The following is a 71,404-nucleotide window of genomic DNA, read 5'->3' as shown; positions in this document are numbered from 1 at the left end:
CGAATTATTTGGCTTGTGGGATTCAGCCTCATGGTTTTAATTCCCAACAAAGGAAGCGGTTTTTCAAAGAAGTTTGAGGTTCTACTGGGATGACCCGCTCCTTTTAAGAAGTGTGTGATGGGTGTTTAGGAGGTTTGTGCCTAATCATGAGATGACCTCGGTTTCGCATCATTGTCATACTTTGGCACGTGGAGGGCACGGTAGAGCAAGCAAAACTGTTGCTAAGGTGGTCCAGTGTGGTATGTTCTGGCCGACATTGCAAAAGGATGCTCGGAAATTTGTGTTGGCTTGTGATAGATGTCAAAGGAGTGGTGGCATCACAAAGAGACATGAGATGCCTCAACAAAACATTCTTGAGGTTGAGTCGTTTGATGTCTGGGGAGTCGACTTCATGGGTCCCTTCGTTCCTTCATGTGGCAATGTGTACATTCTTGTTGCGGTCGACTACGTGACAAAATGGGTTGAAGCCATTGCCTCTCCTACCAATGACCACAAGGTAGTGACCAAGCTCCTGAAGAAAATCATATTCCCTCGATTTGGAGTGCCCCATGTGTTGATCAGTGATGGCGGTTCACACTTCGCCAAAAAGCAACTAGAAGCTCGCTTCAAGAAATACGGGGTGAATCACAAAGTCGATCTTCCTTATCACCCCCAAACCCAAGGCCAAGTTGAAGTCTCGAATCGAGAAGTTAAGAATGTCCTTGAGAGAGTGGTCAATAAGACACGAAAGGATTTGTCTTTGAAGCTTGATGATGCTCTTTGGGATCTTCGCACGGCTTTCAAGACACCTATAGGCACCACTCCCTATCGCCTTGTGTATGGCAAAGCATGTCATTTGCCGGTTGAACTAGAGCACAAGGCTTGGTGGGCAGTTAAAGAGCTCAACATGGATCTTCACTTGGCGGGAGAAGCTCGAAAAGAAAAGTTAGTAGAGCTTAAAGAACTTTGTTTTGACGCTTATGAGAGTTCGAGACTTTACAAAGAGCAAACGAAGAAATGGCATGATCACCGGATTCAACAACGAGAATTCCAGGTTGGGGACAAAGTTTTATTGTTCAACTCAAGACTAAAACTCTTCCCGGAAAGTTAAAGTCCAAGTGGTCGGGTCCCTTCTCCGTGTTGAAGACTACTCCATATGGGGCTTATGAGGTTATGGGTGAGAACGGTCCATTTTGGGTGAACGGTCAAAGATTGAAGCTCTATCATGATTCTCATGCAGTTAGTTCCATTGGTTGTTTGATTCTTCGCTCACCTGAGCGACTATTATGATGGACGTATCCTTTTTAGTCTAGCTAATGACTTAAAACAAGCGCTACACAGGAGGCAACCCGTTTCTTTTCTTCTCTTTCTTTTATTTTAGTTTATTTTTCTTTTGTTTGTTAGTTAGACTTTTGATTTATCAGTTAGCCATGAGAGCTACATTGGGACATCTGAGTTTTTATGAAAAGTTGAGTGAAATGAGTGATTTGGAAAAGAAAGATGTAAAAAAAAAAAAAAAAAACAGACGGGTTAGGTGCTCCCGCACCTTATAGAAGTGCGTCCGCACCAGTCTAAATTTTTTTTTTCGACTGGTGCGCCCGCACATCTTGTAGGTGTGTGCCCGCACCTTTCTCTAAAACATTTTTTGCGAAAAAAGCAGACGATGTAGGTGCGCCCGCACAACTTCGTGGTGCGCCCGCACCTTTATAAAATTTTTTCGAAAAAAAACTCTGGTGCGCCCGTACCAGATCCTTCAAAATTTTTGAGAAAAAAACAGAAGGGTCTGGTGCTCCCGCACCAAACGATTTCTGAAATTTTTTTTTCAAGTGGTGCGCCCGCACCAAACCCGGCTGGGCACTTTTTTTCGTGTTCTTTATTTTTTTTTTCGGGCCTCAGTTCTCCTCCTTCCCTCATATTTTCGAACATACTCTCATACTCAGTCACTTTCTCTGTCTTCCTCCTCTCTAGATCTGGCCACCACTACTCTTTTCCGGCGACTTTCGACGGTCATTCTCACCGGAATCTTCATCACCTTCCTCTCTACAACATTCAAGAGCACAAAATTTGGGGTTTTACAAAGTTTTAATTTCTAGGCCTTCAAATTTGGGGATTTTCATCATCATGTTGGTAACTCTTCTTCTCACCCTTGTTTTTCATCTATAATCTAGTTATTTGGACTTCTAGTGTGTGTTCTTTTAGATTGCATGCTTGTTTTTCATAAATTTTTGATTATTCATGAACTTTGCTCATCTTTGTATTTGATGTTGTGGTGAGCAAGTACGATTTCATGTTCTTTGTGATAATTTCATGATATTCTGAATTTTTGTGAAATATTGCGTGAATCGATAAGTGTTGTTGATTATCTTGCGCTACTTGTGGTTGGTTTGATGAATTTGTGTTGAAAAGCACTTTGTAAGTGGTGAAATTCTTGAAGTAACTATACTTCTTGCTTGTTAGCAACTTGGTTGCTATTGATTGTGGATTGATTAGCTGCTAGATTTCTAGGATTAGTTTTTCTTTCCTTTTGATTTTCTTTTTTGTGTGTTTCTTTGTGTGGTTGATTTTCTTTTTTGTGTGTTTCTTTGTGTGGAGAGTCAGTTTTATGGTGTGTCGTTGCAACAGACTGTCAGTTCTTCCTTCCCCTTTTGAAAAAAACAAAATTTTTTTTTACCACCATGGGAAGAACTAGTGGTGAAGGCTTCTCCTCTCGGTCTAAAAGGCATTTGGGATGGATTCTAATGCCCCTTGTGATGCTCCTTTGGGCACCATTTGGAAGGGGTACAATGAGCAGGAATGGTGGGCTAAGATCACCAATGGCACGAGTCCTTTTCGGACGAACTCGTCCAAAGCGTCGGAGATTTTCCATCTTGCTCTCCGTTACTTCCACATGATGTTGGTTTACACCATCTTTCCTAAACAGGAAGTCGGGCAGTTGAGGAAAGACGAGCTGCTGGTTCTTTGGTTGGCCACTGACGGGGCCCACCATAGAGCCCGAATTAACTTTGCTGCTCTCTTCCTTAACCGACTGCAGGAGATTCGGGGGGAACTACGGTATCTGGGGAGATCGTTTGTGGTGGAATGATCACCCGGATAGCGTCCTACCTCGAGTTGGACGATGACCTGGTTCGCTTGGAAGCTAGCGTGCCTACTGTTGGTCAGTCCAACAAATTGGATGGTGCGAGTTTGCAGCAGATAAAATTTCTGCGCCATTACATGAAGCCAAACTGCATTTGGCTTATAGGGGGGCGACCTCATTGTAATATGGACCCCGAGTTCATCTGGGACCTCCCCGCTAACTGTGAAAACAGTTGGCGGGTTCCCCCCTCCCATATCGCCCCTCAGGATGTCCCTGATAGGACTTTCACTTAGTCCATCCCTGCTGAGGACATTCCATGCGCTCCGAGAGGTCCGAGGCCCGACCACCGCATTCTTGAGAATGAGGTGGCCGAAGCTTCCTCCTCTCAATCCTTCGATACGGGCTCCGTCATGGCGGCTATAGCCCAGATGCAGGCCTCTCAGGAGGCCAATCCCCGTGCGGTTACTGCTACTCTTGCCGGTATCCGCACCGACCTTGACCATGTGTCTAGGGTAGCTTGGCGCACTCACCTCGCCAATGTCCACTCCGGACATGAGGCTCCCTTCCCTAAATATCCCCACTATCCTCCTTCTTTCGACCCTCGCGAAGGGCCGTTTGAGGAGCCTTCTTTCCGTCCCTATCCCTACTATCCGTCTTATTATCCTGAGAGGTACTCTGGTGGGTATTTTCCTCCTTACCCCCCTCCCGATGGGGGCGATGGTGGGAACTATGAGGAGCTTTTCCTGACCCCCCTCCCTCCTTTTGCAACTCCGAGCGCGGAGTTTCGCTTAAGCTTGGGGGACTTGTATGTATTTCTATATCTTTGGGAGTTTTCGGGTCATCGATGGTTAGAATTTAGGGGTCTCATTGGTTTTCGGTATCATTCGGTGATTGTCCCTGTCTGTTGGTTTTGACTTTCCCCCATCCCTGCTGACTTCTCTTTCACATGTAGAACTTTGTTTAGGTAGCTTTGTTTTGGTAGATTTGTTTTGCTTTGCATATATAAAAGAAAAAAAAAACAAACAAAAACATTTTCCTCTTTTATTCTTTTTCTTCTTATTTTTTTTCTACATTTAGGATAGCTTGGTTGCATGCATGATTTGTGGCTAGAACTATTCATGACTTGATTGGAATACCTTCCCTACATTAGACTTGATGATTTTGGAAGCCCTGTTGTGATTTTAAGCGTCTCTTGAAAACGATAACTTTTGATAGAGTCTCTTTGAAATTAGGCGAGTTGGATGAATGAATTGCCTTGCCCCTTGTGCGACGAATCCCTTAGGAGGGCCAAGAACCTCGTAAGACTCACTCACAACCCTCACCATTGATCGCCTAACTTGTGACTTGCATTTTAGCTCCCCAAGATTACATAAGATCGGGCCTCTAGAAGAATGATTTAGGGCGTTTCTTTTGCTAGTAATAGGATCTACAAAACCAAAAGCTTGAATACCTGCATAATATTCGCTTCTCAACCCATCTGTTCTATCCTATTTTTGCTTAAACCACATAATGAGTCATGCCAAACTTTCCCCAAAGTGGAGTGCATGTCTAGTTTGTGTTGAGTTTAGTTGTTTTGATACTAAGTCTTGGTTGAAAGTGAGTTAATGTGCTTGTATGATTGCAAGAGTTAAAAAAAAAATTGTGAAGAAGAAAGACAAAAGAAATTAAAAGAAAGAAAGCTCTTATTGTTTGATTCGGATTTATATTGAAAAAGAAAAGAAAGAAAGATCAAAATGATGAGTAAAATGAAAAAGTTCAAAAAGTGAAAAGGAGACAAGTGAAAATCAAGGTTATGTGTGAGATTTCTTCATTTGAGATTGGTGTTAGGACTAGCTTGGGGGAGTATTTACCCCTAGTTTGTACTCCACTTACCCTTTTTACACCACATTCCTAAAATATAATCCACACCCCTAACCTAGCCCCGTTACAACCTTAACAAAGTCCCTTTTGACTTTTAGATTGGACTTGGTCGATTTAGTAGTGGCGGGCGAGATTTTGTGCAAGTCATGATGAGGGTCATCAAAATGTGGTAGAGGCGAGCAATTATGGTTGAGCATCCCTAGGGAGGAGTCAAACTTGGGTCTTGGAAGTTGAGAAGAGTGAGAAATCACTCTTGGAAAGCCTTCTTTCAAAAAGACTCGGTTGATCGGTGGATTGAGCCCTTAGAGTCACTCTTGTGCTTCCTAATCATCTTCCCTCTTGTGTTTGTTGGTCTCCTAAATCTTGCTATGAACTTATTTAGCTTGCATGTCATGTTTGTAACCTTGCACTTAGAGCATATAGGTTAGTTTGTTGCATGTTTCCCTTTTCTTTTTAATCTCTTTTTCTTCTTCCTTCATTCATTCGCACTCTTGGTTTACTTGAGGACAAGCAAAACGCAAAGCTCGAGGGAGTTTGATAAGTGCGTTTCTAACGCACTTTATGACTTCCTTTTGGCTTGTTTTGATTCCCTTTTTTCCCTTTCTTCCCTCTTTTTCCTCAATTTTCCCTTCTACTTCAGTCACTAGATCATACTTGATTATAGTGACATTTTGCTAGATTTTCGATCTATTTTGATCGAATTATTAGCACATATGCTTTCACTATGTTTTCTCGTGATTTTTATTGCAGGTATGACCCTTTTCGAAACCGAGTAATGCGAAAGATGGCTTAAGGAGACAAGCTAGAGGATGCGAGAGAGCATGAGGTGCGCATAGAGTCCCCCGCACGTGATGGTGCCCCCGCACATCCCTGAGGTGCGCCCGCACCTCCAGCCAAATTGGGAGAAAAATACAGACCGCAAAGGTGCTCCCGCACCCAGCACAAGGTGCGCCCGCACCTGTGTATGGTGCGTCCGCACCAACTATCGGTGCGCCCGCACCTTATGACGGAGGATTTCCACCTTGAGGCAGAAGAGTCAGGTGCGCCCGCACCTGACGTATGGTGCTCCCGCACCTGACGTATGGTGCGCCCGCACCTGACGTATGGTGCGCCCGCACCATGCGTTCCGGAAAGAAAATTTCGATCATTAAACCCTTTTCTCTTTTAGTTTTCGAAGTTACATTTACATTCTAGTTTGTACAGAATATTTTAGGGTTTTGTATTAGAGAGAAAACACTTTAGATTGATAGAGATTTGAGATCATCGATCCTAGTTTGTGATTCCATTAACATCAAAGGTACTTTTCGTTGAATTTTAATTCAAAGTTTCAGTTTTTAATTCATTCTCTTCGTGTTTGTTCTTGCTTTTGGTTATTCTAGATCTTCATTCTCTTAGTTTCATAATTGTGATTTCCATTAGTTTAATCATTTCTTAATCATATTTAGCCTTAGATTAGTCATAGATTTTATGTTTAATTGCTTAAACTCCATGATTAGTGAGTAGTTTCACATCTAGGGTTAGGGTCAAAGTATGAATTAGGGTTTCAAATGTGTTGTTGATGTGATTGTGATGTTTAAAGAAGTTTATGCATTGATCTTAGTGTTTTGAGACCTTAGGATAGATATTGATCACATTTATACTTTGGTATTTTGATTTCAAATGTTCTTAAATCGAATTTTGAACTCTTTTATCATCCCCAAGAATCAACTTAATTTCTAGGCCAAGATATTGGGTAGAAATTAAGGGGATCCTTCATTAGGGGTTTTCCGAACGTATTGAATCTCTTAATCAATTAACTAAAGACCATTCGAGAGAGGAGTTAGTTGATTGATTAAGTGATTACTCTTTAGGACCATTCGAGAGAGGACTCGAGTACTTTAGAGGAAAACTAAACCTTGCATAATCGTCTTCGTTGCTTCACAATCGCATTAACAATCATTATCCGTTCTTATTCATACTAGTAACCTTAACTCTAGTGTCTTCCTATTTGATATTTAAACTCTCTATATTTGCTAGTTCTAGTCTTTAGCTAGTCATAATCGTTGCAAAAACTTTTCAAACCCCCAAATACCATTCAATTAGGTAGTCTGGACTTGATAGACTTTAATTGATCCCAATTTCCCTGTGGATCGATCCTCGACTTGCCCTTACTATTTTCTTAGTAATTGCTCGATAGGTTTCATAAATATTGTTTGAAAAGAGATTTTTGGTGCCTTAACGACACACTAAAAACCTCTTATCACCAAGTCTTATAGAATATAAGTTCCTATAATGACTAGTGTTCCCACAAAACATACAAACTTTATCACTTGGCAAATTAACTCTCTTTTTAGGTTTCCCATGTTTCATTTTGTGATTAAAACAAGACCTTCAATACGTTTTGTTTGTGGATTTTTAATCCAATTGGGAATGGGAAGAAATTTTTTCTTGTTCCTACTTAATTAAGTTCAGCTCCCCTTCAAGTTCTTTGTTTTCAATTTCCAAAAACGAGACTTGACTTTTTAATTCTCTTATTTCAGATCTAAAACTTTGTAAGGGAACTGACTTAATGTCAAAGGAACTCACCTCAGGAACAAATTCTTTAATTGAGATAACTCAAGGCTTAACAAATAGTTCTCATTTTTTACGGTTTCGAAATTCTCATTCAACTTTAGATTTTTATCAAACAACTCAAAAAATCTTTTCTCAATATCAGTTCGAATACTTCCAAGAAATATGTTCCTTCGCAACTACTAAAGCATGTTCACTTTGCTTTTATTTAGTAGACTCATCTTTGCAATCATTCACAGCATCAACAATAAAATCAAACAATTGTTCTTTACTTAAAGAATTAAAACAAGATTTAGTAGTGTCTAAACTTGCCTCAAGAGATTCAATCTCTTCGTCAGATTTGGAAATAGCCATGAGACAAACTTTGTTGTTTCTTCATAAGATTAAGGATCATCTTCTTCCTCGGAGTCAGTATCTCCCCATGCAACAACCATAGCTTTATTCATATCAGATTTGGTATAGGAAATCTTGTAGTCCTTGTTCTTATCTTTACTTCGTTCCCTTCCTTTGCATTTGTCTTGTTCCCATTTGGGACACTCCTTGGTAAAATGATAGGAACTACCACACTTATGACGTATAGGTTTGTTAGTGTATTTCTTATTTTTACCTTTATATCTCCATTCTTCATGTTCCTAAAAATTCTCTTGAATTTTCGGACCATAAGAGCGGATTCTTCTTCATCAGTTTCCGAGTCATCATTTTCATCAGCTTTCAAGGCAATTGACTTTTTTTTTGACATATCACCATTCTCAATGTCCAAGTGTAGCTCGTGAGTCATAAGGAAACCAACAAGTTGTTCTAGATTGAACTTCGTAAAGTCCTTAGTTTCTTGTAAGGTCGTAACCTTAGCCATCCAGCGATCCTTAAAAGGACTCCTTAGGACCTTTCGTACCTGTTCCTCAGATGTAATTTCTTTTCCAAGAGAGGTTAACTTATTAATAATATTTGTAATGCGTGTGAACATCTATTAAATGGATTCCTTAGATTTCATTTGAAAAAGTTCATATTAATTCATTAAAAGATCGATTTTTGATCTCTTAACTTCACTCGTACCTTCATGAGTGACTTCAAGAAGATCCCAAATTTGTTTTGCGATTTTGCATACCATGACACGATTGTGTTCATGAGGTCCAAGACCACAATGAAGCAGTTTAATAGCAAGAGCATTAATTTTCATTTTTCCGGAATCTTCTTTCTCGATATCAGTTATGGATTAAAGGATTACCTCGGTAGTGACTTCAAAATCGTCTACCTCTATGACTCTCCATGCCTGATAGTTGTCGGCTTTGATAAAGATCTCCATTCGGTTCTTCCAGTAGTTGTAGAACTTGCCATTGAATATTGATGGCCTCTGAGTGGAGTACCCTTCTTCCAGTTTCTCTCTAGTATTCATATTTTCCAAGATCTTGAACTCAACAGGGTTTCCTGTATTTTTAGAGTTCCCGCTCTGATACCAATTGTTGTATAATAATATGAGCACTATAAGAAGGGGGGGAATTATAGTGAGAGAATAAGCGTAATTTTTTGCGAAATTAAAAGCTAGCTACAGAACACAAGAGATTTTAGTGAAGAAAAAACTTCCTAGGCCCAATAGGAAGAAACAACCTCGATCATAAGGGATTTTAACTCAACCTTTCCACTATAATAGGCCAACAAATCTTTTACAAACCTATTAATTCTCTCGGGCCATAACCTGAGTTCCTCAACTCAAGTTCCCAACAACAGTTTCCACTTATTGTTGTTCCTCTCAAACTTCACTCAGAGTTCCTTTCTTTTTCCCTTTCTCTTGCTTCACCCAAAGCTTTCTCACACTTACACGAGTTCATTCAAATCCCTTAACCAAATAAATACAATTTCTGATAACAATGGAAGAGTAAAAACAAAAGATAGTAAGTATGAATTCTCTTGGGAACAAAGCACTGACACTTTAGACAACTTAGGATTTTGAGCTATGTCATACACAATTAATCTTGGGATTAGGCACCTATTTATAGATTAAGTAATCATGTGTTGAACCCTAGTTTTGATAATGACAAAGAAACAAAGGAACAAACTAAGTAGTGAACTAATGAGTTATTTAAGTGTATGGTGTTTAAGGTATCAATAAAAGGAACTGGGAGAATACGAAGTCAAGGAAGAAGTCAAGAGAGGATTTCAAAGGCTAAGTAAAGAAGTTTCTATGTTGATACTGGAGCAAGCATTGGATCAAGAAGAATAGAAGCTAGGCGTTTTATTTCTAGTTCCAATGTAAAGGAACAAAGAAAGAATGGTAAGGAACAGTGGCAGTCTATTTGAGAATGAGAGTTTGTTCCTTTGTAAGGAACAAACTAAGTGGCACTAAACGAATATGTTAAACAGTTAAAGGAACTTAGTTAAAAAAAGGAACTAGACTTAGGCGTGCAACATTATAACGGTTAAAAATATATTTGAGTAAGTCATGCCTAAATTATAGGAAATTAGTTATATCCAATTTCAAATGATAAAATCAGTTTTAAAAAGAAAATCTGTTTAAGAAAAAGATTTTATTTTTCGAAAAATTAAGAAAACAAATATCCGGTTGTTAAAAAATTTTTGTTTAAAAGATATTATTTTCTTAAAGATTAAAAATTCAGTTTTAAAGATAAAAAGTGTTTTATAAAAACTGATTTTCGGATAAAGCTCAAGGAACTCCTATTACTTAGGAGTAATGGCTGAAAAATATCCACGTTCATTTATAGTTCATGGGATCATGGGACATGATGTGAAAACGTGTTCCTTAGGGGAAGGAACATCATGGGATAATGGACTAAACATGTACTCTAGTTTTAATCCCACGTTCTTCATGATTAACACTATAAATATAGAAGTCTAGATAAGTTCCAAAGTGTGTCTGACTAAGTAATTAAGTGAGTTTAACTAATTAAGTGTTAGTGCCTTCATTCTCTCATAATAGCCATTTGTTCTTTGCCTTCTTACTCTAATTCCACTAAGCTTATTTCGATCAATTGTATTTTGGTTTTTGGGGTAAGGGAACTTTGAGTGAAATTCTGTAAGAGAGAGGCTTTGAGTGAAGCTTGTATGTGTGAGAAAACTTCGAGTGAAGTTGAGAGGAACTGCTGTTAAGGGAACAGTGGATCAGGAACTTGAGTTTAGGAACTCAAGGTGTGGCTCGAGTTAGAATTAGGTTGTAACAAAGTTGTTTGGCCTAATTAGTGAAAGTGTTGAGTTTAAAATCCCTAGTGGTCGAGGTTGTTTCTTCTTGTTGGGCCCAAGAAGTTTTTCCTCATAAAAATCCCTTGTGTTCCTCTAGCTTGTTTATTCGTTTAAGTTTTAATTTCCGCAAAAAGTTACGTTTATTACAATTCACCCCCCCCTCTTGTAGTGTTCCTAGGGAAATAACATCATGAATTTTTTTTACCATTAATTAACCCACTAACCCCATGATCTCCACTAATTAAAGTGCTTGGGAACATAGAGACTAACCCACTAACTCACTAAACGTGTAGCAGTAAGTATTACGTGATAAGTGGTTACTTGGGAATAAATGAACCATTTAAAATAATTTAATTTAAGAAAAATATTTTTCAATTTATTTTTAATACACCCGAAAATCGGATTTCATTAAAAAAAAACTGTTTGATTTATTTAAAATAAAGACAAGATTTAAAAAAATCGGATAATATCTTTTTCAATTAAAAGAAACTATTTAAAATCTTTTCCTAACTAATTCCCTAAAATAGTGGATCTAGGCCAAACTTAACTAGGAATTATATTTTACTGTTATTCGCCTACAATAAATTAAGCGCTTAACAATAGAAATAGGTTTAGGTGTTCCTAAGTACGTTTCTAAGTCAGTTCCCAACCATAGTTCCTAAACTGTGCCAATGTATGTTCCTGTCACAGGAATAGAACTAAGTTCCTTTTGAGAATTCAACACCATTCATCTTTTACCGTTAGTCGACATTAACATGAAGAATATAATACATCCTAATGCATTCTAATCTTCAGCCCAAGCTTGATTCTTCATCTCATGAACATCTTAACTTCAATCTTGATTAATTTTCCTTTCTATAATCTTCGATCAAGTATTCTCTTTGTTCTTCAATGAATAACCTAGCAACATCATACATGAAATAATACAAGTTTGTCTTTTGTGGTTAAGTCATCTTTAAAACTTAGGGTCAACACTTACTTTTACATAATTTAATGTTGCAGCATAAAAATTAAAAGTCAATATCTAATTCATGATAATTTCTATACTAAAAAGCTAAACCTTTGAGTTTGTTTTAAGAAATTACTTCAGGTTATTAGCTAAATGTAAAACCACTTGTAATGCATCGGTTGTCTACGTTCCGCTGCTAATAACCCTTTAGTTTACCTACTTATCATGACTAGAAGTCGAGGTGTTACAGCTACAAAGCTATATAAAGTCAAATAGGAAGTATGGAAAATTTGATAACCTCTGAAAAGTGGTTAAACCTTAGGGTTTAAGTCGTTGTTTATGTTAATTTGTTAATCCACACGCAAAAGGTATGTGTGTTAGAGTGAGTGTGTGGCACTAATGGAATCGAAGGAAAAGGCTCTAACAAGCTCCTCTCGTTCAACTAATCATTCACATCAAATCTTAAGTGCTATATTGCACTCCCTAAATAAGTTCTTTTTTAATATTTCCCTCGTAATACTAAGAAATACTTACGCATAGTGTAAGGTCTCCCTTTCTCGTGTAAGGTAGATCAGAATTCCAACACATCGCGTCTTACTTGGAAGCACTGGACCATGGGAACGATTCTAAAAGGCTATCACCTTATTTACCTAGATCTTCCAACATTTCCACAATTATAGTTCCTTAAGGCCTAATACCTAAGATATAGGCATGCATGGCTTACTAGCTAACTATATTTTTTCAGTCCTAGTTTGATGGTTTCTCCATCATCCAGACTATAACTAATCAAATGAATCTTAGCGAAAACAAAGTGACGCTTAAGTGAAGTTTTTTTCATGTGTAATTTTATTCAAACCTCCAATTTTCTCTTGGTCGTCTCTTCTAATTTAGACTCGCCTTCTTTTCCTTAATTTAGCTACTTAGATTTGCCAAGAATAAACAACTAATGTTTCTCTTAATATATTGTCCTAAATTTAAATATGTATTGAAAGGTAATGTACATTGACCTACTTAAATTTTCTGTCATTTTAGTATTTAGAACATCAAAGTTTGTATTATGCAAAAATGAAAAAGATGGAGAAACTCATAATTCATATTATAACTTTTATAAGCTATCTTTTTTTTTATTGGGAAATTAAGTCGGTCCAAGGGCTAACCCCTACCAAGGCTACTAGCCTTGTAGGAACAGGAACCCCTGACCTCAGAAATCAGAGGGGAGTACTCTACTACATGAGCTAGCTCCTCATCCTTATAACTTTTATAAGCTATAATACATACAAACACTTATATTTCTTACACTCTTTTCAAAATCCACTCTATTTCCACCCAAAATTCATTTTTATAATTTATAACAATTAGGAATATACTATTGCAAAATACAATCACTAAGATACGACACATATATATTTTAAAATGAATGACAAATAGCAAAAAAAAAAAAACAAAAAAAAATAGACAAAAACTCCTCTTCGTTTGAGAAGGAGAAAAGGCGGCAAAGGCCAAAGAGTGAAAGAAGAAGCTGATATTTGAGGCAAGGTGATAAGAAACTAGTGGGTGGGTGGGTCATACAACATGAGGTCTAAAACTCACTCAACACAATCTAAGAGATAAGAGAAGAATCTAGAAACACCATTTCTATTGGTTCGTTTTCCCCCTTACAAACATCATTTCTATATCCCCCCAAATTTCCTCTTCACAAACCTCATTTCCTGATCATTCCTCCTCTTTTTCCATCTTTCATTCTCTCTCTTTTAAATAATAAAAAAAAACAACACTTCTTCTTCATCGTCAAATGGCAACTACTACAATGGCAACAATGGCAGTACTCAACACAAAATGTTTAACCCTCAACACCAACAAAACAACAAGTCCATCATCAATAAAGCCCACCATTCCTAAGCCCATCTCACTCTTATCAATCCAAAACCTTCCAAAGGGCCTAACATCTTCCAGCCCAAGCCCAATAATCGCCGCACCAGCACTTGCCGGAGCCATCTTCGCCACCTTGGGCTCAGTGGATCCAGCCTTAGCGGCCCAACAACTAGCTGACATAGCTGAAGGTAGTGACAACCGTGGGCTGGCCCTTTTACTGCCCATTATCCCAGCCATTGGATGGGTCCTATTTAACATCTTACAACCAGCATTAAACCAGATTAATAAGATGAGGAATGAAAAGGCCGTTATTGTTGGAGCTGGGCTTAGTGGGCTTACTTCTGCTGGGCTTTTGTTTTATACTCCTGAGGCCCAAGCTGCTAGTGAAGAGATTGCTAAGATTGCTGAAAATGCAGGAGGAAGTGATAACAGAGGGACACTTTTGTTGTTTGTTGTGTTGCCTGCGATTGGTTGGGTGCTTTTCAACATTTTGCAGCCTGCTTTGAACCAACTTAACAGGATGAGGTCTCAATAAAATTCAAGTTGGTAATTACTATATATTTATAAGCCCAAACTGTTATTATTATATTTTTCGGTAATTGTGCTGGGAAATCATTGTAATATTCTGTTTATTTTCTGGCACTATTATGTTAATTAACCCTTTTTGCCTTTATTTTGTGATTTTCTTTCCTTTTTGCTTTCTCCAAATTTTGGTGGTTCTTGCTCTTTCTTATAATCAAAAATAAAATAAATTATAATTATGCATTGCTCGTAAAGAAAAATAAGGCATAGAATTGTATTTTTTTTCAATAAGATCATTTCAAGTCTGCTATAATTATTAGAATCCTCCTTAAATGAAACTCGATTATTTATAGAATTAGAGGTGATGTCAATACCACCAGGCAATCATAGAATTATACTCTTATTTGATTCATTTAGATATATATTTTTGAAATATCAACGTTTTATAATTTTCACAAATATATAATAAAATATAATAGATGTTACACTTTCAAAATAGAAGTATATTTTGTAACAAAATAGATGTTACGCTTTCTTTTTAAGCAACAATCTCTCTCTATCTCTCTTCTATTGCATGAGTTATCTTTTTTCTTTCTCTATATCTCTCTATTTCTCTCTCTCTCTTCTCTTTAAAAAAATTGCCTAGAAAAATGTGTTTTTAAAGTGTAACATTTATATTGTTATGGAGTAAGTATTACTGATTAAAGTTTTAGCTGGACAAATGTTATATAATTAGAATGTATTTATTATAAAATCGGAACAAAGTGAATAACATTCTTTTATGTGCATTGTTGTTTGTTGCCTTCATGTTCATGATTAAAAAAATGTTCATGATATTGATAGCCTTCCCCCGTCCATCTTTAGATTGAGAAATTATACAGAGTCTGATTAGGGATGTTAATCGAGTTGAGCAGCTCGTGATTGACTCGGTCAACGCTCGACTTGAATTTGCTCGACTCGAGTTCGTGATCGACTCGAGTCCTTGACGAGTCGAGTTGAGCAAGCTCCAACTCGACTCGATAAGCTCGTGAGCAGCTCGTTAAAATTTTTTATATAAATTGTTGAAATGAGAATGAAAAAAAATATACTTTTAAAAGACCGTAAGGTAAATAAGTTGAGGGGGGGGGGGGGACAATGCATAAAACTTATCCCACATTTGTAGAAAGACAAAAAATCAAAACCTATTTAACTTTATAAAAAGATGGTGGTTTAAACAAAAGTCACACATTGGTTGAAAACTAAAAACCAAAACTTCTTTTCTTTATCAAAAGGAAAGGACACTACAAAAAAAACTACATATAAAGGCAATCTAAAATTGCATCTAAATATATATTTGTAGCCTCTAATGGTGGTTAGAACCAATTTTCTCGCTGCCTCTAATTAGTCCGTCGCTAATTATAGGTTGCCCCTAATGCCACTTTTTAGAGGCAGACAAGTTATGGTCGCTAAAGACACTTTTGTTTAGAGGCAACCATATGTCTGTCGCTAATTGTTGGTTTCCCCTAATGCCACCTTTTTTAGGCACAGAACTTATAGTGCTGCTAAAGCCACTTACATTTAGAGGCGACCATAAGCCAGTCGGTAATTATAGGTTGCCCCTAATGCCACCTTTTTGGGGCACACATGTTACATTGGTAATAAGGCCATTAATATTTAGAGGCAATCATAAGTTCGTCTCTAATTTTAAGTTGCATCTAATGCAACCATAAGTCTGTCGCTAAAGGATGTTTTTAGATGCAATTGAATTTCCACATTTTCGACAATTTTGTTGGGACTTTTTGACGCTTATAAGCATCGAAATAAAAAATTATCGACTCCCTAAAGGAGCAGCGAACATTTAGCCACTAATAATTAACGACACTCATAGGCTTCGAAAATGTTGAGGCTTCTTAGCATCATTGCAATTGAAGATGTCGCAATTTGAAGCTACTATATAGACACTTGTAAGCGTCAACATTGTCTTATTAGTACAGTAACAGTTACAAGCACGTTCTTACATCAACAAAAAAAATAACATTATAAATTAATGAAGGAAACTAGAAGTATAATCTTATTACTAACAATTTTGACGAATTGAAACAAACATTCAGAAGAGGAAATAAAATAAATAAATTAAAAATATGTAGAAATTCCATCTTCAATCGACATTCAACCTTCAGTGAATCTTCAACATAAAACTTCAACTTGAACGCAATTCAATCTGCAAATTCAACCCCAAAAAAAGATCAATAATTGCAAAATAAAAAAGAACATAAATCTGGAAATTGCAAAACTATACCAAAAATATTTGAGGCCCTTTTCTGCTCTCAATATCCTGCATTTTTTCGGAAACACACACATCAGAAACAAGATCTTAAAAAAAAGTCATATATATACAAAGAATAGATGTTAATGAGCAGCGTTTCACAGATTCAGCACCTGTGAACTGGTATCCTTCAAGTTATTTAAGAGATCCTTAAGAATGCTGATGAAGGGAGTTGCTCCAATGCCGATTCCAATGAGCAATAGAATGCCATACTTGTAATTCTGTGTTGGTGCTCCGTATGGGCCTTTGATTATTATGTGGAAAACTGCACAAGAACAAGATTACGAGGGTCAGATTATTTCTCCTTATATCCTTAATTTAGCCTTAATTCATTTCTAACTGGACTCGAATCTCTTGTACTGAACATCAGCAAAGTTGAACTGATATGCAGGAACATATTATAGTATGATTGTGAAGAGTATTATCTCACCTTGTTGGTTGAGTATCATAATCAGCCACTTGTCTGGTTTCCATTCTCATGAGCCTCCCTTTTGCTGGACGATTAGCTGGAGGTTCATGCCTGCAATTTATTACAATGGTATTGAGGATGATTGCAGGACCATTCGGAACCGAACCCACAACTATCCCTTGAGTCATGGGTAAAATCTTGTAGATAGACGAAGCCCGTGTTTCTCAAGCAATCAACTGAGCAACTCAGGAAATTGCAGAAAAAGCCAAGGGTATATCGAATACTCCAATAACACTTTTAGTGAAGAAACATGGTGTTCCTGACTTAACCATGGTTGATCTCCCTGGGATCACCCGGGTTCCAGTTCGTGGACAACTAGAAAACATTTATGAATAGATTAGGGATATTATCATGGAGTATATTACCCTAGATGAGAGTATTATATTGAATGTTCTATCAGCAACAGTAGATTTTTCAACTTGTGAATCAATAATGATGTCACAGAGTGTTGATAAAACTGGGCAAAGGTATAAAGCTTGTGTAATAAAATCTAAGGCAACTACCCAATAGTTGTTATGAAACTTGTAGTGAAAGATCCATCAGAAAAACGCAGCAGAAGGCAACTCTTACCCACACCTAGCAAACAATCAACATCAAACAGAAATACATTAGATGAATCGAAACGCATAATCCAGCCACTCAAGAATCTAAACAAAAAGATAACAACAAGCAGTAATTTATAAAGAGATCTGAATGTTTGATCCAGCACCCCAAGTATGTAAAATAACACTAGTGTATACAACAATAGAAACAAAGAGTAGAGTGCTACAATAGTCAATGCTAAGAGAACTTGAGACACTTCTCATTGGCTATCAGCCATCTGACTGGTATTGATGGAAGGACTACAAACCTAGACCAGAACCTATTTGTACCAAGTGCAAACTCCTTCCATGATCATTCATTCAAATATAAATTTGTATTTGCAATTTCATGTGCAAAGGAACAAGAACAAAAAATGCCAAAAGAACATATTCATAATCAACAAAGAAAACAAGATAGAAGTAATGTAATGGTAATGATTATCTTATCTTCCCCCTACTTCACACTCTTAAAATACACATTGGTTCAATCAAGAGTTAACAAATATTTAACTGAGCCTCAACAATATATTTGGTGATCCTTAACAATATTTAGGTAACCCTTATCAAATATCTAAAGCTTGTGTCAATATATTAGCCACTTCTCTAAAAGGCAGCGACTTCTCTAAAAGGCAGCGACTTCTCTAAAAGGCAGCGACTTAACCTTCCCAACTCATCCACACATATATTTATTTTAAAAGTTTGGTAAATCCTACATTTCACTCTAGAAGCAAAACAAGAAATGGAAGACAAATTCGCTGCAGAATACCATTAATAAGAGCAGAAACGCCTACTACTATCCATTGTAAAACTGCTTTGCAACATTGTCCTCATAACTAACAATCTTCTTAGAACTCTCCTGAGGTCAATATACTCATTCCAAATAAGGGATTGAACATAAGTAAGGACTCATATAACGTATTCAATATGCACATTAAGATAGTCACATAAAAAATTGTAAATCGAAGCTCGAAAGCAACATAATGCAACATAAATGTACGAAATCCTAAATAAACCATTAGCCATTAGGTTAAATGTGTTCACATCATATCAATTCAGCACCCAATTAAAAAAACATCAATAATATACAACAAGGTAGCAAATGAAACATGCAAATCTGCAATGAATATAGTCTGATCTAGAAAAAAAAAAACAGAAAATCAAATTTTCACAAAAATGAAACAGAAAGAAAAACGATAATCTATAAAATTAAGAAAGTTTACCGCTATCACCGATCAAGAGAAGTTTAATGAGATAATCGTAATCTGCCCTAGCCCTAGCAGGTGGAGCAGCCATGGAAATGATGTTCTTCGACCTCTAAAAAGATGAAATTGACTCTTGCTGTTATCACAAAACCTGATAAGGCTCCAGAAGGCCTGTTAGAGAAGGTTACAAATGATGATACCAGTATCAGTCTAGGGTATGTCTGCGTAAGGAACAAGATTGGGGAAGAAACGTACGAGGAAGAAGAAATGAGAAGGAAGTGAGGGGGGAGAGAGAAAACCTAGGAGAGAGAAAGAGATGAAGAAATGAAAGTTAATTAAATGAAAACCAGAATGAAAAATCAGAATGATATGAGGGCGGGGCTTTAAACTTTTGACGAAAATTTTTAAAACATTGAAGGGCGAGGGCTTTAAACATTTTTGATGAAAATTTTATAACTTCAAAACATCAAATCAGATCTCATTAAATCCTTTAAAAATAATAAGTTTTAAAAATTATTATACTTTGACCAAAGAAGTCAACTTAAATATGTAATAGGGCACAAAGGAAGTACTACTATAATTTTGTGACTCAAAAATTGTTTTAATTTAATTTTTAGCTTTGATGTCTTTTTTCCTTGTTGATAGTACAAGAGTTTCCAATGAACTAGGGGCTGGACGACCACATTTAGCTCGATTAGCGGTATGCGTATAGACAATCATGGTGGGAATTATAATTAATTATTTTATTCAAAACTCAAATTATCTATATTTTTATTATGAAATTACTCGATAATTTAGATATTATTAGATTATGGGAAACAAAACAACAAAAATTTATCTTTTTTTTTAACGCCCAACAATACAACCATCATCAGGGAGTCAGGGGCAAGAGATTCTGCCAAAATATATAACTCTTCTGTATATAAATCACTACAACAGATTGACTTTCATGTTTGCCAATACACAATTTTAACCATTAATATATCTAATTAGGTAATTTGTAAAAGTTATACAAAATTGATATTATGAATGTATTTATTAAAACAAACCGAGCAACTTTATATCATATTTTTATTTTTATATATTAAGAAAAAAAAATAGAGTCAAAGTATATATGTGAATAGTAGCTAGCAAAATCAAAGTATTACACTTAAAAAGAAACAAATGTGGTAGTTATCACTTGCAAAAATGGTAGTTATCACTGTTGGTCACTACAAGAAAAGGCCCAGTCAACGACCGCTTAAAGCCGTCGTTGATTCTCCCAAAGCCGTCGCTAATAGAAATACCGACGGCCAACGGTCGCTAACCAACTGACGTTGCAGTTTTGGTCGTTGAATTAGCAAATAGCGACCGTTTGGCCGTCGGTGGTGGATCAACGACGGTTTTCTACGTCTGATTGGCTAGCCGTCGTTAAGTATTTAGCACCTACGGTTTGGAGCCGTCGGTGTATCGACGGTGTGGGACCGCCGGTAAGTAGACGACGCTTTGAAGCTGTCGTTGTTTCACCGACGGCTCTTAACCGTCGCGGATCTCCTTAAGCCGTCGTTGCTCTGTACTTCCTTGGCAGTCATTGCTCTCTTGTTCAACGACTGGTTAGCCGTCGTTGGTTCAAGTTTAGCCGTCGTTATTTTTATTAATTACTACCTCCGTTTCTTAATAAGTGCAACATTTTCCTTATTCGGAATAGTCACAATAAGTGCAACCAAGCTCAAAATGGTAAAAAAAGTTCAATATTATTACAAATATGCCACCAAAAGCAAGAGGGGACCACAACTTTTTTGTTTCATCACTTGAATTACTCTACTTTATTGTGGTCCCAACTTTCTCTCTCTACATTCCTTGGTATTCCCCCACTTTATCTATGTTGCACTTATTAAGAAACGGAGGAAGTATATTAAATAATTTAATAATGTTTTCCAAAATTATACTTAAACCTGTATTGCACGCCAACATCGACATATACTACATTAAACATGTTCCTGCGTCGCCTCCATCGCATTCTATATTTTAAACTAAGAAATATGCAACTTAAAAATGAAATAGATTAGATTTTTGTACACAAAATACATCCCAATATCGGGAAATTTAGACACTAAATGTCTATAATTAAACAAACTACCTTAATACGCAAAATAAATCTCGGTGTCAGGAAATCGAGTGAAAGTGGAGTTCCAAAAAAATATACCGAGACATCTAAAAACAAAACTAGATATATGCCGATAAATATAGACACTAAGTGCATATATAAAATTAGACTAAGTATGAACAAACTATAAGTTAGTAATCTAGCTAGTTGTCAAAACCAAACAAACTACACTGTGGTTGGTGTCTGTGTAGCATTGTTGCCGCCACCACCAAACCCCGGGACATCCTCTGGTCTGCGTTGTGGAGAGGGTCCTGTGTTGCAACCTGAGAACAAGTGACCAAAATTAGTCATGTTCCGCATCATTTCCTGCACGAGGGCCCGGTTTGACTCTTCCAGACGTGCTGCAACCTTTGCCTCCACTTCTACCATCCGTGCAGCGACCTTGGCCTCCACCTGCGCCTCTAGCTGAGAAAAAATCGATGGCTCATATGGTTGTGAAGAGCCATCTCCTCCTCGCCCAGATGAAGAGTTGTAGTACAAATGATCTCCCTGACCTAACCCCTGCACTTTTCCTCTGTTCCTCCCACCAACTGTCTCCCAATACAACAAATCAGGGTTTGGCTGTGACCCTTGAGTGCTACAATCATCCAGCTTCTTGTTGTACGTCTCCTGCATTTGGTTAAATAATATACTCTTATGCACGCATATTCAAACAATATGGTCTAAAATGAGCAAAAACAACTTATATTTGGTTTTAACTTGCCTATATTTTGTTATTTCAATAAAAACTACAATCAAACACATTTAACTAACTATATATAGGATGTTTGAGGTGTTTTTGATTCAAACTAAGTTAAAACTACTCAAGTTCATTCATTTTCAAGCAATAGGGCCTAAAATGAGCTAAATGACCTATATTTGGTTCTAACTTGCCTATATTTTGTTATTTCAATAAAAACTAAAAACTAACACATTTAACTAAGTATATATATAGGATGTTTGAGGTGTTTATGATTCAAACTAAGTTAAAACTACTCAAGTTCATTCATTTTCAAGCAATAGGGCCTAAAATGAGCTAAATGCCTATATTTGGTTCTAACTTGCCTATATTTTGTTATTTCAATAAAAACTACAACCTAACACATTTAACTAAGTATATATAGATGTTTGAGGTGTTTATGATTCAAACTAAGTTAAAACTACTCAAGTTCATTCATTTTCAAGCAATAGGGCTAAAATGAGCTAAATGACCTATATTTGGTTCTAACTTGCCTATATTTTGTTTTCAATAAAAACTAACAACCTAACACATTTAACTAAGTATATATAGGATGTTTGAGGTGTTTATGATTCAAACTAAGTTAAAACTACTCAAGTTCATTCATTTTCAAGCAATAGGGCCTAAAATGAGCTAAATGCCTATATTTGGTTCTACGTGCCTATATTTTGTTATTTCAAAAAAAAACTACAACCTAACACATTTAACTAAGTATATATAGGATGTTTGAGGTGTTTATGATTCAAACTAAGTTAAAACTACTCAAGTTCATTCATTTTCAAGCAATAGGGCCTAAAATGAGCTAAATGCCTATATTTGGTTCTAACTTGCCTATATTTTGTTTATTCAATAAAAACTACAACTAACACATTTCTAAGTATATATAGGATTTTGAGGTGTTTATGATTCAAACTAAGTTAAAACTTACTCAAGTTCATTCATTTTCAAGCAATAGGGCCTAAAATGAGCTAAATGGCCTATATATGGTTCTAACTTGCCTATATTTTGTTATTTCAATAAAAACTACAACCTAACACATTAACTAAGTATATATAGGATGTTTGAGGTGTTTATGATTCAAACTAAGTTAAAACTACTCAAGTTCATTCATTTTCAAGCAATAGGGCCTAAAATGAGCTAAATGACCTATATTTGGTTCTAACTTGCCTATATTTTGTTCTTTCAATAAAAACAACAACCTAACACATTTAACTAAGTATATATAGGATGTTTGAGGTGTTTATGATTCAAACTAAGTTAAAACTACTCAAGTTCATTCATTTTCAAGCAATAGGGCCTAAAATGAGCTAAATGGCCTATATTTGGTTCTAACTTGCCTATATTTTGTTATTTCAATAAAAACTACAACCTAACACATTTAACTAAGTATATATAGGATGTTTGAGGTGTTTATGATTCAAAATAAGTTAAAACTACTCAAGTTCATTCATTTTCAAGCAATAGGGCCTAAAATGAGCTAAATGGCCTATATTTGGTTCTAACTTGCCTATATTTTGTTATTTCAATAAAAACTACAATCTAACACATATAACTAAGTATATATATAATGTTTGAGGTGTTTATGATTCAAACTAAGTTAAAACTACTCAAGTTCTTTCATTTTCAAGCAATAGGGCCTAAAATGAGCTAAATGACCTATATTTGGTTCTAACTTGCCTATATTTTGTTACTTCAATAAAAACTACAACCTAACACATTTAACTAAGTATATATAGGATGTTTGAGGTGTTTATGATTCAAACTAAGTTAAAACTACTCAAGTTCATTCATTTTGCAAATAAAATAGCCTATAATGACTTAAATATATGTTTAATGGTATGTACCGAAATTTGTTTTGCTCTCTTGTTTGCTGCAATCTCTCCTTTTCCAGCAACAGTTTTGAAATGAGTCTTCAGGAACAACTCGGGGGCGGTAGGGAATACTCCTCCTCTACTCTTTGCCTGTACACATTGTTGAACATAGACTTTATTTTTCACATATACAGAAAAAATCATGAAATTCAAACTAAGTAATACATATGAAACATTCTTACCATCTTTTTAGCATGTTGTGCCGCCGAGATGGAACCCTGAAAGTGCGACGGCTCAACTGGATTAGAGAGGGAACCACCTCTTCGGTTCTTCTTTGCCTTCTCAGATTTCTCGCGGAATGCGGGCTCCTGACTTTTCTTTTTCATTGTTTCATAAATGGTTTTCCCCAACCATTTTGGCCTTTCTTTAGCTTTGTTGAGCACCCAATACCGCAAGTCTCTCAAACGATTTCCAGCTTTCATCTGGTATGCTTTTCTCACTTTGTCATCTAACTCAGGATCCCATTCGTAAAGACCCTTTAACAAACATTAAAACAAGTTGTTAATAAACTAATATAATAAATTTAATTCTTCATAATTTGATTCATACATACCGTGAATGAGTTCCACCAATGCGTCTTTGTTGCATCGTCCACCTCACCGTAGTTAAACCAAGGTTCTCGAAAATGACCCTGGAAAATGTCAGTGATGGACCCGCTAACTTTGTTATCATCAAACCTGAGAAAACAAACACTTAAATTGTCAATATCATTGAAAATATAAATATTACCCGGCAAATAGACATCCACGGGAATTAGTTTATCGACCCCTCGAACAGTACTATAAGAATCGGTACTGAACATCCCCCCTGTAATTGTACATGCTCCCATAGCAATAACATATTTTGGTTCAGGCATTTGCTCATATAATCGCACTAAAGAAGGGGCCATTTTCATTGTTACAGTACCGGCTGTTAAAATTAGGTCCGCTTGTCTAGGGCTCGATCTTGGTACCAGTCCATAACGATCAAAGTCGAATCGCGAACCTATTAATGAAGCAAATTCGATGAAGCAACAACTGGTACCGTAGAGAAGCGGCCATGAATCATATATTAATTTAGAAATTTACCACAATCCAGTAGGGCTCAAAACCCTTTTTGATGCACGGTTTGACCCTTCAGCTTCCTCCCTCTGGCTGCTCGGCGTCTCCGGTACGCGGTCACCAATGTCACGTGCCTCTGAATCATCTCGTTGCGTCTCAGAGCCAAGGTTCGGGCATTCTGGAGCTCCTGGTGACTCAAAAAGCTCCTTGCGAATCAATTGCCCACGACCTTGGCTTCCACCTAAGCCATCTCGACCTCCGCGCCCCTTAGGATTAGACATGATTACCTATATAAAACAACAAATTTATAAATCATGGTGGATAATTAATCGTTAGTCTACCATCATAACAAAATATCGTCTACCATTAAAGTGAAAAAAAATCTAGCATCATTACAAAATAACAAGTAATCTTCAACAAATCATTACAAAAGTCACGAATTTTAATATAAATGGTGTTCTTAATACAAGTTATGATATACTAAAACAAATCAAAGTGAATTCCCATCCTCGCTTAGTTCATCATCACTATCGTCATCCCAAAAACCATCATCTTCATCGTCATCATCCTCGCTATCTCTAGACTCGAAACTAGACTCTTCTTCATCATCACCTGAGGGGACTTCAAATAAAATATCTTCATCATCTGCTTGAACACACTCGACATCATTACCCTCTTCATAATCGGGAATATCACTTGGATCAGAAAGAGTTGGAGTCCCAACACTTGTTTCCTGAAGGAAGTCGAAGTCAACAGGAGCATCAATCACAGACCTTGCCTTTGTCCTAAACACAGCCCACCATTGAGCACGATCTCTTTTCAAGCTTGGGTACGGTGCGAAGTATACTTGGCTAACCTGGTATGATAGCACAAAGGGATCAAACTTGGGGTATTTCTTGGTATGGTTGACTTCAACTAGCTTGTATTGATCGATGTTCATTCCCCTGACATTGTCCATCCAATTGCACTTGAATAAAATAGTGTTATATTGCCTAAGTGCACCAGTAAACTTCAATTCTATAACATCATCTAGAATCGCAAAGAAATCACTCCCTCCGTCATTAGACACACACACTCCATAATTCATGGTGGACTTGTGTTTGCTTGATCCTTGTGTTTGGAAATTGTATCCATTAACATAGTATCCACTCCAAGTGCAAACTAATGTCGAAGGACCCATTGCTAAAGCAACAGTACATCATCATTTGGTTTGTCTTGAATAACCTATTAAAATAATTCATATGTTAGATACAACTTTGTATCAAGCGAGATTTAATAGTTACACAAACTCACTTTCGATCTAAACCAATCAAGGTATTCTGCTTCATGTTGCACCCACACATCTTCTGCACGTAGAGTAGGTCGAATTTGAAGAATGTGGTCCTCGAAACCCCTTACAATCATAACAATTGTCAATGTCTAATTAAAATAAAAGTTAAATTTGTAAATAGTATGATTAATAACAAGTGTTTTACTTTTCAAATTCTTGTAAGATGCCTGTATTTGCTAACACATATAGGTGTGCACGTTGAAGTTCTGCTTCAGTTAAATATCGTTTTCCACCTGCATTTGACGGCCGACCACAATCAACTCTAAATAGTTCTGGGACATTTTCATCGAGCATCCTATCAACTTCATCAGTGACATTACGACCTAAATCTCGTGTCTTAGTATCCACTCCTTGCTGAAAATAGTTGGAACAGAAGTTTGCAATCTCTTCGCACAAGTACGCATTACAAATAGAACCCTCCACACGAGCCTTGTTACCAATTTTGCGTTTTAAATGATTAAGGAACCTAATAAAGTGGTTATGAAAAGAGTTACATAATTGCGAAGAACAATAAAAAGGATATATGAAAATGAAAGATAAGGTACCTTTCAAAGGGATACATCCAACGGTATTGTACGGGACCACATAGCCTAGCTTCGCGTGGAAGGTGAACCGGTAAGTGTTCCATGGAATTGAAGAATGATGGTGGGAAAATCTTTTCAAGTTTACAAAGGATTCGGCTATGTTCTTTTCCAATCTTTCCATGTCTCTTACTGTGATGGTGGAGCAACACAAATCACGAAAAAAGAGGCTAATCTCAGTAACAGCTTTCCACACATGAACCGGGAGAAACTCCTTTAATGCTATCGTATAATCTTTCCATGAAGACATGACAGTCATGACTTTTCATACTGTGCAGCTTACCGGACTGCATGTCCACACATCTTGTTAAGTCGGAAGCATAACCATCTGGAAATTTTAAATCTCTCACCCAGTTGCATAATACTTTCCTTTGGGCTATGTCCAGTGCGAAAGGCGCTTTTGGTGGAGTTTCTTTTCTGTTCGCATCCTTGGTAACATGAAGTTGAGGCCTTTTACACAATTTAGCAATGTCTTTTCTGGATGCAACAGTGTCTGATGTCTGTTTTTTCACATCCATAATTGTGAAATTAGTTGGTCGAAAAAGTTTTTCTCAATGTGCATGACGTCAAGGTTGTTACGAAGATGGAGAGTTTCCAGTATGGGAGCTCCCAAAGACAGCTTTGTTTGAACCACCCTTTCTCAACTTTTTCAAAGTATTAAGTGCTTCTGGCCCATCTGTAGCCTTTGGCAAGTCTTTAACACAGGACCACAACTCTTCCCCAGACATGATGTGTGGCGGAGACCCTTTTTCAACCTTATTTTGCAAAAAGCTACTTTGTTGTTACGAAAAGGATGATCTAGGGGTAGGAATTGACGGTGACAATCAAACCAAGAAACTTTACCCCATGGTCGAGCCAAAAAGCTTTAGATTTGTCCAAACAGTAAGGACATGCCTTTTTCCCAGCTGTAGCCCAGCCAGATAGCATACCGTACGCAGGAAAATCACTTATTGTCCAAAGAATGGCAGCACGCATATTGAAATTTTGTTTCCGATAAATATCATAAGTTGTTGCTCCAACATCCCATAATTGCTTCAATTCCTCGATTAAGGGTTGCATGTACACATCCAAGTTCCCCTTCGGATTTTTAGGACCAGGAATGAGCAACGAAAGGAACATGAAGGGTTTTTTCATGCACATTGATGGAGGCAAGTTGTACGGGGTTAAGATGACCGGCCTACTGACCCCCAAATTTTCCATGTGGACCAAACCCATCGGTACACAAACCGAGCCGAACATTCCTAGGCTCAGATGCAAATTCGTCAAAGGATCTATCCAAATGCTTCCAAGCTTCACTGTCGCTAGGGTGAGCCATTTTGTCTTCGGCTCTGGATTTTTGGCATGCCATGTCATTTCTTCAGCAACATTTTTTGTTGCATACAACCTTTGCAATCTCGGTGTGATTGGGAAATAAATCAGAACTTTCATTGGAACTAAAGACCCCTTAGAAGTCCTTTTGTATCTGTCGCTATCGCACACTGTACATCTGTCCAAGTGTGCATCAGTTCTCCAAAATAACATACAACCTTTGGGGCACGCATGAATCCTCTCGTGGGAAGCTCTAATCCCTCCAAAATCTTCTTCGTATCGTAAAATGTGTTACTCATGTTGTTGTTGTTAGGTATTGCTTCTTTCATCATAATGAAGCAAACGCATCAACACACCTATGTGGAAATTTACTCACATTTCAGAGATACTATTCTAGATGCCATTTCCAACACAGACATGGAGCTCCCTTCGTACAATGGTTCCTCAGAAGCCTTTAATAGGTCAAAAACACTTTGCTTGAGGATTAGGCTCCTCGTCCATTCCACTAGGCTCTTCAACATTGGACGGTTCTGAGTTATTCCCAAGAGCATCGAAAATCATTTCACGGTATGGATTAGATGGCTCATGTGCGGATCGAGGTAACTCTTCACCATGAGAATACCAATCGTAGTAATCAGGTATAAATCCCTTTCTATACACATGCACTTTAACCGTGTCTGCGTCATGCATACGTCTGTTCTTGCATTTCGGACACGGGCATCTAACTTCATCCAAACCTGGGCTTTCAGGATTTGCTTTGCAAAATTCAATGAATTCATCAACCCCCCTCAAGAACTCGGGCCTCAAGTTACGCCCATTGTCATATCTATCATACATCCACCAACGCTCCTTCCGTTTCATGGTGCCTAATTCTACAATTCTAAATCATTTCAATCACAATAGTCATTAACAACCCACATACGTACAATTCTACAATTCTAAATACATGATGATGCAAACATATTTATTTAAATACTTAAATTAAATTTATAACATTATCCAAACTTTTTCCACGAAAACAAATATGTCAAAAAAATATAAATATTTCAGATAGTGTAACAAATAAAGGAATGTGCAATAAATTAATTATTGTGATAATAATATAGTTTTTAACTTTTATAACATTTAATAAAGAAACCATCATATAAATTATTATGATAATTAATACACTAACTTAAACTTCAAAGTATTATAAACTAATAAATTAAAGCATACCTAGAGGCGGCAGGGCAGTCCAACGGCAAGGACACAATAGAGAGACGACACTGTCTGACGGCAAGGAGACAGTTGAGTGTGGTCACCTACATTCACAAAGCAAATACTCACTTAAACGGAATTAGATAAATGATTCCATCTAAAAAAAATCAATGATTCTCTTTTCCTCTCATGAAATCCACCAACCAAACGAGTCGTAAACTCACAAAACCAATGTAAAATTATACCAATTGAATGACATGAATAGCTTGACAAAAATCAGTCTGAACGGTTTCAGATGGTTTCTTTTTCTTAGTAATCTAAATGTCACAAAATCAGTCTGAGTTACAAACTTACAATCACCTTGATAAAAAAAATGAACTAGAGCTGTGAAAAATCTCCTATGGTTTTTCGATCTATTCATTGGGGATCACATTCATTTTTATATATAGTATCTTGTTGTCATTAAACTCAATGTTTTACTACTAAATGTTACCATTTTAGAATGGTAAAACTAATATATAAAAGAGTAATTCCAATATGAGTACTTAAAAAAGAACTCATTGAGAACATAAAAATGTAACTTAAACATGGGTTTACAATTGATTTATCGTGTCCCTAGTTCATAAAAAAAAAGTTATTGTAAAAACAAAGGGGAAGTAATTAAAATGTGAAAACATTTGCTAAGAACTAGTCAACAGTTTGAATAAGTAAACAACCATACTTCACTCTTGGAATTGATAGTTGAAAAGTCATCTCAGCTTCTTTTTTTTTTTTTCTTTGACAACCTAATCTCAGCTTCTAGTGAAATCAATACTTCCTACATATGATCAACAAGTTGGTCTCCAAAAAGTTTAGAACAACGTCAGTTCGCCTTTGGGTTTCAACCATATCCCAAAACTACTGATCACTACCTGCTAGCCATATTACTACTACATAAATAAGAACTATTGATTATGTGAGTTAGTGCTACAAAGTACAAACTAAATCTACACTACAGATTTAAAGCATTGAAACAATTTAGACCAACATCAACTTCAGAACTTCTTCTCTTCTCTTCACTTCATTATCTCTTTCCTCCTTTAGAAGTGAGAAATTTCGTTTGATCAACTACAATTTCTTATTTCCTCCAACATTTCACCCATTTCCTCCCTAAACTTCTTCCATATGAGGAGTAATACTCTTCTATTCATTCAAATTTCAATTATTAACCATCCTAAAAGCAAAAGTTATATCATTTATGGACAGAACAACTAACAACATAAATTACAACAATAACATGAATTGAACAACCAACATCACAATTTGATCATTCTAATCACGGGTTCAATTTTGTGGGTTTTAGCTTGTTATCAAAAATTACAATAATAAATCAGAGCAGCCAACATCAAATTAAACTCAAACTAACAAACAACAACAAACTTGAGATTGAAGAGGGAAGTTACGGCGGCAGGCGGCAGAGTCAGCGGCGGAAGGGCGGAGTGAATCACGCGGCGGCAGGGTCCCTTCAATCCCAAAAACTCAATTTTTAGGGTAATAGAAATTAAAAAAAAAACATAGAGCTGTAGGAATTACCGCCGGCAAGATGTTTCTGTCGCCGGTGTCAAGTCGTCGTTCGCCGGAATGGACTTCAAGGCAGATCCGCCAGCGATTTTTTTGGAATGTGTGCGTGGGAAAGAGAGCGAAAGAAGTTTCTGAGTGGGAGAAAGAAGTAACCGTCGCCGGTATTTAGTCGCCGGTGTCGAGTCGTCGTTCGCCAGTGTTTAGTCGCAGTTTCGCCGGCTAATGCGTGGGAGTTTTCTTGATGCGTGGGAGGTTGTTTGAGAGAATAATGCTGGGAGGTTGTAACGACTATAATATGAGTGGGAGTTTGGATGGGAGTGGGTTTAAGTCATCCACATCAGCGACGGCTTCACTAAATTCACCGACGGTTTCCAGCCGTCGCCCAAGCCATTCAATTTCTGAAATAAAAAAATTCATATCACCGACGGTTTAACATGATCGTTGATTTTAGCGACCGTTTAAGCCAACGCTGGATTTTAAAAAAACCGTCGGTAGAGACGTCGGCTGTAAACCGTCGCTGATTACATGTTTAACGTCTGTTTTAGTGGCCGTCGCTGCATAGTTGTCGTTGACTGGGCATTTTCTTGTAGTGGGTGTAGAAAAGGATAGTGTTTTTATTCCTAGCTAGTAAACATGCACACCCTCGTATATAAGAGCCTAAGAGGAAATGCAATAGCCAACAAGTACTTGCTTTAATGGTTGAAAAGGCATATCTATCTCTGTACCAAGTACTCCGTTGATCAACTTGTAACGTAAAGATCTCTTTTATATTGATGTAGATATGGCCATATGGGTACAAGTCTAACTCTAAAAAGAAAAAGAAAAATTGAAAGAGGAAAACAATTGTTGCATTGCTTAAGCTTTTTTTAATCATAGACCACCTTTAAAATTAAATCTAAGTTAAGGTCATTAAGCTTTATGCATTTGAAAACTTAAAATATATAATCGACGTAAAATAAGTTAATAGTGGATAGGTTCAAGGTATATATCTATGTGAATCGATAAGTTAAATCAAGACAACAATACTCTATTTAAGTTAATCGTTAACAAGTTATATTCAATTTGAAACTCATGTATCTTAGTCAAATTGAAAGAAATTGATGTTACATTAGATGTATCAACATGTAAGGCGATAAACTATTTCAAGATAATAACAGCAGTTTTCTACTTAAGTTAATCATCTTTAAGTTGCATTCATTTCGGAACGAAAGCATCTAATTCAATTGCAACAAATGTGGAACAATGTAACTTAGCAGATCGATTCAATATAACAATACTCCGTTTAAGTTAGTCGTCTCTAAGTTGAATTTATATTGTAACTCAAAACAACTACTTTGACAGTACCCTAAGTTTAATTCAAGATAATAACAATACCATACTTAAGTTAATCACTTTAAGTTAAATTCATCATGGAACCAAAAACATTTAATTCAGTTGCAACAGATGTAGAACATTGTAACTCAATAGATTAGTTCAACATAACAATGCTCCATAAAAGTTAATCATAACATATAAGGAGGTTTGTTAAATTCTTGTATCATTTTGCACATTAACAATATCTTAATTGATTAAATTTATTGCTTATTAACAAGATCTTGATATGAAGCCTATAAGTATCGATAAGAAAACCTATGGCTTAAACTTCATTGATACAATGATACATAAATATAAGTATACTGTTATACTATATTTCACGTAAATGACTCGATTATTTGCTATATGAGTAAATCTGCCAATTTTTTGGGTTAACAAGTGTCAACAATAAGACATAAGTCAAATTGTAAATGTAATTATTAAGACAATAAGTCCTAAATCATAATATCGGGCCATCGACGATAACCAACTAACTGTTACTGTGTTACGTGTAGAGGTGATCATGGGTCGGGCCGAGACCAAAAAAAATTTGCCCATTGGTCGGGCCGGGCCTAAATTGCGGGCCGGATTTTTGTGTGCAAAGCCCGCTATTTCGGGCCAAAACGGGCCGGGCCAAAAAATAGACTAAAAAGTTATTTTTGGCTTGTCCAAAGCCCGCCAAAGCAAAAAAAAAATACGGGCGGGCCGAAAAATTCTGCCCAAAAACCCGGCCCAAAAACGGGCTGGGCCAAAATGATCACCTCTAGTTACGTGTTACATGTTAGCATTAAATTAATCCCTAATCACCGCGTGTAACATGTTCACATATTTTTGATTTTATAAATTTAGAATAATAATTTCTTAAAAATCAATAATACTAATTTAATTTCGAAAGTTTCTAATTTCTATTAATTTCTAGTAACACTACTAATTTCTAAAGTTACTAAACTAATTTTGTGATATACGATCGACACAGTAGACATTATCTATGGCAACGGACCTCTAGTATTTTTTTTAGGGGCAATTATGTATAGATCAAAATTGGCGCAATTATTCTTTCCCTCCTTATCTTTTCCACGAAAATTTTGAAACTTGAAAAAAAACCTAATTTCTCATAAAACAAGGAAAATAGAAAAGGTTTTGACTGACAGATAACTAATTGGAAAACCCTACGAATATTTGCCAAAAACAATTTCGATCTCCCAAATCTCTCAACTGTGGGAATTGTGATTATCTGCTAATAGGAAGAATTGGTTCAAGATTTCTTTCGATGTTATTTCAAAATTCTTCCAGAATTCACGAATATATGCGAAATTTATCCTCAATGCAGTTATAGTTAGGCGAAATTCCTTCTCAAGAAAACCTAGCAAATAGCGAAATTTTGAACTACCTGTCAAGCTTCAACAGGTAGTCAGGTACGTTCTTCAATTTCAATTGTTATGAGAGTTAAACTGATGACGAATTTTTCAATTTTATGGTTATGGTTTTGTTCCATGGTAATAGGATAATTTGGTGGGTTTTTTTTTCCTTGTTTGATTGAATAGTAGTATAGTGAAAACTTGAATGTTTCAAGTTTGTGAACTGGTTGTAATACTTAATTTTGTGTTTATTATTGGTTGGTGTTTTTTGCTGCTCAGCTGCATTTGGACTTGTATAGTTGTTACAGATACGTTTCCTCTCTTCTTCTTTTTTCATCTACTGTAGTTTTGAACTTGATCCTCTTTTCCCCTCCTATTTTTTTCTACCTTATGTCAACTGCAGTTCTTCATTTTATTTTTAAACAAAGACTTAAACTATAAAGTTAAGTAGTTAGAATTTTAAAAAATCAGAGACATTATAACTCTGAAAGATAAAATTTTAAACAATGCACAAGATTTCCTGGAAATTAGTTAGACAGAAGCATGCACACTTACTGTTTGATGAAATGCGTCAACAAATTTAGTCATTTTTACTGCAGAAATATCAAGCAAACTTCACCAATACAAATTTAGTTATTTTTATTGCAGGAATTTGAGAATTGTTTTTAATTTTGGCAGTATAATGATTTGGGTTCGACACCAGCATCGGTGGCGGAGATGGTGGAGGCAGTGGCGGAGAAAAGAGGGCAGTTGGAGTATTGGGGTGAGTATGGTGTTGCCATGGCTGATACTAGCCAACACACTGATATCTCTACAGATGTTGACACTGATGACAGAGATCAGGTTTGTTTTTATTTACAACTTTAAACTAACAACAAATATACAAACTACAAAATGTAATATCAGTTTTTGTTTCAAGAATAACATGACAAAGGCTATTATGTTTTTATAACTCATGTCTGCATATCAATTTCTATGATTGGTTTCTGGTTTGGAGATGAAGTTATATTGATAAGTTCAGTTTGGTTTAACTGCTGATATTATCTGCTTGATGTTTTGAGTTGTAAGTATATTCTTAGTGAATTTCTTCTTTCATTGGATAAAATTTAGGTTAAGATTGTCTGAGAATAAAGTTTAGCTCCATTTCTCCCGTTACTGAACATGGAAGATAATGGTTGCTAAATGGATTTTGTTTTGTAGTTGACAGTTTTATATATATTTTCGCTTCCCTTTTTACAACTTTAATTTTGGTTTTATGTATCAGACATTTCCATCTTCTCTCTATGATATACTGGAACACTGCCTACCTTTTTACAATTTCCTCAAGTGCTGTCTTAAGCGATCATCTGCTCTTCTAAGTTCACCCGTGCCCCCTCCTAGTCTTCCTGTTTCAGCAAACGAAAAGCTCCTTGCATGGGTTGGTGATGAGATTCTACCTCGTGATAGTGCAAAGGTGTATCTGTATTTTATTTTATTTAATTTGGAAACAGTTGGAGGTTTTGGGATGTTTCTCGATTTAATATAAATTCATCATCTGATGTTTGTGTGCTAACAATCTTGTTCTTATTTTTTTGTCACCTTGTTAAGGTTTCAGTTCTGGACTCAGTAGTACAAGGAGGTGATTCTGTTTGGGAAGGACTACATATCTATAAAGGAAAAATATTTAAGCTTGAGGAGCATCTTTATAGGTCAGTGTGTGATGGAAACTTTCACTTCTTTGATTGATTTTTGTTAGTTGTTTGTAACTATAGTTTACCACATGATGAATATGCTTGATTTTGAGAAGGATTTTCGAGGACTTCCATGGTGAGGTCGGGGGTTCGATTTTGTTGGTCAAGTCGACAGTTCGATTTTGTACGTTGGTGAGGTCGGCGGTCAAATTTTCAGAAGTTCAGACTGTTTTGTTCTTCAGATTTTAGGAGTTTCTTCAGATTTTTTGTTTTTTTTGTTTTGCTTGCACCTATTGCTGTATTGGTTTTCAGAATTTTCCATTGTTTTGTTTTTCAAAATTTTTTTAGGAGGTCGGGATTTTTGTTTTTTTAGGAGTTCTTTCAGAATTTTTTGTTTTGGTTTTCAGATTGTTTTGTTTTTGGTTTTCAGATTTGTTAGGAGTTGTTTCAGATTGTTATTTGTCATTTCTTTTAAGTTTGTTGTATTTTTTGGTAATTATTGTAAGACTATGATGTTTATTGAATATATGAATTTAATGGATAGTTTATTGGAGTTATTTTTGTGTTGTAATTTTTGTTGAGAATTACTGTAATATTTAAATTTCAAAAAAAAAAAAAACTTAAGTAGTTCATTAAATGTCTGAAAAATTATATTCGAACTCAAATTAAAGTATGTGTAAGCTACAAAATTGAAATTTATAAACTTATAGTAGTGAAATTAGTCATTACCTAACCTTGAATTTTTATGGAAGATTCAACTTTCTTCAATTTCTTTTCTCTGATTTTTATAGTAGTGAAATTGTGAAAATTGTCTTTTATGAAAATTCAGTTGATAAGTTCTCAATTTTCTGTTCTCATAAACAATTATTTTCAACGCAATTTAGTTCAGTTCAATTTAATTCAGTTCAGATATTTTAATCTGAAACCAATCTGATTCAACTTGATATAATTCGAATAGTACCTACACCCGACATCTGATATAATCCGAATCCGCCACAATTCGATATTGAAAGATCTGAAATCCGAGTTGCCAGAAAAAAGACTATCCGAAATCAAAATAATATCAACCCGTAACAATCGTCTATACAACAAGATCCGCCAATGTAAATGGGTGAATTTAACATATTTTTTTTAACCTTACATTATTAAATTTTTAATAAAAAAACAGTAGATTATTATTGGAATTTTAATATCTAGAATACACTATTGTTTATTTGTGGAACTTGTGAGTGTGTCGCTATGAAATATTATATGACACTAAATACATGGATTTAGAGACAACTAACTAAATTTGATGCTAAAAAAATTGGCTTTAGAGACAACTAAATTCATGTGACGTTAAATACATCACTTTAGAGACAACTAACTACAGTTTATGCTGAAAAAATAGCTTTAGAGACAACTAAATTCATGTGACACTAAATACATGGCTTTAAAGACAACTAACTACAGTTGATGCTGAAAAGAAATGGCTTTAGAGACAACTAAAGTCATGTAACGCTAAATACATGGCTTTAGAGATAACTAACTACAGTTGATGCTAAAAAAAAGGCTTTAGAGACAACTAAATTCATGTGATGCTAAAATTATGGATTTAGAGACAACCAATATTCATGTGATGCTAAAAACATGATTTTAGAGGCAACCAACATTCATCTGATGCTGAAATGTATCTTTAGAGGCACCAGAATATACTTGACACTAAAAACCATATAATTTAGAGGCAACCATGTTTATGTGATGGTAAAAGGGGTTTTAGAGGCAAGTCGGCCAAATGATGTGCCTCTATAGCCATTTTTTTTGTAGTGGGAGACACTTGAGAGTTTGGGTTGAGCTTGATGGGTTTGTGTTGGGTTGAACATAATGAACCCAAATCGAGTTGACCTGAGTCGATCTTAACAACGAGCTCGAGTCGACCTTAACAACGAGCTCGAGTCAAGTCGAGCTTAACAATGAGGTCGAGTTAAGTCGAGCTAGGAAATTTTGTGCTCGACGAGTTTCGAGTCGAGTCGAGCACGAGTCGATTGATTTTCGAGTCGAGTCAAGCAAACCCCATCTCCCGATCAACTCGCTCGATTAGCACCCCCAAGTCTGATATGCATTTATTCTCGCCCATTAGTTTTTTGTAAATATGCATATATTAAAGAAAGGTCGTAAATGAAAGAAAGTTTTCACAAAATAGAACATAATAGGGAGAAATATAATACTCTAAATACATTTGTAATTGACTAGTCACTGTACTATTCTTTTTTGATGTCTAGGCCAAGTTGCCACCTAATGGAATAAAGGACCATGCACTTTGGTCTTTGGGCCTTGGGGAATGGAAAACACTCATAAGTTTATATTATATAGTACTTGTTCATTCTCGCCCATTAGTTTTTGTAACGTGTAGTTTTTTTTATGACAAGATGATTTAGGTACAGTTGTTCCATAGCGGGATTACTATACTGGTAAATTTTATTATTGGTAAATGAATAACTTTTGGGCTGCATTTGTATACGTCTGATTTAAAAGTCTAAGCACTTAGAAGAAGGGGAAAAAGGTAAGAGAAATCCTCCTTTAAGTTCCCTTTACTTGGTGGAACTCGAACCTCTGATGCCATGACACCAAGTGAGCCAACCCAAACTTGATATATATAATGATATTGGGTGCCATAAACTATGGGTTTTCTCGCGAGTATTATGCTTTAAAGGGGGTGTTTGCCATTTGGTTAAGGAGGGAAAATGAATTAAGAAGATGATAAAAGATATAAAACCCCCCTATATTGCCTAGTATATTACGTTACGACTGAAAGAGGTGATTTAAGCTACATTCAATTGTTTTGTAAAAAAGAAAGCCGAATGTTGCCTTATGTGTCTCTTTAAAAGTTTAAAGTGCCTCCCATTAATGACCATGACTTGGATAACCAAAAATTTAATTAAGGGATGTTGGATAAACGATATTGTGGTTGTTGGTGTTGATCATAGGGTTGTTGATTGGTTGTGGCCTTGGTGGGGGTCATGAGTATTGGTGGCCGTGGATCGTTGCTAGCTCGTGGTGGTGGAGTTGGTTTGGAATGATGTTTATACTTTGTAGTCGTATCTAGTAGGTACGTTAATAATGAAACTTCAGTATAATAGCCCCTTAATTGATTCATATCTAATTGGATGTGGTTGGCCTATGCATCATGCTAATTGCCAAATAACTCATCAGACTTCATGTTTGTGGTGCATAACTCGTTCGATGCACTATATAAATACTTTTCTCTACATTAACATGATTTATTTATCAATATCATATAATTGATTAAAGTAGAGAGAAAACATCATTCCAGTATAGATCCATATCATATAATTGATTAAACTTTTCTCTACATTAACATCTCTCATCTCATACTGGCTAGAAGTTGGGTTCGACAACCCTTACCCTACTTTTTGTTTTCAATATAGATCCATACTCTTCTTATAGCCAATATGGTGTGATTCTACGGATGCTTCGAACGAAAAATAATGTGACTAATATAAAAGATCAAAACTTTGAATGGATAAACTCTATATGTTCCCTCAAGAACTAGAGGATCTCTACCTAACCTCAATTAGGAGATTCACATAAACCACGATTTATGTGTTCTTGGTACGACGACCAAAATCAATGCGAACATGCACTTGACAATCTTTAATCAAAAGCAAACAACTCGATCTATTTTATTAATGATGGCCGAAAATCTTGCTATATAGTACAAGTTCCTAGCTTATTATCTAGTAAAGCTTAAAAGATAAACAAAAATAACTAACAAACTTAGCTATCTTTATCTTAAAGGATAAAGATAAAACCTAACTAGTCTATCTATAACGACACGCCTACTATAAAGATAATTATAAAATAAGACTCCTAATAAGACTCAATGACAAAGGAATTAGACTCCTAAGTATAATAGGATTCCTTCATCACTCAAACACCTAAAATAAAAACTTATAAAGCAAATAAAATACAAGGTCTCCTAACAAAACTAGTACACCTCATAATAATCCTAACACAACTAGGATTGTGCATGTTTTGATACTCCCCATATGTATCACAATACTATATGGAAATATAATACTAATATGTTTGAATGATCTAAGATTAAAAGGTTTACAACCTATATTAACATATATGTATTTTGATTACCTATGTTATGATTTTTGTTTTTTTTTTGTTCAATTATTTTAAATGTATGTAATGCACAATAAAGCTAATGCATGACCTCTAGTGAAGTAAGGAACATATACTTCTTTTTTAAATTCCATCATTCTATTTTTCGCGTTTATTGAGATAATTATTTGAACGTCAATATCTCTAATTGCATATAAGTAAAACTTATGAAAATTATGTAAAGTCCTTGTATCGAGAAAAATCTAACCAAATTTACTTGCTATGTTTTTTTAATATAATAATCCAAGATAAATTTATAAAGTTGGATGATAAATTGTGCTAAAAATAAAATAGGACAATTGAAAAAAAAAAAAACAAAGTTGGTCGGATTGAATTGGACTTTCCCCCAAAAGAGATCGATTTTAGGCCGAAGGATAAGCCAGATCCAAATTTTGGGCGTGAATTTGCGGCCCAAGGCCCCAAATCCCTAATGTTTTAAGATGATAGGAGACTAGGCGTAATACTCAAGAGTCAATAATCTAATTCAAATAAATATTTCCGTATTAATGATGGATTTTCTGTCTCTAGCAAGTTGTAGAACGAAATACTCTCGGAGCTTCTATTAGAGAATCTAAATCATGATCTTGACATACTATAATGATCATATTTTATAACCAAATGCCATTAATAGGACTATTTGTTCAATAATAGTTTATTTATTATGTACACATTAAGGCACTTGCCTATTGCATCAAATAAAAATTAAGGCACTTGCTTGCTTGTATGGCTCTATATTCGTTTCCATAAAAGAAATCTTACGTTCCAATCGAGGAATTTAAGATCCGCAGAAGCTTAATTAGAAAGTTGACATTTAAAGTAATTAATTAATAATAATCAATACTTATTACAATAATTTACGTTAGAAATATCGTAAATATTACAGATAATAAAGAAAATGATAATTTTTTAGGATATATTCGTATATAAAGATATATAATTATCTTATTGAAAATATTTCTTAAATAATATTTTTCCTACTATGATAATATATCTTAACATATTGATATATCCTAAAAATATTATCATATATTTATGATCGCTAATATTCTTAATGAAAAAAACAATTGCGGTGGCTTTTTTTATTGATGCTACCATAAAAAGTCTTCTATTTCAATAATTTACAATTCAGCTTTTGAAACAGAAAAATTATCCTTAACTACTATATAAAACGTACAGTTATCTCACATTCATCTAGTTTTATTTTTCTAAGGTGTAAGTGTAACATAGTTTACCTCTATAATTTCGAATTTCAATTGTTAAAGTAATTTCATACTTACAAGTAATGTTTAATTTTCAAAAAAAAATCATTCAAAAAGAGAGTGAGAATTAAGTGCCACGTGAAGTCTTGCATGAGTATAGATCACCAAGTGTTATAAATCCTCCCTCTTTAATCTCATTAGTTGACTTCCCTCTCTCTCTTCACCCCCATCTTTCTCTCCCCACTTCACCATTCATAGAAAAAACAAAAAAACAAAATTTGAAACAAACACACCATGCAAAAATGAAACCCAACAACCAAACCACAACCTCAAAACTCATCCCTATAATTCTCCGTTACTTCACCATCTCTGTTTTCCTCTTCCTCCCTCTCCTCCTCCTCCTTTTCTCTCTCCAAACAACCCCTTCTTCCACCACCACCACCACCACCACACCAGGTATTCGCATTCGACCAGGTTACGCCTCCTACGAATCCTACATTCAAAAACAACTCAACAAAACACTCAACCCAAAACTACGTCATATTTGGACTACTCGAGATTGGGACCGTAAGATCCGAGTATTCTCTACCTTCTTTTCACACCTCAAAAACTCATCTTTTTTAACCAACTCTTCTAAAGCGCTTTGTATTGGTGCGCGTGTTGGGCAAGAAGTTGAAGCTCTTATTCGAGTTGGTGTTCGAGACTCAATTGGTATCGACCTCGTATCGTGTCCTCCTCTTGTTATCCATGGCGATTTTCACCACCAACCCTTCCCGGATAATACATTCGACTTTGAGTTTACTAATGTGTTTGATCACGCGCTTTATCCGGAGAAATTTGTCGGAGAGATTGAACGGACGTTGAAGCCTGGAGGTGTTTGTGTATTACATGTGGCTATTTCTACGCGCTCTGATAAGTATTCTGCTAATGATTTGATGGGTGTGGATCCGTTAGTGAAACTGTTTAGAGGGTCTCAGTTAATACGGGTCAAAAAGGTTGACGGGTTTGGGTTAGATACTGAGCTTATTTTTCGTAAAAGAAAATTGGGGTAAATACTAAAATTGATTAGAGCAAGTCTTACGTTAAATGTTCTAAGGAATTTTGTTCTGTTACTGATCCGCATTTTACAGTTTTTTTTTTTTTTTTTTTTTTTTTTTTTTTTCTTTACTTCCTTCGCCAAAATTTAGCTTAGGATGAAGCAAAAGGTCATTCATAAGATGAAATCTTGACCATTTATTACTTGTCCCAAATTAGTTGATTTTAAAGCCAAACATGTCATATAAGATCTTACTAGATTTGTATTTATCATTGTCTATTTATATATCCAAGTATTATATACTTCTTTTTTTATGTCTTAATAAAATACAAGTTTTGTGAAGAAGGATCTAATAATTTTTTTTTGTTAAAAAGGACCTAATAAAATATTTTTGATTGTAAATAGGAATAATTTTATGAATTTCCGGCCAAATTTACAATTTACCAGCAATTTTTTTATCCCTAGTTGACTCTTTAATGTTCTGTTTCTATTTTACAACACACAAATCCCTATTGTTTCGTTGCCATTATGTCATCTCATCATCCACTCATCTAAAGAATTTGCATCTCTTATGCCCTGTTTCGGGATGATAGAATTTAGGGCATGTTCTCTTCGGCATAAAACAGCTGACCTGAACTGAACTGAATAGTGATATGTGAGAGTAAAAGTATTTTTCTGAACTGAACTGAACTGAACTAAACTGAAAATAAGCTTGGGAGAACAGACCTTTACAAGCCAAAAACCACCTCCTAGGATTATCCTTTGTCCAGCAAAACATACCTTGGATTTGATGAAGGTTGCAGGATAAGATCGAATAAGTTAATGCTTCCCTTCAATGGAGATTGTGTTATTGGGAGGAAAGTGTGAGAATTCAATATGTTTGGGTCAGTTAAAATAGGAACAGAACATTAAAGAGTCAACTAGGGGTAACAAAAAAGGGTCAATGTCGATAAATGGTAAATTTGGCCGAAAATTCATAAAGTGGTTTCTATTTACAATCAAAAGTATTTTATCAGGTCTTTTTTGACAAAAAAAATTTATTAGGTCCTTCCCTACAAAACTTGTATTTTATTAGGTCCTTTCTGACAAAAATCCCTTTATTTTTTATCAGTTTGTTTAGACTAAATTATCTTTCATTTGTATGTAAGACTTTCCAAAAGACCAACCTTTCTTTTAGACTCGGGTTAATTGGCTAGAACAACACAACATTGGGCTCAAGTGCAAGGACCAACACAATCTTAAACGGGTACAAAGCATAGCACCAACTTAAACACGTGGTGCATAAAATAACATAAATGGCACCAGAACATGGAGATTCCACCGAAGTTAGGGAGGGAGTAATATTTATTGGCGTGTAATCAAATACTTCCTCGATTTCTTTTTATGTGCAACTCTAATTTTGTATTATTTACATATTTCACTTTATAATTATTTAATATCAATATATAAAAGAGAACGTATTGTGTCGGACTCGTCCGACCATAATCTTGGTCGGACGACTTTCAGGTGGTTCCAATTTTTTTTCAGTTAGTCTTCATTTTTTTTCAGGTGGTTCCAATTTTTTTCAGGTAGTCTTCATTTTGTTTTCAGTTAGTCTTCTTTGTTTTTCAGTGGGTTTTTGTGCTTCAGTTAGACTTACTTGGGTTTCAGTTGGTCTTTATTCTTTTTCAGGTAGTCTTCATTTTGTTTCAGTTAGTCCATTATTTCTTTTCAGTTGGCCCATTATTTCTTTCAGTTTGTCCAACTGAAAGAAAAGAAAGTCCAACTGAAGAAAAGAAAGTCTAACTATGAAAGAAAAGAAATTCTAACTGAAAGAAAAGAAAGTCCAACTGAAAGAAAAGAAAGTCCAACTGAAAGAAAAGAAAGTCTAACTGAAAGAAAAGAAAGTCCAACTGAAAGAAAAGAAAGTCCAACTGAAAGAAAACAAAGTCTAACTGAAAGAAAAGAAAGTCCAACTGAAAGAAAACAAAGTCCAACTGAAAAGAAAACAAAACACTAACCTCTACTTTCTCTCACTTTCTCCTTCTTCTTCATTATTAAACAACCCTCATTCCCTTTGGATCATAGTCACCTTATAAATTTTTATCATATAACGCCGGTCCAAGAACTTGCCTATGGAAGGAAGTAGCTTTCACACAATTGAAGATGGTAAGCGCAACTTTGATTCATAACTACAAGTTTCATGTGGTTGATGGACAACATGCTGAACCAGATTTGTCGATCGTACTCCATATGAAGGAACTCATTTCTCCATATGAAGGAAGTAGTTGCTGTTGTTGCTGTTGAACATTAGACTAAAAACGAAGTATGGAGGAACTCATTTCTCTCTCCTCTACAAAAGGCTGCTACCGACTGGATCTTTCTCTCTTAATTCAAGGATATGAAATCTCAAGGAATACGTCCATCGTCGACACAGCAAGGTGGCGGAGGAAGAAGATGAAGAACGAGCAGCGGCGCGGCGGCGGCGGAGGAAGAAGATGAAGAAGGAACAGCGACACCGTTCTCGCGGCTTCGTCCGACGAAATATATTGGGTCAGACGATCTGATCCAATAGTTTCACTATATAAAAATAAAAATAGAATTTGTTACAATAAATTATTTTCATAATATTATTTTTAAAACTTTTACAAATATATAGGGGAAAATCAAAGTGTTGTAAAGAAACACAAGTTATGGTTAAGTTTGTGTCTTAGAGTCTAGAGATCGTAAAAACAAAAGTAGATTTAGCAGTTAATTTAGGATGGAGAAACACTAGAAATAATTGAAAGTACAACGGTCATGGTTTTTGGTTGTTCCTTCGTATACGGTATGCCTTTAGTTAGTCGAGGAGGTTTTCTTTTTGTTTTGTCTAATTTTGTTCTTCGTGAGCCGTTTGTTGGTTAAGGAGAAGTTTTCGGTTTTACGTGATTTTTTTTTTCTTTTTTAGATTCTACTCTTTATTTTAATTGATTGTTCTTTACGTAGGCCAATGGTATGGCAGATTCATAATTACATGTCTTAATGATAAGTGAAAAAAAAGTTAATAGCCATAATGATTTCATTGTTCGTTGCTTTTTTGTTACTCTTATGATTATTACCCAAGTATATAGTTAATATTTTAATCATACTTTATTTGCCTTTAATGACAACTGTACGTGATGTTGGCAAAAGATATATATAAATGATTTTGATAATGAGGTGATTTTCGTTTTCCTTCTTCCACGGAAGAAAGGTAACTTGTCTCATTACAACATTTTCCATAATTGAGCGTTACAATTTTATTTGAAGACAGTCTACTGTCTACACTCCACGCCCACGGTCTACACTATCAAATGACCAATGTAGCTCATGCCCGATGCGGATGCCTCACTTTAGTGATTGTTTAAAATTTACCCTATGTTCCATTTTATAGTTTTCGTTTCATTTTGGGCAGGAAAATTAAAGAAATAATAAATATTATATACTTGTATTGAAAGTTGTGTTTTTTTGAATTATTGTAATAAAAAAATGAAAAAAGATTAAGAACATTAAATGAGTGGGGATGTGAAAAGAGGAGAGAGAAAGTAATTTTTTTTTATATCCAACTAATGAGATCGAAAGAACATTAAATGAGGGTGTCAAAAACTCGTGTGAAAAAGGGAGAGAGAGAGTAAAAAGTAATGTTTAAAATTGGAAATGAGGAAAATAGGAATAATATTTTGGGACACCCAAAATAGAATACGAGAACTATAAAATGGGACGAATGGAGTACATAGGAAGTTTTGTAATTAAATATATTGGGACCGATAAAGTAAAATATTAAAAAGATAAGAATGGAACTATTTTTTTTTTTATCCATATGAGCCACGAAGGCAGTACAAAGTACAAATAAGGGGAGGGGAATTGAAACTTATGACCTATTGTTCACAGCACCTCAATCTTAACCAATGCGTCAAGAAATCCTTGGTATAAAATGGGAACTATGGAAGTATATAAGGTACATGATGATAATAAAAAGAGAGGAATGGAAGTATAGAAATTGTAAATAATACTTCATCCGTTTCTTAATAAGTGCAGCATAGAGAAAGTGGGGGAATACCAAGGAATGTAGAGAAAAAGTTGGGTCCACAATAAAGTAGAGTAATTCAAGTGATGAAACACAAAAGTTGTGGTCCCCTCTTGCTTTTTGGTAACATATTTGTAATAATATTGAGCTTTTTTAACCATTTTGAGCTTGGTTGCACTTATTGTGCCTATTCTAAATAAGGAAAGTGTTGCACTTATTAAGAAACGGAGGTAGTAATAAAAAAGAAAATTTTTCAAATACAAGTTTTTGTAACAAAATAAACTTTTCAAAAAAAAAAAATATGGCAAAAGAGACCTTTAAATTTTTTTCGAAAAATAACCTTGACCTATTTTTCAGCGTTGATCAAGTAATTTTAGCATTAGCTGAGGAAAATCACGTGACTTGCAACTTTTGTGTTTCAACCTCATTTCCTCCATTATCCCAACATATACTGATGGACTCAACACTAGAAAATACTTGGTCAATGACATACTTCTCATAGAAAATACTTTTCTGGTCTTGTATATGGATGGCATACTTCTCATGGGAAATGATAAAACCATGCTTGAATCAGTCAAGGAATGGCTTAAAAGATATTTCTCTATGAAAGATATAGGAGAGGCAGAGTACATATTGGGGATAAAGATCTATAGAGATAGATCTAAAATGTTGATTGAACTTAGGCAAGAGACTTATATTGATAAGGTTCTTGCAAGCTTCATACTGGAAAACTACATGAGAGGATAAGCAACGTTCATACTGAGGATAATATAGCAAATCTTCTGACTAAACCGCTTGCTCAACCTAAGCATGAGTGTCATACTAGGTCAATGGGGCTTAAGCATATGAGAGAATGGCTTTAGATTGTTTACTTCATGTTTACAATTGTAAAGACATTGACTATGCTTTGGATGTTTATCAATAAAAAATCGTTTTTATTTAATTGTTTGGTTTAGTATTAAATAAAATGTCCAAATAATTTGTGGTTTCAAATAGGATTATCGAAAACGTCACTAATACAGAAAAGACGATTTGCGTCGGATGTGAGGCGCCTATTTGCTTCGGACATGGGTCCGACGCCAAAGGCCTCGACGCAAATAGCCCATACATGATCTGCGTCGTATGCTGAACGACGCAGATATATTAGCTATTTGCGTCGCACCGTATATACGGTGCGACGCAAATGACATTATGTGAACAATAAAAAAACGCAGTACCAAAGCATGAATGCTTTAGTACTGCGTAGGAGGAAAAAGAAACCAGACAAATCTCATATCAAAAAAACCAGATCTAACAAACAACAAAAGATGATAATTAAACAAATGAACATTGCATTGTAAAAAATCAAAAATCTAAACGAAAATTATACAACAAAATCTAAACGAAAAAATCTAAACAAATATCAAAAATTAAAAAATCAGATCTAATATACAACAAAATACGAAATTAAAAAACTAAATCTACAATATATACAAAACAAATTACATTATAAAAAAATTAAATAGGTGCGACTAAAAAAAACATTGCAACGGTTCGATGTATTCGAGGGAGACGACTTCGAGAAGAACCAATTCCAGATCTGAAAATTATAGAGTAAATTCTAAATCAGAAAATAAACCCTAAAAATGCCAAAAAGTAAACAAAAAAAAGATATAAAAAATAAAAATAAAAAACGAAAGGATTCGAGTTTTTAATCTTCATTTGCATGAACTAAATTTTTAGTTTTTCAGATCTGAATATGAAAATCAAATTTTCAGATTTGAAAACTAAAAAGAAAATTAGATCTAAAAATGAAAAAACATATCAGATTTAAACATTGAAACAACTTCGAACCTGTCAAAGCGAGAGACTTAGTGTGATTCGCCGGAAACTAGAAAATCATCAGATCGCCGTTTAGTGTGATTCGCATAGGTCGCCGGAAAATAGAAAATAGAAGTCGTCCGTTTAGTTCGCTTGAAACCGTTCGCCGGAAAATAGAAAATAGAAAATAGAAGTCGTCCTTTTTAGTTCGCCGGAAAATAGAAGTCGTCCTTTTGAGAAGGAATGTGAATTTGAGAATTTCAGATCTGAAAAAGGGTAGAGAGAGTTTGAGAATTATGAGAGTTTTGAGAGAAGCGGTTGAGGAGAGAGAGAGAGAGAGGTGCTGAGAATAATTGAGAGAGAGAGTGTGCTAAGAATACCGCGTTAGGGTTTATCAAATAAGAAGGGTAGGTAGTGGGCCTGGCCTCATGGCCTATGTGCGTCGCACACTCAATAGATGCGATGCAAATTAGGTACCTGATTTGCGTCGCACAGACACGGAAACGACGCACATTTGGCTTTTGCAACGCATGTAAAGCAGGTGCGACGCAAATGGGCCATGTTGTGCGTCGCACTCCTCCTACATGCGACGCAAATCCCAACTGTGCGTCGTTTCCGTGTCTGTGCGACGCAAATCATCTATTTTGTACTAGTGCGTTTTGATAATGGAACCCTATAAAGTAAACAAAAATCACAATTTATTTAAAGTCCCTAGTCTAAATCACTAAATTGGACATAAGTGATTTATTTAAAAGACTAGTATATAATTAATTGGTAGCGCGGTTTCGTGGGCTATGACGACTTGAAGATGTCTAATTGATTATATGGATGTATGGTTGATACATTGAGACTTGACCTAATTAGATTCTAAAAGTAGAATCAAAGTACTATATTTAGTAGATTCCTTAGACATGAGTATGTCTTAATAACCACAATATAATTAGTTTAACTTTGACACTGTTAAATTCCGCGCCGTAAAAGTAGGTTATAAAGGCAGTGATCAGGTGGGCTAAGAATTGAGTGGGAGTTATGGTCATACAAGAGTGGATAAGTCCTCCTATTTAAATAGGAATGGTGTTTGAGCCTCTTGATGAGCGAGAACTGAAAAATTGCATGGCCATGCAGAATAGGATTAAAGAATTAATCCTTATTTGAGCAGTTCAAACTCAACGATCAAGGAACATAAATTTGAGAACACCATTGTGTTATCAAATTTGACATTAAGTGACTTAAGGAATTTAACATTGCGCTCTTGTCTTCAGACAAGTGAGAGATTGAAGGAATATGTCCTTAGACATCCCGACAATTACTAAATATAAATAGGAATGTTATTATGAAGATAATAAAGTTAATTATTTTAGTAATCGTATTTTCTTGCTAGAGAATAAGTATGATTAATAGGACAATATTGATTGGGCCTATAACTAAGATAGATTAATCCTATGAGATCACACAGTGTAGTACAAGTTGGACAAAAGTAATCTTAATCCAGTTAGGATTAGGATTGGGCCGATCCAAAAGGAAATAAGAGGAGTTAGTTTTCCTAACTAGCCTAAGACTCTTCTATTATATATAGGATATAATATTAGGTTTTAGGTGATAAGTTAAACAGTCAGTTTCTTTTCACTAGAGATAGAAAGAGAAACCCTAGATCTATTCCCTAAACCGGCACCTATACCATCAAAAGCAAGAGGATTTTCACTCTTATGTTCTAGCCAACGTTGGTGTTCAACTGGTGCTCGTGGACTGATTAGAGGAGCAACACTTGAGGCTCTTGGATCTTCAAAGCTTGCATACAACAGGAAAATCACGCTACAAAGGTTTAATTCTTGGTCCCTATTGAATGATTCATGTGTTTGATTATGTCTGCGATCCTATGATAGATGTTAGAAAATTATTTCCTGAAATTCCGCTATGTGCATTATAAATTCCTACACATCGAACTCCTTACATCGTTCTCTTTCTCGTTTTTCTTCGTTCCTCTTTAGCTTTTCCCTTCCCTTGACCATCTTTGTTAAACCATATGGAGCATTGGGGGAAAACCCCTAAAATTCTCAGCGTAGCAGTTGGTGCACTCAAGGTCCGATAGAAGGGGAGTCTTGGGTCGTGCGCCAAGATGGAAGTTTTTCAAGCAGCAACTTTGACGAAAATTGTAAATTTTGGGCGCGGTTAAGGTATTTGTTTATTGCGATGGTGTTTTGTTTTCTTTGTGTTTGTCTTGCTGGGAGGATCTGGTTTTTCTATGACAAGGAATGATCTAGGAAATCAAATCAAAAGTAAAGTACATCTTGACAGGTGAACCTATAGATTGTAACACCTCGACCTCTAATCATCATTATTTGGTTGATTAAAGTGTCATTAACAGCGGATCTAGACGGTCGGTGTGATACTGTCGTACTTTACAATTGGAAAGCAAAAGGCAAACATAAATTCATAAACTTAAACATATTATAACTTAAGTATTATAGTCATCCATTGATAAAAACTTAAGTCGAAAATTTAGCAACTGATATAGTTTGACATAAACTTAACTATAATTAAAAGTGTTTTAGGAAAGCATAAAACTAAACAACTCCTCACAGCTACGCGATCCCATTATCATCATCAATACCTAAAACAAAAAAACAAAAAGTCATGATCGAGGCTCAGTAACATGCTACTCTAATATCATAAAATATTTCAATTCATTTTATTAGCAAATAGGGAGGAGAGAAACTGTAAAACCATTTCATAAGCAATCATAAATTTCATCATTATTTTTTCATATTACTTAATCATATTGGTAAGTTGGCAAGTATAACGGAAGGGATGTCTCCCCAATTTTATTTTCGTAAACAGAAGACTACCACCCGAGGACACCCCCCCCCCACACAAAAGGTGGTATATAATGACCCAAAACATAACACGAAACCACCCAAGGACATATGCCCCATAAACAGAAGGTGGTAAACTCGCCAGAAGGTACATGCACATGACCCGACATAACATAATCTTGCCAAGAACCGTTCTTCCACTTAACTTTATTATGTTTCGTTTCTTTTACGTACCGTAATCATATTACATATCCTTAATCATAATCATATTTAAATAACATCAAAGTCATTTCATCAAATTCGTCATAACATCGAAAATCATCATATCCCACAATTCATATAACAACAACATAGTGCGAAATATCATAAAACATAATTAGTGGGTGTAATATTCCTCCATTTAATCTAATAAAAATTGGTAGCGTAGCTAAGTTTTCTTGAGAGAGCCGGGGAGGCTTGTAATATTCCTCCATTTAATCTAATAAAAATTGAAATAACGGGATTCATTACTAACTAGGTGGCATTTTAGAAAATGATTTTATATTTATTCTTTTCTCCTTTAATAAGGTTCTAATAAATAGGCTAAGCTAATATTCTTCCGTTAGGCCATCATAGTACTTATAATAATCATAGTTCTAACTTATATTTTATATTTTTTAAAAATAAAAGTTACATTGAGGTGATAATAATGATAATTAATCTTGTCTTATAATTCGTGCTTTGATAAACTGTAAGTACATGTTACTAAATAAATTCATTTTAACTGCACTGATATTACAACAACATTATATTTCTAATCTCTAATATGTTTACAAGACTAGACTAGTGAGTGACATTTACTATTATTATCAAATTACTCATTTATTTCATGTATCACTAAACTTGATAATTACTCATTTATTTCATGTATCACTAAACTTGATTATTATTATCATTAATCTAATGACCACTAATATATGATGATAGTTGTTAATGAACTTATGAACTAAATAAAAAGTCATTTTTACAAACTAAAGTGTTCTTAAAGTTAGTTACAAAAATTCAGATTACAAGAACCAATAGTTGATTAATTTAGCATAACATTCTTAACCTAATCCTTAATATAATATTAACCCAACTAGTTAAAGGTTTAAAGTAAACTAAGTGGTTTAATTAAAACCAACAAATCAATCCACTTAATACCAACTACTCCTATATGCACGCGATGCGTGCGAAAACAAACAAAAGGTCAATTGGGTAATAATATATATGAAAAATTATTCATAAAGTTCATCGTATATTTTTCTTCTAGTTTTTGAAAGTCACTAAATCAATGATGATGTAAATGCTTTGTTAATTGAGGATATAATGATGAAAAATGGTGAATTTGTATTTTATTACTTAAGGTATAAAAGGAATTACCATTTTTGGTGTCCCTTTCCTCTTCTCTTATATAATAGAGATAAATTGAAACAACACAATTTAGCTAGGTAATTTAACTAGATAAATCAATTTTTAGGCCCAACTATTTAAAATTGCAAACTACATCTAAGAAGGCCTAATAAACTAAATCAGGTTAGTTATACAAAATTAACCCAACCATTAGTTATGTAGCTTAACTAAGCAAATCAGATATTAAACCCAATCAAATTCATGCAATAATTAAATTAAATTGGTTTAACTAATGAAAATCAGTTTTTAGTTAGTCTCCATTAGCCCAACAATTAGCTAAGCAACTTTTTCTAACATTATGTAAATCTGATTTAAGCCCAACTGTTTTTAGTAACAAAATCAAAAATAGTTTAACTACTTGAATCAGATTTTAGGCCCAAAGTTAGGCTAACTGACAATGACGAATTTGGGCTTCCACTTTCAAAATAAGAATATGAAATAAGAGGTAAGTATAACTTTGCTACTTGAGCAGGGAAGAAACAGGGGAGCGAGACGGAGCTCCGACGAGCAGCAGCGTCCGACTGGAGTGCAGGCGGTAGCGTGTGAAGCCAGTGGCGGCGTTCGTCGGTCTCCGGTGCGCAGCGGTGAGGCACATCAGCGAACAAGAACAGGGCCGAGCAGACGAAACAAAGGAGAGAGAGGAGCGCTGGTGGTGCTACGGTGAAGGAATGGCGAGGGTTTTTGGTGTTCGGAGGGTCGCGGTGCACCGGAGGTGATGCACACAGTGGTGGTGCTGGGGTGGTGTCGCAAGAGGAGAAGTTTTTTTTGTCATTTTCTTGTTGTGAAAAGATTTTCATAAACCTAATTCCATGGGTTATTATATAAAGGGAGGTGGAAGAATGGTGAGTGGTGGTTTTGTTCATAGGAGAGCTAGTGTAGGGGACAAAGAGGAGAGAGGGAAAAAAATAGGGGCGTTGGCCCGGTGGGGTGTTGGGGATTGCCGTGGGACGGTGGGAAGGGCGGGTTTCCTCCTTTTTCTTTATCTTGCTTTAATTTCTTTGTTGATGTTATTACCAAAATTCTTATTACACTAATTCATTTATAGTTATTGTTAGTCTAATTTGTTAACCTATTTATACTCCCTCCGTCCCATAATATAAGTCCCCTTTCCTTATAAGATGTCTCAAAATATAAGTCTTATTTCTATTTTCAATCAATAATTATGCCCAAAATATCCTCATGAAAATAATATAATTCCCAAAATGTGCTCATAATTTCAGCTTTCAATGCACCATCATTAATGACAAAATGGAATCTTTTACCCCATTGAACTACTCTACACATTAAACCATACAACATTAATGTTCAGTTTTTATTTTTTATTAAAAAGAAAAACACAATGCAAGTGTTTTCCAATAAAAATGATTATTTTTATTCAAATAAAAGAAGATTCCACTTTACCTTAATTCCCGCGTAAAAACAGAATCAGGACTTATATTATGGGACGGAGGGAGTAGTAATTTTGTAAATTCTGATTTCTTTTAGCCACAAAATTCATAATATGTTTATTTAGCTTATAGTTATTATTTCAAATTTTAACTTAATTAAACGACTTTATAATATTCGAATATTACATAGGTAGTTGTGTGTTGGCCTTACAAAGGTGTTTATCTATATAAAGATCTTTGTCCTCAAATAATTTGATCTACTTCTTGGGTTTACAGGTTTCGATCTTCGGATCATGTTGTTGGGTGATGAGTTAAAAAACACCTCACATCACCCCTATGTTCATGTGATGACTATAGGAATCATCACATTTCAAAAATACATCTTGTTGACCGCTTTCCAATTTGATTTAGGACAAGTTTCGACCTCCACAAATATTGAGTTTTTGCTCCTTAAGGGGAAACTCATGATGCCCTCTTTGCAGGGTACGAAGTCATGAAAGAAAGTGACTTCCTTGGTAGTTCCATCTTCATAATCCCAGGAAGATTTCTCATATCAAAGGCATTGGGATTTAGCGTTTTGTGAACCTTTGGTTTTACAAGAACAAAGTTGAAAATCTAGCGTTAAGATCATTTTAGTTTAATATATCAACAGTTCCCATCACATGTCAATAGTTCTTTACTTGCAAGACGCAAAGGTCAATTCCACCAACAAGCGTCGACGGGAAGTTTCCTATGTGATTTCCATAATATATTCCGAACTGGTAAGGTCACAAGATGGTTTGTAACTTTTGGTTGGTTTTAGAAATGGGTTGTAAGAGGCTAAGAACTAGTCAAGTTCATTTTAGTATTTGTTTAATTTTCGTTTATTGTTTGGGTGTACTATATGTAAATTGTATTTTCGTTTTCAATTAATGTAAATTTCGTCGATGTCAGAAGAAAAATATTTTTCAAATCCATACTCAACCCTTAGATGGCGAAGGGAGTAATGTTTAAAAAATCTGTAGAGTCGTATGCTAACTAACACAACCAATACAAAAAAAATACTCGCTCGTCCCTTTAATCTTAACACATTATGCACCAAAAAAGTAGATAAAGTGGATCATTAGTTTTATTATAATATTGATAAAGCTGATAGGATTGAAGATAGTAGGTATCTTATATCATGGATAAATGTTATAAGTCCTTTAATTAGGGATGTGTACATATAAGCGGTTATTGTTTTATTATAGTTTCATCATTTTTAATAAAGGCGTGGGTTAAAGTGATAGAGTAAGAAATAAAAGAAAAATAGTAGGTTCATACCTAAAATGAAAATATATAGTGTCCTATCCAGGGCTTAATGAAGAGAGATAAAGTAAGAGAGAGAAAGACTAGAAAAAAACTCGCAACACCGAAGCTCACTAGAAACCCTAGCTTAAAAAAATCCCCAAATCTATCCTTCCCAAATTCAATCATCAAAAGTTAATTATTACAAGAAATCTATGTAATTATCTTTAATTATGGCTTTCTGGTTACCCAATTTCTTAGGTAATCTTTCCTTTCCCTTGTGCCATTTATGACGTAGGCCGGTAGCTCTAATTGAGCGGGTAGCTATTTAGCAAGAATTTGTCAAGGCTATGAGCCTAAATTTGGAGTAGTAATTCCTTCTTTCATCATTAAGCCAATTAATTCTCCTTCCATTTAGATTAGGTGGCTTCAATTTATGAGTTTCAAGTACAAATTTTGAGTGAGGGTTAGGGTTTTGCTGTTGGGAGATGTGATAGTTCATTTAATTTCCCAATTGAGTGAGAGTGTTATTAAAGGTTATTATGTTTTGTCATCATTTTTCTGTTGGGCGTGGTGTTTGTTGCGAGCTATAAGATGTTATTGCTTGCTGAAGTGGGATGTTTGTTCATTATTATAATATTCACAATTAACGCGAATAGAAAGCTCTCTTGTAGAAGCCGAAGAATTTGCTTCTTAAACCTGATTTGGCTATATTTTTGCCCAATAAAAGGCAACCATTGCAGGTATATTTTCATTCAAAAATCTCTCTTCATTTCTTGTTGTTTCTCACAAAATTTAATACTTCTGCAAAAAATAGTTACAAGTTCTTGTTAGTACTGGTGTTTGTTGTCATTATGGCAAACCCTAAATCATCCAAAGATGCAATCTTGGAACGTAATGATGTTGCTGATGGTTCTTCAACCATTTCTCCTCAATGGTACTGAGTATCCCTCTCTTGTCTCTATGCATGATCCTTTAAATACTATTTAGTCATGATCCCCCTGGTTCCTCCTCCTTTCCTAAATATGTTGTTTTAGATGAACTACCTCAAGTTTAGAAAGATATTGAGGAGTTATACAAATCCCATATAATTGGTAAAATGATTGGTCATCCTGTTGATATGAGAACTATAATATTCAGAATTAGGGTTGCCTGAAGTTTTGCAAAGGTGATGCTGAGTATCTAGATATGGGAAATAATTGGGTGTTAATTCATTTTGCTAATGGTGACCTCTTTTTAGTTTAGTCTGATAGCCATTGGCATGTCCACGGTGAGCTGTTTGTTACATATATTTGGAGGGCTCACTTTGACCCTTTTGTTAAAGAAATTAGGTGCGTGGATATATGCGTTAAGATCCCTAGGTTCTTTGTTGAGTCGCTAAACTTTGAATCTGTAGCAAATTTGCTAGCTGCTAATAATGTGAGCTATTTGATTAAGTTAGACACCATGTCTTTGTTGAGACATAAAATAAGGTTTTCTTGTGCCTGTGTAAGAGTAAATATTACTGCTTCTTTGCTTAAGTATGCTGAAATCAAACGTGTTAGTGGTGTTGAATATGGGTATGTATCTGATATGAAGACTTTTCATTTAGATATTTTTGTGGATGTGATGATCACACTATTGATTATTGTTCTTTGTTTTACCCTCCTAAGACAGTAAGAAAAAGTGTTGCTGAAAAATCCTAAGAAAAAATGATTAGCTGAGTTCGTTGAAAGTGCTAATAGGCAAGAAATTTCTTCCACCACAGCTGAGCAAGAAAATGTGGTGGAGGCTAGGTCTAGGCATATAACTAAACCTCATTTTGCCCCCTCTTTTACTGCTAATGCAGGTGCTTATAAGAAAAAAATTCTTGCTAAGGTTTTTGCTGGTGATTATAGTGTCCCTGTTGCTAAGGGCGTTGTTATCAATGAGCCTCTAGTTGTTGTGCATCCTAATTAGATAGCTTCTATTTCTTTGCCTAATGTTGGTAATAAGAAAACGGTTTTTTGCCTAATGTTGGTAATAAGAAAACGGTTTTTTCACCAGGTACCCTTGAGATTTCTTAATATTCACCTGGTACCCTTGCGTTTTTCAAAATTACCAGGAGAAAAATCATCAGAATACCCGTAATGATTAACGTCCGTCAACTCCGTTAGTCAGTAAGGCTAAATCAACGAAATCAACGAAATTAACTCCTAACTAACCTAATTAATACTAATTAATACTAATTAATCCTAATTAACTCTAATTAAACCTAGTTAATACTTTTAAATCCTAACTAACCTATCTCTCTCCCTAACCCCACCACCTAACCCCACCTCACCCTAATGTCCTAACCACCCCCTCCCCTTCCCCTCCCCCACCCACCACCCCCTCCCTCCCCCACCCCACCCCCTCCTACCACCCTTGCCCCTCCCCGCTGCAGCGCCTTCGAAACATTCACCACAAAGAGACGAACAAGGTTCCCGTTGTAGGAGGGGGAGTAGGAGGGTTAGGGGTTAGGGGTTAGGATTAGGCTAGGGTTACTTAAGTTTTTTAGGGTTATATTTAATAGAAAGTTGACGGTAGGGTCATATTAGGTATTTAGGGTAGGGTGAATTTTGGAAAACGCGAGGGTACCACGTGAATATTAAGAAAACTTAGGGGTACCTGGTGAAAAATCCGTAAAGAAAAAGGTATTTTGTTTTATGAGCCTGTTATTGATGTTGCGATGAATTTGATCATGGTGTTGTGCTTCCATCTTTTTCTCCTGCTTCTAAGTGTGCTCCCCCCACAGTTGGTTGTGCACCCACCAGTGCCCCACTGTGAGGGTGCGCTACTGCCCCTCCCTTCTCCTGAAGTACATGATGATATTTTATAACATGTTCCTTTAAGGGTGGTGTATCCCAAGGACTTATTTGCTACTGCATATCTCCCAGCTGCTCATGTTAATGTGGGTGATGATGAAAATTTGTTTGCTAACAAACTAGAACATTTTGATGTGGATGATGATACTTATGAGATAGATAATCATTTTGATGATCATATGATTGGTGAATACTTATCCTAGCCTGAAAATTTATTTCATTCCATCAAATTTGAGACTTCTATTGTCAAGCAAATAGAGGAAATGGGGGTTGAACGGGCAATTCTAAATAAGCAATTCTCTACATCAATTTCAGCAAAGAGGAGAAAAAGTATGATAGAAGCAAATTCATCATCTTCTGAGCTGAAGAGGAGTAAGTAGATCTGTCTTCTATTCCACCTGCTAGACGTTTTATGTTAGTAAGTTTTGGAATATTAGGGGTTTGAGGAAACCTTTAGCTAGGGAGGAAATTTAATTTAATTTTTTTTTGCAAATCTAATAAGTGAGCATTATGATGCTCTGTGAGACCAAAGTGCCAATTCTTCCATCTGAGGGATGTGTTAGGAATTGTAGGTTTATCACTTTGATTTCCTCCTCTCGACAGGTTTACTAGGTGGAATGTGGATTTTGTGAAAGGATGATGCTTGTAATCCATTGAAGTTAACTGTTATAAGTAAATCCTCTCGTTTTTGGCTTGTAATATTGAACTTTTAACGAATACTTGCAGCTTTGTAATTATTTTTGTCTATGCCTATGTCCATCCTAATTCTATTCACAAGTATATTTTTGGAAAGATCTTATTGCATATATCAAAATGCATAGTAGTCCATTCATTACTAATAGTGATTTTAATGAATTAATTTCTCATTTGGATAAAATGAAAGGTGTTGGATTTCGTTTTTCTAAATCACTTTTTATAAATCATTTTTATTCATCCATTGAGTGCATTGAAGCCATTGAGTGCGTGGAATTTCCATTTGATGGGCAACCATTCACTTGTAGAAATAAAAGAAATGGTCCAAATTATATTTTAGAAAGACTAGATAAGTGATTAGTTAGTGTTGATTGGTTAAGTTTGTTCCCAAATGCAAAAATTCATCATCATCCATTTTCGTCTTTAGATCATTGCCCACTTCCATTAGATATTAAGATTTCTAATAGTTGAAAAGCCCTACCATTTAGATTTGATAAATTATGGACTACTCGATAGAATTTTAATATCCTTATAAAGAAAACATGATGCCATAAATTTCAAGGATCAAATATGTAATGCTTAACAAGAAAATGTAAACTTCTTAATAAAAAAGCATTGGTCGATAACTAAGTTTGGCAATATTTTTAGACAACTAAAGAATGTTGAAGCTAAACTTGTAAATATCCAAGCTAGGTTGATCAATCAAAGCGATTGTCCGCGATTAATTATTGTGCAAAATCAAATGCTTGCCAAATAACTTAAACTACTTGCGCAAAGTCTTATAAAAGACTGTCTCACGTTAACACTAACGTGAGACGAGTCTGTTTTTCCTCCAATTCGTAGCCTCAGCCTTTATTTATGGTTTTATGGTTGATAATTGTGATTCTAGCTATTAGTTACTGTTTTCTTATAAATATTTATGATATTTGGGTATTTAGTTACTATTGTTTTTTACACAGAAAAAGCACAAAACTCAGATTATCTCCTACAATTTCACCACCTTGAATCTCTCCAATGGCGAAAATGTTGAAGAAATTTCAACACTTCTCAAACACAACAACTGGAAATTTTAATGAGTTCTTCAAACATCACTGAAAAGCTAAACCCATATATTATTCAATATGTTCCTCATCATAATCAGTATTTTGATCCAACTAAACTTCTGGGTTTCTTCAACTGGTCACATTCTCAATTGGATATTCATCAATATTTGTTTTCTTTCTCAATTTTGGTTGTTCTTCTTTGATATAGTGATCAATGTTTGTAAGAAAAAGACGGTTTCTTGGTTGAAGCTACTAATGTACTTTTGTGTGTTAAAGATGGTGATTTTTGCCCTAGTTTGATTTGTTGCAATTCTTTGTTGTCTGACTTATTGAAGAAGAGCATGATGGGTTTGTTTTGGAGGGTTTATGATAGAATTAATGCATTAGTTTTTTTGAGAAAGACATAATTATTTATGCGTGATATTGAAGTTATGGCCAATAAAATGCATTGTAATTTGATTTTTATGATATAACTAATATACTTCAGCGCTTAACTAATATATACTTCAGCATTTAACTAATATACTCCAGCGATTAACTAATATACTCCAGCGGTTAACTAATATACTCCAACGACTAACTAATATACTCCAACGACTAACTAATATAATTCAACCCTTAACTAATTCATCCAGAATCAATTTAAGGCTAGCATAACTAATATGTGCAAGCGTTTAACTAATTCTACTGCTGGTTTGATGTGCGCGCGTGATGTCAGCATGATATCAGTGGTCTAACGTGAGACCGTCTTTCCAAAAACAGACTCAACTACTTGAATTCCAAGACTCATATTGGAAAGTAAAAGCAAAGTCTAACTTCGAATTTGGATTGTAATTTTGATTATAATTGAGATTTATCTTTATTGGATTCTATTATTTCTTAAGATGATACTCCCTCCACTTTTATTTATTTGCTACATTCTTGTTTATACAAGAATTTAGGAGATGCCCCTTTCATTCTTTTTGGTGTACTTTTTAACCCCTTTAGCATTAAATAAGGTGGGAAAAGAAAAAAAAATAGTATTTTTTGGTGGAAGAAGAGGAAAAACAAATATAATACTATTACTTTTTGGTGGGCCAGGTCTTCTAATAAGGAAAGTTGAAACAATGTAGCAAATAAAAAAAGCATTCCTTTTCGGAAAATGTAGCAAATAAATAAAAGCGGAGAGAGTAGTTTTTATGGAAGAAGTTAAATCTACTCTATTTTTTTTTATCTAGCACCTGATAAAGCGTCAAGCCCAAATAGTTTTACCCCTTTTTATTAGAAATACTGGACTTTAGTATGCAATTCGGTTTATAGAGTTGCTAAAGTCTTTTTTCATTTTGAAAAATTGTTAAAGGAAGTAAATCATACTTTTATCACTTTGATTCGTAAAACCGAAACCCTTCAAATTCAAATCATTTCCATCCTATTAGTTTGTGTTCTACTATATATAAAATTATTTCTTAAATTATGGCAAATAGAATAAAAGAAGTATTAGGTAGGATTATCCACCCATTACAAGGAACTTTTGTTCCTCAAAGATAGATTCAAGATAATATCCTTCTAACTTATGAAGTTTTTCAATCTTTTAAGAATAGAAAAGGTAGAGAAGGTTGGTTAGCTGTAAAACAAGATATGAAGAAAGCTTATGATCGATTATAATGAAATTTCATTTTTACATGTTTTAAAACGTTGGGATTTTGTGAAAAGTGGATTATGGGGTTAAAACAAGGTATCACAACAATTACTTTTCTATTTTAGTTAATGATATATTTGGAGATATGTTTTTCCCTTCTAGAGATATTCTATATGCAGAAGTTCTAACTCACCCACTTCACCAAATTAGTAGGTCGAGATTCAAATTTATAGGCGTGACTCTAGGTCATTCTAGAGTTAAGATTTCATTCTTAACATTTACAGATGATACTATTTTTTCAAAAGCTAATTTAGATATTTGTCACTATTAAGAATATTCTTGACAAATACTGTTAAATTATCTAACAACCTTTCAACTTTTATAAATCTGTCTTTCAATGTACTCAAAACACTCCTTCTGATTTGATGAGTCTTTTTTGCTAATATTTTTCAAGTGGATAAGAGGCTTTCTCCCTTGGTTAATATTTGGGATGTCCTAATATCAATGGTAAGGTGAATAGTTTTACATTTGGTGACATACAACAAAAGTTTCTTCTCAACTCACAAAGTGGAGAGCTAACTATTAATCACAAGCAAGTCGTACAATTTTGATCCAATCTAATTTGGCAACCAAAGCTAACTATAAAATGCAAAGTTTTACTTTATCTCCTACTATTCATGCATTTCTTGATAAGTGTTATAGGAATTTTCTTTGGAATAAGGATCCAAGTTCTAAAGCCCCAAATATAATAAGTTGGGACAACGTTTGCAAACCTAAACAATTTGGAGGTTTTGGTTTAAGAAATGCTAGAATTGATAATATTGCTCATTGTTAGTTCACAGGATAAGCTTTGGGTTAAGTTGATGAAGAAAAAATATTTGAAAAAGGCTGATATTCTCGCATATAAAACTAAAGTTAACATGTCTTGGCAATAGCGTAAACTTATGTCGTCTCGTATTCCTTTTTAAAAAGGGTTAAAATGGGCTATTGGTGATGGGAAAGATGTTTATTTTTGGTATGATAATTGGGCCTATTTATTCCCTATTAGTAAAATTTGTCCGGTTGTACCTAGGTCGGAGTTTATGCGAGATAGTCATTTTATTTCAAAGGATGCGCAGTGGAAGTCTGATCTTTTAGCTCAATTTATTTCCACTAATATTGTTAACTCTATTTTGAAAATTTTTATTCCATCAAATATGTTATTGGACAAGATTTTTTGGAGCCTCTCTTCTATCGGGAGTATTCGGTTAAATCTGGAGTTGTTTACTTCAAGGGTATGGTTTAGACCCCCTTCCTTGGATTTGGTCTCTTTCTATTTCTCCTAAAATCAAGTTCTTTCTGTGTAAGATCTATCAGAATGGTCTCCCCATTAAGAATAGACTTAAAATGAGTCATATTTTTCTTCCGAGAGTATATTTTTTGCAATGACCATTCTGAAGATGATCATTATTTGTTTGTTGATTGTCCATTTACTATAGATGTTTTTGATAATATGAAGTCTTCTGTCTTCTTCTCCCCTCTGCCTATTGTAGAAGATGAGATCTTTTACAGAGTATTTTGCTATGCTTAAACATCAAATGAGAGTTTAAAGTATTAATTTTTATACTATTATTTGGTGGTTCATTTGATAAGCTAGAAATAATATTACGTTCCGTCAGGAGGCTTTTTCCACCGCTAAACTGGGGCCTATAATTATAGCTTATATGGGGAATATTGATTGTTTCAAAAAATCTTGTTTGTCTCCTTCGGAAGACAAAGCTTCGACTCAGATGAGTCACTCAAATCAGAAGAATGTTGCTTGGATTCCTCCGACAAATTTTTTTAAACTTAATTTTGATGGTTTCAAGTAGCAACATGGCCGTACTGCTTATGGTTTGTCATTAGTAATGAGGATGGTAAGATTATACTTTGTGGAGCTAACACGATTGCTTCTAATAACTCTATCCTTGTTGTGAGGCCTACGGCCCTTGGAGAAGGGATTAGAGGGGCCCTTTCATTGGGTATCACTAATCTAATGGCTGAAGGTGAAAATTTATCGATTATCCAGGCACTTAAAAGGTTTGGAAAATTCCGCAATCTATTAATGTTCTTGTTCTTAATGTAGGTAGGATTGGCAATCGATCGAGTTGGATCAAGATCAGGTTGGGTTGGCGAGTTAATGGGTTGAAAACCCCTTGACCCAACCCGACCTATTAACTTAAACGAGTTGAGATTTACAACCCAACCCAACCTTATAATAAACGGATCAACCTTCACGTCAACCCGTTTATTTTTTCCGTATTTTTTCCAGAAAAAAAAATAGAACAAAGAGTATTTTACAAAGCAACAGTAGGCAACAACTCAACATTAAACCATTACATAACCATGTGCTAGATATTGTTCAAAATCAAAAAAAAAAAAAAAAATCAACCCAACTATTGTTCAAAAGCAACACCATTACAACTTCATAATCAATTGTCACATTAACTGTAATGAGTTGGGATTTTTACTTTTTCAACTTTCTATATGGACAAGCCCAACTTTTTTAGCTGTGAAATGAGTTAGGGTTTTTAGATTGTTTCCATGTAAATGGGTTAAACGAGTTAAAATCAGGTCGAAATTTTCAACCTAACTCCACCCATTTAATTAAACAGGTTGGGTCAGGTCGACCCATTTAATTAGACGGGTTGACAATTTCAACCCAACCCATTATTAATGGGTTGGGTTTGGGTCGGGTTGGCGAGTTGGGTAATATTTTGCCAGCTCTAAATGCATGTGAGGATCTTAAGAAGTTTGTCGTTCAAGTTTGGGCATGTTTTTAGAGAAGGGAATCATACAACAAACTGGATGACTAATCGTGGTCATTCTACGTTAAACATTTCCTATTGGTTTGACTCTCTTGATATTACTTTTTTCATTATCATCCGTAAGAATACTTTAAGATGGCCCTTCAGTTAGAACCCTCCCTAATTTTCTCTTTCCTTTTTCTTTAAAAAATATATCTAAAATGAAAAAGTGATATTTAATATGGGATGACCGTAAATGAAAAGTGTTACGATTAATACGACAAGGATGGAGGAATAATATAGTTTGTCATATTGGTCAAACACAAAAAATTAAAGTTACTATCTAATTCTAAGTTGTGGTCTTGTGGAGTACAACAAACAGTTTCTTTTTCTTTTAGGAGACAACAAACATATGTTTATTTAGCCCTAATCATTCAATATGGTTATGAATTATGAAGCATTATTACTATTCCCTTTACTTAATGAGTCACTTACTGGTTGTTTCTTATTTCATTTTGAAGTTAGAGAACACTAGTTTTAATTCTTCAATTTTAGTATAATACCATAGTACCTTTGCTATAAAATTCAAACATAGAAGTATGTGATACTCTCCTCTTTATAAGCTACAGCAAAACTCTAAGAACTAAACTTCAACGGTACATACAACACCATTGAGCAAAAGGCAACAGGAGGGTGATTGTGACAAAATTGTAAGAGGAAGAAAACACTCCCCTTCATATATGATGAGATAATCCGGTGCCAAAATAGCTCGTTACGCCAAAAAACACAAAGAACGAGCAAAGTCAGTAAGGCTTACATGTTTGCTTGACTATCAGGAACAAACTCAGGATCCTGACTCTCATCCTGTGACTGTGAAGCCACCAACTTGGCCTTTTTGTATCTACTTGAGCTACGTAGGATCCATTTCAGCTTCAAGTCAGATGCGCTGCACAAAAGAGATGACAGTGATCAGTTAAGAATTGCAGAAGCCACCCCAAGGTTCCACACTTCTACAACATAAATTATTATTACTAGTGCATAAGCCTGAACACGTCTGCAGATTCATTCTTGATGTGCAGCAGCTTATTCTTTGTAGCAGAATTAGGCAAGTATGAATATTGTAGCAATACAATGGAGATGATTAATATACAAAATTGATGTGAAATCGCTACACTTACTTTGTTTTGCTCCTTCCATTACCATTACCATTTGAAGTATCTGGTAAAAGATCAATAATAATAGAGTTAGCAAGTTGGACCCAAATAGCTAAGCATAGAATGCTAAAAAATAAAATTAACTTGAAAAAATCTACAGAAAAATATAGTTGTACTAAATTTTAGAGGTTGAACAGCCGGATAAGGTGCATGCGCACAATAATAAATTTTCAGTAAATCAGCAGATGTACGAGCACTACAGAGACGACAAAAAAATCCAACTTCCAGATGAAAAATGAAGCACAAGATCTTGAGTGCACAACTAAACGCATTACCATGTTGGGATATCACCACACCTTGGCTTTCCCCTTCTGAGTAATCAGACGAAGATAGATCGTCTGGTGGAAGTGTGACGTTAGAGCTTCTGTGTTCATCATCGGAACTTGAACTAGATCCATCTTCGAAAATAGCCCCGGAAGAAGCAAACCCTTTCTTCTGTGCTGAGGCATTCACAGTTTCTCTCATGCTCAAACGAGAAGATTTTCTAGTGCCTGTGCTATTCTTTTCCAGCGTCTTTGATGTCCCCTTGGCCTTTTCCCGTTGATGGATCTTTCTGACTGCAATTGCACTGGAAACACCAGCTTTTCCAAAAGTGTTCGTATGATCATCTAGAGGACCTAGTGTGTCCATTACTTTAGATATCATTGAATGTTTTGCACGAGTCATAGATTCGTCGTTCTTTTGATAGTTGATGGGTTTCTGAAGCTCAGAATTTTTTGGGCTTCCTATATTCTTCTTTGATCCTACCAAGTTTTGTCTATTAGATGAAGTTTCTACAGATAAAACTCTCTCAAGTTTCTTTGCACCCTGCTTACTTGGCCGTGGCTTTTCTGGACTGCTCAAATCTACTAAACCAGAAGGCACTTTTAGGGCAGGCATCTCACTCAATCCATCTTGGTCCCCTTCATGCTGTATCACTTTCACGTTTTTGGCATCATCAGTCTCGCGTTTTGTCAAGAGATCATCAGTTTGTTCCATCTACCAAAAGAAAAACAAAGGGTGAAAGATCCTGTCTCCATATACATAGTAATGACTTTCAGCTACCTGACCTTATAAAACTATCCAGAAAACTAGCTTCATAGTTTACTTATATTACTTACCATTTTAGCTGTATCCATTTCCATCGTTGTTTCATTCAAATGCTGATTCACAGGTAAGCTGGAAAGGCCTTGTACAGGAACAGGCTGCTGATTCTTGGGTTTGTCACCTTGAATCACATTTACAGGTGCAGCCATTTCTGTAATTTCCTCGTATGGATGCTCTTTCACAAGAGACCCATCAGGGTCCATCACAGGAACAGCTCTCCTGTTTCGAGAACTCTTCTTTAGTTTTCCACTCATAGTTTCCACACTATCTTCAGATCTGATAATATCATCAGGCAGCGAAAGTTCTCCATGAACATGCCTCGTTTCACCTGATTTTTTATCATCATTTTGCCTTGTGCTAGACAAGTCTCCGTTTTCTTGACCAAGGCTCTTGGCTTTATCACCTTTTCTTTCTCCGATTTCCTTTTCTCTTTCAGCCGAATTCAACGACACATCTTGCGACAACAGAAGTTCCGGAACATTGTTCGGATGTGATGGTGATGTATCTTCGGTGTTTTTGCTATATTCTTGTTCATTGGCTTTTATTCTACTTTTCTTTGCAGTCTTCTCTGACTTTAAAGCAGCATCATTAGTATCGCACTCTATTAGAATATCATGCACCTGTTCCACCTGCCAAGAAACATACAAGGATAAAAGATTAAGTTTCCATGTAATTGCTGCTAGGTGTTAATCTTACTAATCATCCTAGGAACTAGTTTCTGGTAACCTGATTTTACTTACTGTTTTAGGCGCATACGTTTCCCTTGGTGCATCCTCTATATGCTTATTTACAGGTAAGCTGGAACTGTCCTGTGCAGAAACAGGCTGCTTCTTCTGGCTGCTCTTCTTGGGTTCCTCAATTCGAATCACAGTTACAGGGTCAGCCATTTCCCTCATTTCCTCATCTGGTTGCTCTTGCGCAGGACACCCAGGAGGGTCCAACTCAGGAACAGCTTTCCTGTTTCGAGACCTCTTCTTCATTTCCCCTCTAACAGTTTCCATACTTTCTTCAGGTCTGCTAACATGATCTCCTAATGAAGTTTCACCATGAATATGCCTTGTCTCATCTGTTATGTGATCATCAGTTAGCCCATTGCTAGACAAATCCTGGATTTCAGTACCAGAGCTTTTGGCTTTTCTAGTTTTGCTTTTCTTGGAAGTTTTCTCTGACATCAAAGAAGCAACATCCTCCTCAATTTCCTTTTCTCTGTCAACTAAGTGCAATGACTCATTTTGAGACAACAATGACTCTGGAGCATTGATTAGACGCAATGGTGGTTGTTCTTGCGCAGGTGACCCAGCAGGGTCCAACTCAGGAACAGCATTCTTGTTTCGAGACCTCTTCTTCATTTTACCACGAACATTTTCCACACTTTCTTCGGGTCTGCTAACATCATCTACTAGTGAAAGTTCACCATGAACATGCCTTGTCTCATCTACTTTTTGATCATCAGTTTGCCCTTTGCCAGACAACTTCTGGTTTTTAGTACCAGAGCTTTTGGCTTTACTAATTTTGCTTTTCTTAGAAGTTTTCTCTGACATCAAAGAAGTAACATCTTCCTCAATTTCCTTTTCTCTGCCAGCTAAGTACAATGACTCATTCTGAGACAACAATGGCTCTGCAGCATTTTTTAGAGCCAATGGTGGTTGGTCTTGCGCAGGTGACCCAAGAGGGTCCAACTCAGGAACAGCATTCTTGTTTCGAGAACTCTTCTTCGTTTTCCGACTAGCAGTTTCCACACTTTCTTCAGGTCTGCTAACATCGTCTACTAGTGAAAGTTCACCACGAATATGCCTTGTCTCATCTGCTTTTTGATCATCAGTTTGCCCTCTGCTAGACAAATCCTGATTATCAGCACCAGAGCTTTTGGCTTTACTAATTTTGCTTTTCTTAGAAGTTTTCTCTGACATCAAAGAAGCAACATCTTTCTCAATTTCCTCTTCTCTGTCAACTAAGTGCAATGACTCATTTTGAGACAACAATGAGTCTATAGCGTTGTTTAGAGGCAATGGTGGTTGCTCTTGCAAAGGTGACCCAGCAGGGTCCAACTCAGGAACATCATTATTGTTTCGAGACCTCTTCTTCATTGTCCCACTAACAGTTTCCACACTTTCTTCGGGTCTGCTAACATCGTTTACTAGTGAAAGTTCACCACGAATATGCCTCGTCTCATCTGCTTTTTTATCATCAGTTTGCTCTTTGCCAGACAAATTCTGGTTTTTGGTACCAGAGCTTTTGGCTTTACTAATTTTGGTTTTCATGGAAGTTTTCTCTGACATCAAAGAAGCAACATCCTCCTCAATTTCCTTTTTTCTGTCAGCTAAGTGCAATGACTCATTCTGAGACAATAATGGCTCTGGAGCATTTTTTAGAGCCAATGGTGGTTGGTCTTGCGCAGGTGACCCAGGAGGGTCCAACTCAGAAACAGAATTCTTTTTTCGAGACCTCTTCTTCATTTTCCCATGAACAGTTTCCACACTTTCTTCAGGTCTGCTAACATCGTCTACAAGTGAGAATTCACCACGAATATGCCTTGTCTCATCTGCTTTTTTATCATCAGTTTGCCCTTTGCCAGACAAATTCTGGTTTTTAGTACTAGAGGTTTTGGCTTTACTAATTTTGCTTTTCTTAGAAGTTTTCTCTGACATCAAAGAAGTAACATCTTCCTCGATTTCCTTTTCTCTGCCAACAAAGTGCAATGACTCATTCTGAGACAACAATTGCTCCGGAGCATTGTTTAGAGCCAATGGTGGTTGCTCTTGCACAGATGACCCAGGAGGGTCCAACTCACGAACAGCATTCTTGTTTCGAGACCTCTTCTTCATTTTACCACTAACAGTTTCTGCACTTTCTTCAGATCTGCTAACATCGTCTACTAGTGAATTTTCACCACGAATATGCCTTGTCTCATCTGCTTTTTGATCATCAGCTTTCCCTCTGCCAGACAAAATTTGGTTTTTAGTACCAGAGCTTTTGGCTTTACTAATTTTGCTTTTCTTAGACGTTTTCTCTGACATCAAAGAAACAACAGCTTCCTCAGGTTCCTTTTCTCTGTCAACTAAGTGCAATGACTCATTCTGATACAACAATGGCTCTGGAGCATTGTTCAGAAGCAATGGTGGTTGCTCTTGCACAGGTGACCCAGGAGGGTCCAACTCAGGAACAGCATTCTTGTTTCGTGACCTCTTCTTCATTTTCCCACTAATGGTTTCCACACTTTCTTCAGGTCTGCTAACATCGTCTACTAGTGATGGTTCACCACGAATATGCCCTGTCTCATCTGCTTTTTTATCATCAGTTTGCCCTCTGCTAGACAAATCCTGATTTTCAGCACCAGAGCTTTTGGCTTTACTAATTTTCCTTTTCTTTGAAGTTTTCTCTGACTTGAAAGAAGCAACATCTTCCTCAATTTCATTTTGTCTTTGAACTATGTTCAATGACTCATTCTGAGACAACAATGGCTCTGGAGCATTTTCTAGAGGCAATGGTGATGCATTTACAACAGTTGTCCTGCCTTTTCGTCCGCCTTCAGATGTTTTCCTTTTCTTAGCAGTGTTGTCTGACTTCAACAAAGGAATATCTTCCTTGATTTCCTTCAAAAAGTTCAATGGATCATGTTGAGACAACAGCTCTGGAACATTGTTCAGCTGTGACTGTGAGACGTCTTCTGTGGTTCTAGTACCTTTTTCTTCACTTTTGCAGCTGATCTTCTTATTATTAGGCCCTTTAGGTTTGCTAATCTCATTAGGCTGCATATTCATCTCATCAATATCAATCTCACCCACATGTTGTTTACAATTCAATTTCCTCTTCCTCTTCTTTTTACTCAAACTCAGATCTGGACTCACACGAGACTGTGGCGATTCTACGTGCTTGGATTCATAATGATGTTGGGGAGCTCGTTCTGTTTCTACCTGCTTGAATTCATCATGATGGGGAGATGGTACTGCTGGCTTGAATTCAATATGAAGCTGCCTAGATGGTTTTATGGGCTTGGATTCCGAATAGTTCTGGGACTTCAAAGAACGGACCAGTTCCCGGACATCAGCAAATACAAACCAGGTCCCTGCTACCCCATGAAAAGCAGTTTTGAGAAACATAGTGTCTGGAAGATGATAGTAACTCTCATTACATTTCACCTAGAAAAAGCAACAACAAAACCCAAGGATAAAGCCAAAATTTCCCCACGATGACTCCAATGAGATAAACAAGTGAGTGCATTTCTGCATAGAGTGTATTCATAGAAACATAGAAAGACCATCCCCTCCATATTTGTGTTTTCCTATACATATCAATCCTTTATACTTTATTACAATTGACACTATATTGCAGTACATTCTATCTTATTTTGTACTCCCTCTGTTTTTATTATCTTTCTCACTTGGACTCTTGAAACTATTCATACTTAGAGAGAATCTTCTCAATTTTTTCAATTTATAAGAAAAAATAGTCATGCGGAGTTGTGTTTGATGCTTCTCAAATAGTACTTTACTAATATGCAATCGTTATAATTTTTACTAATATATAATGAAAGATATTTAAGTTCAAAGATGTGCACCGGGAGACGCGCATAGGAAAGTGAGGAGGATAAAAAAAAACAGAGGGAGTACAAGGTAACTCATTCAATCCTTTAACAGAGAACTACCATCCTAGAGAAATGCCCTTACACAAATTTACGAACACCACGGAGAACATTTCATTTCAAAGAAAGATCAAACTGGTGCTCTTCTCTACATGCTACAATACATAAACATGTCGACAAGAAAATAACGGGAAACTTGTTCAATTAGCACCACCCTAAAATCTTCTACTTCCCACAAAATAGTGAACGTAGCTTAGCTAGCCCCTTTAAAGCTCCATCCTCTTCACCTTTGATTAAACTTATTTTGAGTTTTAAGTAAGTCCCAACAAGTTCAGAAATAAGGGCTACCCAAGTTAAGACCGATAGGTTCAAATAGCTCATCAAATTCAGTTGATCATAGCACAGCCTAAGTAAGTGAAACCATAGGACACTGCACTTGCTTTAGTAATTCCAACTAACACCAACTTCTTACTACATCAAACCAAACAACCACCAAATACAACGGACTTTGCTACAAATACATATAACAAAAACTGTGTTTCTATGTCGATTTTACATCATTTCTGGAACTGTATTTTGATTTTTTGATGATTAGGGGAATCATTCAGGTGTCAAAGTTCATAATATATTTTTGAAGTTAAAAGACAAGTCTATGAAGGATAAGGAAACAAAGTGAAGTACCAAGATAGCTTCAGTTGTGACCCTCCCAAATTCAGGAAAGTATTTCAAATGCTCCACACAAATGTCTCCTGAAAACAAGAAACAAATCATGGGAGAAGTAAGCAAACATAGCCCACTATTTCAAAAAATTTAAACAGTAGTACAAATATTTTAGAATTGTGGTAACACCAATCAAAAAATTTAGGTATAACAAAAATCAAACACTAAAATGCAAAAATATAGCAGAAATTTCTCAAGGGTTTATAGACCCACAAAATTTCAAAAATACCAGTTCATAAACAAGGTAAAAATTGCAATTTGGACAAGAATATAGATGTTCGATTGCATTATAACGCGAAAATTTAGACAAATTAATGCAAAAAAAATTACGTTTGAGAGAGGAGATAGAATAATTTGGAGATATGGGGATGGCTAAGTGAGTGTCAAGATTGGTATCAACGAAGATTGCTCTTTGTTCATCCGCTGCCATTTCTGGGTGTTTTTCTTCTTCTTCAACCTTTGAACTACTCTCTTGTTCCGCCATTGTTAGACCTTCAAGTTCAGTGTGAGAGAGAGAGTTTTAAGGGCGGCAGTAAAGAAAGAAGGCGAAATGAAATTGAGGTATTAATATGTTCATTGAGAAGAAAACGCTGTCGTATTCAGAACGTTGTTGTCTGCCTAAATGCGAAGTTCGCGGCTACCATAAATGTGCAAAACAGCAAAAGGGTTTCGTTTTGGAAATTGGAAGTCTCCTGTAGAAAGCCCAAAGTCCCCACAAGTACAAGCTAATTTAAGGTTTGTGTTGTGAGAAATATGGAGAGAGAAACTATATAAATATATATCATAGTGAAGCTATATAAATATATCAGAGAGTGTACAGTATTCATATTGATGTAAAACTGATTTCTTACATCGGTATTTATAAGCAAAAATTTTATTGTTTACAATTACAGATTCAACATTTTCTGCGCGAAAAGAAAATTTTTTCTAACATGCATTAAATGCATGTCAGGACATTCATCACACTTAAATAGTGGAATTTGTCATTCCACTGTTTCTCAATAGTTTGCTCATTATCATTTTTTCCAATTTTTAGTTT

At 35.5% G+C, this 71,404-nt stretch overlaps 6 protein-coding genes and 1 long non-coding RNA gene across 8 annotated transcripts; 3 read left to right on the top strand and 4 right to left on the bottom strand.

Moving 5' to 3' along the window:
• The first annotated feature begins 13,288 nt into the window (after window positions 1-13,288).
• LOC104897231 (photosystem II core complex proteins psbY, chloroplastic) lies at window positions 13,289-14,151 on the top strand. The gene has a single exon (XM_010684065.4). The coding sequence runs from the start codon at window positions 13,399-13,401 to the stop codon at window positions 14,011-14,013; it is 615 nt and encodes a 204-aa protein (XP_010682367.2). The 5' UTR covers window positions 13,289-13,398; the 3' UTR covers window positions 14,014-14,151.
• Window positions 14,152-16,852: 2,701 nt separating this feature from the next.
• Window positions 16,853-18,781, bottom strand: LOC130591998 (ras-related protein RAB1BV-like). Its single transcript, XM_057396022.1, has 3 exons — window positions 18,576-18,781; window positions 17,278-17,350; window positions 16,853-17,089 (listed from the first exon to the last, which is right to left on the bottom strand). Exons 1-3 carry the CDS (start codon window positions 18,646-18,648, stop codon window positions 16,960-16,962), a joined length of 276 nt encoding a protein of 91 aa, XP_057252005.1. The 5' UTR covers window positions 18,649-18,781; the 3' UTR covers window positions 16,853-16,959.
• Window positions 18,782-20,868: 2,087 nt separating this feature from the next.
• LOC125494002 (uncharacterized) lies at window positions 20,869-25,512 on the bottom strand. Its single transcript, XM_057395804.1, has 6 exons — window positions 25,189-25,512; window positions 24,360-24,619; window positions 23,846-23,969; window positions 23,475-23,768; window positions 23,266-23,382; window positions 20,869-21,312 (listed from the first exon to the last, which is right to left on the bottom strand). Exons 1-6 carry the CDS (start codon window positions 25,510-25,512, stop codon window positions 20,869-20,871), a joined length of 1,563 nt encoding a protein of 520 aa, XP_057251787.1.
• Window positions 25,513-25,514: 2 nt separating this feature from the next.
• LOC130591860 (uncharacterized) lies at window positions 25,515-26,330 on the bottom strand. Its single transcript, XM_057395803.1, has 4 exons — window positions 26,208-26,330; window positions 25,808-26,128; window positions 25,626-25,725; window positions 25,515-25,556 (listed from the first exon to the last, which is right to left on the bottom strand). The coding sequence occupies exons 1-4, from the start codon at window positions 26,288-26,290 to the stop codon at window positions 25,515-25,517; spliced, it is 546 nt and encodes a 181-aa protein (XP_057251786.1). The 5' UTR covers window positions 26,291-26,330.
• Window positions 26,331-34,292: 7,962 nt separating this feature from the next.
• On the top strand, window positions 34,293-35,246 carry LOC125493996 (uncharacterized). The gene is made up of 2 exons (XR_007270349.2): window positions 34,293-34,472; window positions 34,607-35,246. It is a non-coding gene; the product is annotated as an uncharacterized LOC125493996 (long non-coding RNA).
• A 4,968-nt stretch (window positions 35,247-40,214) lies between these two features.
• Window positions 40,215-41,399, top strand: LOC104897232 (hypothetical protein). Its single transcript, XM_010684066.4, has one exon. It carries the CDS (start codon window positions 40,364-40,366, stop codon window positions 41,111-41,113), a length of 750 nt encoding a protein of 249 aa, XP_010682368.2. The 5' UTR covers window positions 40,215-40,363; the 3' UTR covers window positions 41,114-41,399.
• A 7,950-nt stretch (window positions 41,400-49,349) lies between these two features.
• Window positions 49,350-71,049, bottom strand: LOC104897233 (uncharacterized). Of its 2 annotated transcripts, none has more exons than XM_010684069.4 (8): window positions 70,696-71,049; window positions 70,327-70,394; window positions 65,804-69,202; window positions 65,078-65,692; window positions 64,274-64,955; window positions 63,942-63,981; window positions 63,581-63,709; window positions 49,350-49,532 (listed from the first exon to the last, which is right to left on the bottom strand). In XM_010684069.4, the coding sequence occupies exons 1-8, from the start codon at window positions 70,847-70,849 to the stop codon at window positions 49,526-49,528; spliced, it is 5,094 nt and encodes a 1,697-aa protein (XP_010682371.2). In that variant the 5' UTR covers window positions 70,850-71,049; the 3' UTR covers window positions 49,350-49,525. The 2 variants fall into 2 exon arrangements, with proteins under 2 accessions (XP_010682371.2, XP_010682369.2); XM_010684067.4 differs by having other exon boundaries at window positions 64,253-64,955; window positions 70,696-71,048.
• Window positions 71,050-71,404: the final 355 nt, after the last annotated feature.

This window comes from Beta vulgaris, chromosome 6, assembly GCF_026745355.1.
Source record: "Beta vulgaris subsp. vulgaris cultivar EL10 chromosome 6, EL10.2, whole genome shotgun sequence".
In the NCBI taxonomy this organism is placed as follows: domain Eukaryota; kingdom Viridiplantae; phylum Streptophyta; class Magnoliopsida; order Caryophyllales; family Amaranthaceae; genus Beta; species Beta vulgaris.
This window is presented reverse-complemented; position numbering and strand designations above follow the sequence as displayed.

Excerpts from the sequence above, each read along its gene's own strand:
- LOC104897231 (XM_010684065.4), top strand. The coding sequence starts at position 13,399 with ATGGCAACTACTACAATGGCAACAATGGCAGTACTCAACACAAAATGT.
- LOC130591998 (XM_057396022.1), bottom strand. The coding sequence starts at position 18,648 with ATGGCTGCTCCACCTGCTAGGGCTAGGGCAGATTACGATTATCTCATT. Across the intron at positions 17,351-18,575 it reads TCTCTTGATCGGTGATAGCG|GTGTGGGTAAGAGTTGCCTT; the intron begins GTAAACTTTCTT and ends ATTGTTTGCTAG. Across the intron at positions 17,090-17,277 it reads AGTTTCATAACAACTATTGG|TTGTCCACGAACTGGAACCC; the intron begins GTAGTTGCCTTA and ends AATGTTTTCTAG.
- LOC125494002 (XM_057395804.1), bottom strand. The coding sequence starts at position 25,512 with ATGGGTCCTTCGACATTAGTTTGCACTTGGAGTGGATACTATGTTAAT. Across the intron at positions 23,970-24,359 it reads TTGAGCCCTACTGGATTGTG|GTTTGATGATAACAAAGTTA; the intron begins GTAAATTTCTAA and ends TTGTTTTCTCAG. Across the intron at positions 21,313-23,265 it reads AGAGAGCAAAACAAATTTCG|GAGACGTACAACAAGAAGCT; the intron begins GTACATACCATT and ends AACCAAATGCAG.
- LOC130591860 (XM_057395803.1), bottom strand. The coding sequence starts at position 26,290 with ATGGAACACTTACCGGTTCACCTTCCACGCGAAGCTAGGCTATGTGGT. Across the intron at positions 26,129-26,207 it reads TGGATGTATCCCTTTGAAAG|GTTCCTTAATCATTTAAAAC; the intron begins GTACCTTATCTT and ends CCACTTTATTAG. Across the intron at positions 25,726-25,807 it reads ATCTTACAAGAATTTGAAAA|GGGTTTCGAGGACCACATTC; the intron begins GTAAAACACTTG and ends TATGATTGTAAG.
- LOC104897232 (XM_010684066.4), top strand. The coding sequence starts at position 40,364 with ATGAAACCCAACAACCAAACCACAACCTCAAAACTCATCCCTATAATT.
- LOC104897233 (XM_010684067.4), bottom strand. The coding sequence starts at position 70,849 with ATGGCGGAACAAGAGAGTAGTTCAAAGGTTGAAGAAGAAGAAAAACAC. Across the intron at positions 63,982-64,252 it reads TGTGGTGATATCCCAACATG|ATACTTCAAATGGTAATGGT; the intron begins GTAATGCGTTTA and ends ATCTTTTACCAG. Across the intron at positions 63,710-63,941 it reads AATGGAAGGAGCAAAACAAA|CGCATCTGACTTGAAGCTGA; the intron begins GTAAGTGTAGCG and ends TCTTTTGTGCAG.